This window comes from Elaeis guineensis, chromosome 15 (assembly GCF_000442705.2).
Source record: "Elaeis guineensis isolate ETL-2024a chromosome 15, EG11, whole genome shotgun sequence".
Taxonomy (NCBI): domain Eukaryota; kingdom Viridiplantae; phylum Streptophyta; class Magnoliopsida; order Arecales; family Arecaceae; genus Elaeis; species Elaeis guineensis.
The window spans coordinates 59,193,670-59,265,758 of record NC_026007.2 but is presented as its reverse complement, the minus strand read 5'-3'; the positions used below and the strand labels follow the sequence as shown (position 1 = coordinate 59,265,758).

Here is a 72,089-nt window from a genome sequence, read left to right as displayed (position 1 = left end):
GAAATTATGATCTTATTTTCTGTAAAAATTAACATTCAATATCTCATGACTCAAATTAAAATCAAATCTATCTCTTGTGAATAGAAGAGGATCAATGTCTCTATTCTTGCATAAGAACTTCATTCATCATCATCATTCATTTTTTTTTTATAATTATTTCAAAATATTTACCACTCTTAATTTCAACCCATCATAAGATAGGAAAAACATACTTATGTGAATCATTTGATGATATCACAATCAATCAAAATTCAAAAATATTTCTCTTATTCATACTTTCAAAGGTTTAAGATTTATCATTTCAATCTCATTCTCGAACTTTTGATATTTTATTTCTCGATGCAACTTCATCATTAAGTCATTTCATAAAGATCAATATCATCATTGTTGATTGAATCAATATCACTATTTCTAGTCATCGAAATTTTCTTACTCAAATCCTCAAACTCTTAAATATTCTAAGTATATCAATTTTTTTTATCTAAATATTAACATCTCTTAATTAATCGATTCATTATCAAATTATGAATAACTCCAATCCATCTTTTGTAGAACAATCGTCAATATCAATAGATAACCTTAATCTTTTTCATTCAGTCGGAGAAATAATAATAATTAAAAGAGTTCAAACTTCAAATTTCATTATACTCTGGAGATAATTATTTGAGTATACTAATCTAAGATCAAAATCATCATTCGATAAACAATCTCAAATTCTTCTTAATAAATAAAGAACTATAAAATTTAATTCTAGAATAGAGAAAATTTATCTCTAAATATTCTAAATCTAAAATCAAAAATCAAAGGTCCACTCATCCTAGAATTAGGATGCTAATTATTTTTGTAGCATAGTAGGTGGAAGCACTACTTTTAAAAGTCACATTAGGATATCTAAAATGATTCAAAATTTTAAAATATTATTCTTTCTAATGTCAATAAATTTTCTTGTATCAAACCATATCATCTATCATATTTTTTTTTTTGACTCAAAGAATCAAGATTCCTGACTTACTCAAAGTAATCCAAATTACCATGCTTCCGCTGCGCACTCTGATCTAACAGTCAAAATTTCTTAGCTTCACCAAAAAAAAAGTTGGATCAAATTATTTCTTTATCCTCAAATTTCAAATTTCAATTGAAATCAAAGATTAACTTTCGATTCTCATTCATACCTTTACTGGTGTACAATAATCTTGATTAACCCTCGAGTCTAATATCATATTTAAACCATCATATAGATTTACTATAATCAATATGAATCAAATCTCAATTCTCATATCAATTCAATTCGATAATTTTCAAACCAAAAATCTTTATAAGTCAGATTAATGAAAAAAAAAAATCCTTCGATGCTCCACCAAATTTGGACATAATCAAAATATATAAGAATTTCAAATCATTATTTTTTTCTAAAATTTCTATCATCAGGATCTTCAATATCTATCAAATATCCTTTCATAACAATCATACAAGCTTCAAAAAAAATCAAATCTCCATTTAATAGTAGATTCAATTAGGGACCTTGTTAACAAAAGTAAAGGAACTCCATATCAATTTCTAAATCCAAAATTTTTAAATTGTAAATTCACATGGATCCCTTAATCTGAAATAAATATAAATCAGATCTTTTATCTTAATCTGAAGATATCAATTTTTTATTAACAACCTCAACAATAATATCAGAAAATCTCTTGATCAACTTAGATACGAAGTCTTTAAATTAAAATTTCATACACATCATGTAGTCTCTAAGAGACATAATAAGATCCATTATTTAGATCTAAGGATGATGATTAAAGATTCCAGTACGATGAATATTCTACAACCTCATAATCGATTTCATCAATAAGAAATAGGTTTCTTTACAATATCCTCAAATATACATTCATCCTAATATGCCACTTTATATATAATCCACATATCAAATTTAATTTCGATAAATATTTCAATCAAGCATCATAAAAAAAACTTTCTTAGCCCATTCTGGAATAACATTTTATCGTCAAGTCTTTATCTTGCTAATAATAGTCAACTTCTCAACTAGAAGTAATATCATAGTATTATTCTCACATCGAATTTGAACTTACGATTCACTTGAATAATCAATGATCAAATTAATAACCATAATGCACAATAAAATTTTATATCTATCCTTTTGTGATTACTTTCGATCAAGATCTAACTAATCATATCATGATCTATAGATCATCCATCATATTTCAAACTCCATATGTCATAATCTCTTGCGATCCTTTTATACATAATCTCAATATTTAATCAAAAATTTTAAATATTTCTCCCACTACAATCATTAAAGATCTACACTATAATGTCCCTGGTGTCTATCCACTTACACCCATTCTATATCTGATTCTATGTTTCATAATTCATCTACTTATGCTCTGATACCATATTAATTGTCACGCCCCCGACCCGAGATTTGAATCGAGGGTCATGGCAACCGCCGCATACTTATAGAATACTTTTCCCATAAGCATGCAAGGCATCTCATCATGATATCTTCACAAACAGTTAAATAAATTTTTTGTATTAAGAAATTGATGAATTTAAGAAGAAAAGTATAATTAGAAATTATGATGAATTGACTTTTATATATGATTGACAGTATGATTATAAATTCATGAAATTACATATTGATTTGTTATGCATAGTATTATTTGCCTGATTATTCAGTTAAAGATATACACTGCTTACTGGGCTATTTAGCTCATGATAAGTTTTATGTTTTTCTTACAGATCCAGAAAATTAGCATGATGCGGGATTTCGGTTGGGAGAGCGATTAGAGATGGAGTTAACTCATCGATGAAGAAACCTTGGTCCTATCACTTTGAATCCGATTTGATCTGATAGTCAAACTTTGGATCGTTTAGGTCCTAATTTGATTTTGATTAGATGAAATTAGATGATCGGATCCAATCTAAACTGTTGAAATATGGTATTCGTATTCTTTCTAATTATTGAAATTGATTCTGTATAGGATTGTGGATGTTTGATCATGGGATATCGCGATATGATCTACGAATAGAATTTTTGGAAGAAAATTTATAGAATTATGTGGATTTATTGGAATGCGTTCGAGGTAAGTAGTGTTTACTTTTACTGAATTTATCTGGTATATTATGAATTAAATAAATTTATGCATGCTTGTGATTGAAATTATTTATTGAAATAATTGTTGAAAAGTATTTATGATGAAAGTTGATTGTAGAAAAATTATTTATGATTGAAGTTATTTGTTGAGCAATTATTATGATGATATATGATCTCAAAGAATGTTATAATTGATTTGACTCGAATATCAATTAATTTTATTATTCTTGAAAATAATATATGAATTTGGAAGACAATATGAAATTGACAACCTGACTGTGTTGAGGACCCCGCCAATGGGGGCATATACGTTGGCAATTGACTGTCCTGAGGGTTTACGTCGCCAGTAAGACCAGCGACATGTCGCCAGATAGACCAGCGACAAAACCGCCAGTTAGACCAACGGTTTCAAAGGACTTGGCTGCCAGATGATTCGCAGCCCACCGCAAGCAGATACGCGGTATTATAACCCTGCCACAGGGATAATGTGGTCATAGTCATGGTTGGTAAGAAGAATTTAAGAAATTGATGAATTTAAGAAGAAAAGTATAATTAGAAATTATGATGAATTAACTTTTATATATGATTGACAGTATGATTATGAATTCATGAAATTACATATTGATTTATTATGCATAGTATTATTTGCCTGATTATTCAGTTAAAGGTATACACTGCTTACTGGGCTATTTAGCTCATGATAAGTTTTATGTTTTTCTTACAGATCCAGAAAATTAGCATGATGCGGGATTTCGGTTGGGAAAGCGATTAAAGATAGAGTTAACTCATTGATTTAGGATTTTTCTCAGAATTGATTCAAGACCTTTAGTTTTGTTTTTAGTATTGACTTTGTCAGACAGTTACTTTCTTTTGAACACTTAGTTTTGATTTGTTATTTGAACCAAGGTTTGATTATTGAATAAAGAAAAATTTATTTAACTATTTGTGAAGATATCATGATGAGATGCCTTGCATGCTTATGGAAAATGTATTCTATAAGTATGCGGCGGTTGCCATGACCCTCGATTCAAATCTCGGGTCGGGGGCGTGACATATTAGCTTCCTCTATTTAAAGGGACTCCAGTGAACCAATTCTACTATATCAGCAGTACGAACATGCATATAGAAACAAGATTTTAAATGATTGGCTCAAACCCTACATAAAAGAATTTAAAATAATCAAGTTTTGCTGTTCACTCCGTGTAATCTCCAAATTTCATGGAGAAAATTATTAATTTATTATAGGAGATAGATTCCTGCAAACAAATTCAGTGGTCTCTGACAGGATAGACCCCGGCAAGGGGCAAAAGAATAGATTCTAAAGAACAGAACGTCTAGGTGGAAGAGAGTGATGAAAAAGATCAAATCTTTTCCTCAAATTCAAATGATTAAACATTCAAGATAACAAGCACTTCACATGGATCGTTTAATCCATTGAAAAAAAAAAAAAAAAAAAACCAACAAAAACTGCAATGAAATGTTGGAAACGTGGGGTGGAAAAAAATCAAATGCTCATCCTCGGGCAAGAATCATAGTAGCGGGAATAATGTTAAAAAGTAAAAAATAAAACATTTGAAAGCAAGAAACTTAGTGTGATAGCCCAACCAAGCCCAGCCCAGCCAGTCGATCAAAACCTAAAAAAAAAAAAAAAACAGAACAATCGGGAAGAAGACTCCCAGTAGGAGTCTTCTTCTCCGGCGATTCCCGGGCAAATTAGGACTCCTAGGACCCCTCGGAGTCCTAGGGTCCTCTATAAGAAGATCCTCTCCCTCTTGAGACCGATCATTGGCTTCCTCCCTCTCTCTTTCTCTCCGATTTCCTCGAATTAGAGCCGCGGACACCGTTCGATTCTCGCCGTAATTGCTCGCCGGCGAGGTCTCCGGAGGCTGAGGTAAGTCTCCTTCTTCTTCCCTTCCTTCTTCCCCTTCCTCCCATGCTGCTGTGCACGGCTGCCGGCGACGAGAGTTGCCGATTTCCGAACGGGAAAGAGACCCTGTTTTTGAGCTTTTTTCTTTGGATTTTCCGGCGCCGGCGATCGGAACTGATCGCCGGCCACGCCCCTCCATAACCGGGGGAGTGGCCCCCGTCGGCCGCCGGCCTCCGCCGCGGCGGCCGTGGCCTGAACGGCCCGGCAAAACATGGGCCACGCCGGTCCTCTGTTCCGGCGTGGGAAGAACCAGGAAAAAAAAAAAAAAAGAAGAAAAAGAAAAAGAAGAAAAAGAAAAGAGAAAGAAGGAAAAAGAAAAGAAAAAGAAAAGGGAAAAGGAAAAAAAAAATTGAAATTGATGAGAGAGAGAGTTTCTCTCTCTTCTCTCTTTTCACTTCAGTCTGAACCCTGACTTTCTCTCTCTAGAATTAGACTTTCTCTCTCTACTTTCTCTCTCTAGAATTTTCTCTCTCTAAAATATTTTCTCTCTTGATTGATTCTATCTCTAAAAAAAAGGTTAGTGAATGAAGAAATTTCTTTTAATAAGTCTGATCTAATTCTAATGAAGAACCCTGATCCATGATTGTCAGACAACGTATTGGCACCCACCTTAATCAAACCATGAATCTTTAGATTTGATCATCCATGATTTCGATCTAGCCATGATTTGATTTGATCATGATTGATTTTACCAATTGAGATATTGGACCAATCATAATGTTGGATTGTGTCACTTGATCAATTCGAATTGTACCTCATGAATTCTCTCTCCTCTGATTCTCTCTCTCCACTTGATTTTATGAAATCAATGAAGAAACCTCGATCCTATCACTTCGAATCTGATTTGATCTAATAGTCAAACTTTGGATCATTTAGGTCCTAATTAGATTTTGATTAGATAAAATTAGATGATCGGACCCAATCTAAACCGTTGAAATATGGTATTCGTATTCTTTCTAATTATTGAAATTGATTCTGTTTAGGATTGTGGATATTTGATCATGGGATATCGCGATATGATCTATGAACAAAATTTTTGAAAAAAAATTTATAGAATTATGTGGATTTATTGGAATACGTTTGAGGTAAGTAGTGTTTACTTTTACTGAATTTATCTGGTAAATTATGAATTAAATAAATTTATGCATGCTTGTGATTGAAATTATTTATTGAAATAATTGTTGGAATTATTTATGATGAAAGTTAATTGTAGAAAATTATTTATGATTGAAGTTATTTGCTGAGCAATTATTATGATGATATGTGATCTCAAAGAATGTTATAATTGATTTGACTTGAATATCAAATAATTTTATTATTTTGAAAATAATAAGTGAATTGGAAGACAATATGAAATTGACAACCTGACTGTGTTGAGGACCCCGCCAACGGGGGCATATACGTTGGCAATTGACTGTCCTGAGGATTTACGTCGCCAGTAAGACCAGCGACATGTCGCCAGATAGACCAGCGACAAAACCGTCAGTTAGACCAGTGGTTCCAAAGGACTTGGCTGCCAGATGATTCGCAGCCCACCGCAAGCAGATACGCGGTATTATGACCCTGCCACAGGGATAATGTGGTCATAGTCATGGTTGGTAAGAAGAATTTAAGAAATTGATGAAATTAAGAAGAAAAGCATAATTGAAAATTATGATGAATTGACTTCTAAATATGATTGACAGTATGAATATGATTTCATGAAATTACATATTGAATTGTTATGCATAGTATTATTTGCTTGATTATTCAGTTAAAGGTATACACTACTTACTGGGCTATTTAGCTCATGATAAGTTTTATGTTTTTCTTACAGATCCAAAAAATTAGCATGATGTGAGATTTCGGTTGGGAGAGCGATTAGAGATGGAGTTAACTCATTGATTTAGGATTTTTCTCAGAATTGATTCAAGACTTTTAGTTTTGTTTTAGTGTTGACTTTGTCAGACAGTTACTTTCTTTTGAACACTAAGTTTTGATTTGTTATTTGAATTAAGGTTTGATTATTGAATGAAGAAAAAAAAAAATTATTTAACTGTTTGTGAAGATATCATGATGAGATGCCTTGCATGCTTATGGAAAAAGTATTCTGTAAGTATGCGGCGGTTGCCATGACCCTCGACTCACAATCTCGGGTCGGGGGCGTGACACTTAGAAAGACCGGCGAAAAGATAAAGGCGAGCCCCAGTTGGGACTAGAGAAACCTAGTGTTCCAGAAGGCGTGTGATCGACTGAAGGTGAACGAAAGAAGGGAACCCAACCTTTATAGAGAGTGCGACTCTTTTGTTTTTTTTTTTTTTTTTTGGCCGGTGACGGCAGAGGGGTTCAATGAAATTACATTGTTTGTTTTTTTTTTGGTAACTTTTTTGAATGGCGGGAAAAGCTGGCAACGAGAAGGATGCAGCCTCCATATTGCATGCACCAGATGCAATTAGGCCACATCAAATCCCACGGGGGATAACATACCACGCTTCCGCTTTAATATATACTGTCATTCAGTCTACTACAATATTAGCATCTCAATAAATATATTAGACTCTAACTGTAGCAATATGACGAAGAGTGATCCTAACATCCCGGATAAGAAGATGGCACAAAAGTGACCCCAGCTCAAGTAGCATGAAGCTCCACACTGGAGATAAAAGACTCAAAGAGATGAAAGCCACTAGCTGTCAAAAATCTACCATCAGAGCTGCAGATAATAAACTCAGCTCCACCTCGCCCGCTTTTGATGCTGCTTTCAAAGTTCACCTTGACAAACCCCGGGGGTGGGGGCTCCCAAGAGATAGAAAGAATCCTATAGGACACTACCGGAGCAACCAGGGAGCTCCAGGGATCGAAAAAATCAAGAACCAGAGTGGCAGCATCAAACCGACAATACTCCTGAACAAGACTAACAGCTATGTCCAAAACTTGACGAGCAGGAGTCACATCACCATCAAAGATGAAGCTGTTTCTAGATAGCTAGATCTGGTAAGCAGTGTAAGCCAGCCACCCAACAACAGCGATCAACCCATCACTCATGCTCTGACGAATCAAGGCAAAGAAAAAATCCAACCAGGGATCAGTGCTCGTCTCCCAAGGAGAACTGCCCGTCTATCGCCAAATGACTCTCACCCTCATGCAGTGCAACACAGCATACTCCATAAACTCATTCTCCATCTCACAAATAGGATAGGAGGTCGGAATCTCCATGCCCCTATCCCTGAGAAGAGCTCGAGTAGAAAGTCGGTTCCAGACTAGCTTCTAGAGAAAGATGCTCACCCTGGGGTGGGCAGTAACTCACCTAATCTAGGTAGCATTGATCCTCCTAGTAGGTGCCGGTACATATAGCTGAGAGAGGTCCCTCAAGGAGACCCTGAGATAACAAAAGTGCCCCCAAACCCTTGCATCCTGAGTGGGATGCACTGGAACAAAGATGGCAAGGATCCGCTCCGCAAGTGGGCCCCCAAAAAATCTAGTAATCTCCTCTCATCTCCAGCTGGAACCATCAACAGTAATGAGGTCAGAGACCCTCATGTAGCCGTCCACCTTAATGCTGATGAGGGCCAGCCAGCGGGAAAGAGGAACATCTGAAATTCAAGCATCCTGGGTTACCTCCTCTGACCATCCGTCCCCAATCAAGCACCTGATTTGGTCCATGACATCAGATCCACGGGCACAAATCTTCCTCCATATGAAAGAACATCCTCGAGAAGCATGGATGGGGGTCCCGAGGCTCTGGCCGCCATAGTGGGCCCTCATCGCTTTACTCCACAGATAGTCAGACTGGAGTAGAAATCTAGCCACATGCCTTACGATCAAAGCTTTCCACCTCGTCACCAAGAAATGGATCCCCAGACCACCATCCTGCATGGGTTGGCATACTACATCCCAAGAGAGAAGATGAACACCATGATGATCACGATCAAAACCCCATAAAAAGTTACAAAACTGCTGCTTCATCCCTCTAATACAAGCAACCGCTACAATCATGTTCACCAAGAGGTATATTGGAGTACAGCTCAGTACTGATCGCACCATCATCGTCCTGCCCATGAAGGATAAGGCATCTGCCTGCCAGTCCTAAAGATGCTCTTGGACCTGCTACTCCAAAGGTTTGCACTCAGCCCACCGAAGTCGACGGCCTGTGATCGAAACTCCGAGGTAGGACAGCATCTCAGTCTGCTCCCGAATCCCTAGGATCTCCTTAATCGCCAATCTGGCCTGGGGCTTCATTTTTGGGATGAAGATGACCACATATTTCTGAATGTTGACCAGCTAGCCCGATGACTGGCAGTAGAACCTGACAATAGAGGTAAAGCACTCTGCAATCCGAATCGAGGTGCATCCAATAAGAAGGCAGTCATCTACAAAGAGAATGTGCGAGAGAGGCAGGGCACTAGGGGCAAGCCAATACGGCTGCAGGGTCTACCCTTGATCACTGCTCGCAAGGCCCTGGATAAAACATCGGCACATAAAATGAATAGATAGGAGGAGAGGGGCAACCTTGGCGAAGACCAACAGAAGAGAGGAAGAAATCCATTGGGGAACCGTTGATCAGGATGGCAAAACTCGAGCCCTCGATGCAGTCCATAATCCAGTAAATCCATCTATCCCCAAAATCCAACTCCTGAAGCGTCCGCCGAAGGAAAGGCCAATACATCCAATCATATGCCCGCTCCATATCCAACTTGATTGCCATGAGGCTACAATGACATGGCGCTCTCTGGAGATCATACATAAACTCCTGCGCTAGCATAATATTATCGGTGATAGACCGACCTGCAATAAAAGCATCCTACTTCAGACTGATCAGATAAGGCATCAACAGCTATAGCTGGCCCACTAAGACCCTCACACACACCTTGTAGAGGGTGGTGCAAAGACTGATAGGCCTGAAATGCTCTAGGAGTGAAGCGTCAGGCTGCTTCAGAATGAGGGTGATCAAGATCCGCTTCTACGCTGTCGGTATACTCCGGGACTGGAAAGTCACCTACACCGCCTCCACCACCTTCTTTCGAATGATCAATTAGTACCAACGAAAGAACAATGGAGGAAAACCATCAGGCCCTGGGGCCTTATCCTCTCCAAGCGACCAAATGGCCTTATGCACCTCTTCAAAAGACATCGGATGAGTCAAAAGTGTCATTCTCCTGCACAAAGATGGAGTTCACCTGCTGAGCACCAAGGATGGTGTGGTCATCACCAAGTGTCATCATCCACCAATCCCTAAAGAAGCGAAGGATCTCCGCTCTGATCCCGCCACCATCATCCATAATACTACTATCTCTCCTTCGCAGCTACTTGATACAGTTGGTGGATCTCCGAATCAGGATAGACTGATGAAAGAATCTAATGTTTCGGTCCTCCTCCTAAATCCTCTAAACTCTAGACTTCTATCTCCATAAGATCTCCTGCTGCCTCAGTAGAGAGTGATGCTCGGAGAGCTTATTACAAAACTCCCCCATGTCAGGCTCATGCAGGCCTCCATCCTGATTTTTTCTCCTCTGCAACTCCATAATGTCCATCTCAACCTACTCAATCTGACGAAAAATATCGCCCACCCCCAGGCAATTCCATCTGAGGAAGCTACGTTAAGCCAGCTTCGGCCTGCAGGTCATCCTATATCTCATATCACCATGGATCAGCAGTCTTCACACCTCTCGCATCAAGTCTCAAGATCTCGGATAAAAGATCCAAAACTTCTCAAATCGGAAGGGGGCCATAGGTCGGTCCAGGCCATCCATCGAAACTAAAAGAAGACAACGATCCGAGGCAATCCTTAGCAGGTGCTGAATGCAGTATCCTGAATAACACTGGATCCAATCAGCAGAAGCAAGAGCCCGATCGATCCTATCCCAGATGCGAGCTAACCCACGCCGGTTGTTGCATTAGGTGAACCTGAGGCCAGTGAATCCAAGATCAATTAAGCCAGAGCTACTAATGAACTCCCTGAACTCCCAAGACTCCACACTGTCCCTCTGTTACCTGCCACCTCACTTCTCATGGGGACCCACGATGTAGTTGAAGTCTCCAGCCACCAGCAATAGCACTCCCTGCATCAAGAGTCTAGAAATCTCAATCCAAAGCACCCTCCAATCTGTATACTCGGTGCTTGTATAGATACCGAACAGGAGCCAGGGCCTCCCAGACTGATCCGTGATGACAAAAACTGCATGCTACTCACACCTATGGAAAGCATCCACTCGGACCAACCCGTATTGTCACATCACCAAAATGCCTGAGACTCCATAGCATAAGAACACCGGACCATAGGGATCCTCCGTCTGGCCCGTGCCAGCCTGCCTCAAAAAAATGAGTCTCACTCAACACACAAACATCACGACCAAGCTGCTGGATTAATTGGCCGAAAGTCGATCGAAAGGAGGGCTTCCCCACCCCCCGATAGTTCCAAAGCAAGATCCTCATAAGGAAGACTCACCAGGAGGGGGCTAGCACTCGTATCCCCCTCATCCAGAGAGTCCACCTCAACCACATCATCCATAGAACCCTCCCTCCCGGAAGCTGTCTCCTCCCCGTAGATAGCCTATCTGAGTCTAGCCACCACACTGTCATGAGAGGGGACCTCCATCGCAGCCTCAAGCCGCCACTCCGACACCTCTACTGTCACCAAGGCACCAAGCTCTTGGCACCCACCTCCTGGCTCCAATGGATCGCATTCCAGTGGGCCCCTCTCTGCCTCCATCATATCCCTGGCAGCAAAAATAAAGAGCCTAGGGCCCCAGGGACCCACTAACTCCTCCAAATCTACAGGTGACTAGGCCACAGCCTTCCCTTTTCCTTTGTTCTTCTTTGTTCCTCCTTTTTTGGCCCCCTCCAAGCCTAAGTCATGGTTAGTAGGCTTGGATGGAGCATAGTCCAAGTCAAGATCAGTGGGTCGGGCTCTCTTGAGTGGAGCAACCGCCCATGCCTGCTTCTCCACACCCACCTGGTCCAAATTGAATTAGATTGGGCTGTCTGCCACAGTGCATCATGCAGACACGTGCTCATCCCTGCTCACTGCTCTCTAGCCAGCCTATGAGACAAAAGGATTCAACCCCAAGTTTCGCCCCGCACCTGTCACTAACAATGCCACACCCCCTACCGACCGCCCAGCCGATAGCTCTGGGCATGATTGACTAGGAGATCTCCGCCGCGTAACCTGCGCCGGCTGGCTCCAACCCTTATCGCCGGCCACCACTTTCGTCTGATCTGAGCAGGTCTCCGTGCATCCTGACCCAAGCTAACTCAGCAGTGACCTGGGCCTAGTCGGCCCGATCCTCATGCATCTCCCATCCTCTGATCGTGGCTCTCACCGGTGGACTGCCAGCAACCAAGGTCCAAGAGGGGGCAGTGCCATACTTCGATCACCCTCCATCTCCTTCGATCGGAGCAGGTTGTCCGGAGCTAACCTTGCTTCTGTCGTGCCAACCCCCGATCGGCAGCAACCCTCTGATAGATGGAAGTGCCCACAATGGAGACATACTCCATCGAGGCACTCGAAAACAAACTGTTGCCAAAAAGGTCAGGTCGGACCCATCACTAGAACCTCCGATCGCAGCGGGCAGCCGAGGTCAATTCTGATGCATGCACGGGCGAACCCCAACCGCTGCAGGTTTGCCATGCACTCTTCGAGGAATATCAACTCATCGACCGATCGTAACACCTTTCGAATGGCTTTCAAGTCCCAAAATTCTATCGAAAGCCGAGAGAGGCACACCCACACCAAGGTAGTCGTAATCACCCCTTCCATCGAAAAAAAAACCCCGCTACCATGGCTCAAGGGAAAGGGCTTGCCTTGCCACTGTCTATGGCCGCCAGAGCACCTGGTCTCGCTCTGCTGCCTCCCCAAATTGGAAGAGAAGCAGCCCTTTCTCCAGTCCGTATGGCACGATGTCACCCTTGATTACACCCCAGAGTCAGAACTCCTTCGCCATCAGCTCCAGCGACACCCGACGCCCAAGGCTCCTACCCACCACCACAGTTGCCTCCCACCATGCCGATCACCCCCGAAAAGACTCCTTCAGGACTTGCACCACCTCCGAAAACTATCGAGAAAGATCCTTCACCTCCTTCGGTGATGGCTCCAGTGAAATCCACACAGTCCTCCCCTGTACAGCTCCTTTCCAATTCTTCTCCGGCCTATCACCACCCTTCACATGATCGTACATCTCCCTCACCATCAACTACCCCCTGTATTTCACAAATTCCCGATTGCGCACCATCCACCATGCATATGCTCCAGGATTTGTCCCAGCTCACTTGCACCTGGTGCATGCAATAATTTCTCATGATGCAGTCGAACCGAATGGGTTTTAACTCGATCGGAACTGATCTGAATCGTGTTTAGTTATGCACATTTGAAGATTAAGCCAGATCTTTGGGAAATGGAGAGATGGTATAGGTCCATTCGAACTTGGTCGGGCATGTCTATATGATCTTATTATAGAGAACTTACACTAGCTTTGCAAACAATTGTAAGGGCTGTTTGGCTGTCGGACCCAAAATCTTGTAGGATTTATGGGATTTGACCAACATAATTAAGAAAATTAAGTCTTCTTTTTCTCTACAGATTCGGGCTAGTCCACTTCAAAAACTCCTAGATTTATCTAAATAAGTCCAAGATGGTTTTCTTAGCTGTACTAGCCCAATGTTATAAATTCTATAGGATTTTGAGTCCATACAGCTAAACAAGCCCTAAAACTATGCAAATGCTAGACAATTTATCTGATCTGCTCAAGTCTGGAGCATTTTGGATCAACTTAAGTTCGATTCTTAAGTCCAACAGACTAGACTGGGCCTGAAATTTAATCACACCTATTAAACAAGTTGGACTCAGCTATACTTTGGCTCGATCAAGCGCAACTCAAGCTCGATATTTACATAACATTATATATATATATATATATATATATATATATATATAATGTAAAATATAATATAAAATACCTCCTCTTCATCTTCTTTCAATCTCCTCCTTTTGTTCTACCCACTTATCCTTCCATCTCCTCTCCAATTTCTACCAATATCTCTTCCACCATTAGGGCCGATAAAATATAATCCAAGCCACCAATCTGATCCGTGTTTGACTCACCATAAATAGATTTAGCTTAGGTTAAATGAGTTTGGATCATAAACAGATCGATCCATTTAACCCATTTAATATTTGGATCGAATTTGAATTTTAAATATTTGATCCATTTAATCCCTTCAACATTTAGATCGAATTGAGTCAAATAATATATTTAATCTATTTAATATATTTAACTTTTTAGAATATATTTAATCTTTTTAAAATCTATTTAATCTATTTCTAACCCATTTAACCTGATCTATTTAATCTGTTTGATCCGTTTAGCTCGTTTAACCCATTTAACCTAATTTGATCTATTTAATAAATAGATTAAATAGATCGATCAGATTTTTTATTTAATAAATAAGTCAGATTCAGATCTGAATTTTTTGATATATTGAATAAATAAATCGGATTTGGATTGATGATTTCCTGATCCGATCCAATTATCATTCCTACCCACCACCCTTTTGACCTTCTCAAACCCCTCTCACTCCCTTGCCCGCTCCAACCCTCTCTCCAAACCCTCCCCCTGTAGTTCCCTTCCTCTCTTCGGCCTATGGCATCTCCTCCCTCACCCTATCCATTCATCCTTTCAATTCCTCCTCCATCTTTTCCAATCCCATTCCCACTACCCCCTCCACCTCCTCAAACCCCTCCCCAACATCTCCCCCTCCTCTTCTCACCCCTATCCCCTCTTCCAACACTCCCATCATGGTTTCCTTCCTCATCTTCTTCGTCCATAACCAATGGTGTAGATGTCGGTGACATCTTCGATGAAGGGGCTTAATGGGATGGAGGAGATGGAGGACATCACGAAGAAAAGGGAGGGAACCCAAAGCTCATTATGAAAGTCTGAAACCTAATAAGTTGTAAGCTTGAAAAATAGGCTTGAAGGTCAGGCCGAGTTGACCTCGAGTCGGACTAAATCAAGTGATATCCTACACTAAGCCCAACACAAATCTAGATTGGTCCACTTGTTGAGCAAGTCTAGCCATAAGCTCTTTATGTTTGTTAAATATTTTTCAGGATATAAAGAAACTTTATGTACTATTTATGACTGGCTCTAGGGCTAGCAAAAAATGACCCAATCTATCAACCTAATCCATATTTGACCTGTCATAAATGAGCTTGTATTTGGGCTAAACTGGTTTGGGTCATAAACAGATCGACCCATATCTTGACATGTTTATTAAGTGAGTCAAGTTCGAATTTCAAGAAGATAACTCATTTAATCCATTTATTTTACCTAAGGTTTAAGCTATATAATGGACTAAATCGAATTTCATATTTGAACCCAACTTCCAATGATCTGAACTCATAATACTTGAGTTGAAATGGTGCTTCTGAAAAGTTCTCCACTTTTTTCAAGCACCATCTTTGTTCGAGGGTTAAGGTTCTTCCAAGAGTATCGTTTGACCCACCCAGCTCCTCCTTGGTCTATGGCTCCAACTTTAGCCTCCAATCACTCTTTTTGTGAGGCTCTATAGGAGAAGAGAAACATACCCTCCTTGATTTTTCATTTCTTGCCTTCAAACTAAAGTCACATGGAGAAGACTAGTTTGATGGTGTGTAGGTTCATTGCCGTCACCAATGGTAGCCACGAACATTGGTTCAATCCTTTCTTCCCTCTTTCAGTCTTATTTTTGTTTGGTTCTTGAAATCTTTTACTAGTTAGGGTTAGAATTTCTCAAAGAGTAGAAGAGCGCTATCCCCTCACACTATAGCTTCAATCATCCTTTTCTTTGAGGCTCTAATCGAGAAGAGGAAGAGTCACTCCTCAATCTCTAGTTTATTCATGCCTCAAATCAATGTTTTGTGGGGAATGGAGATGGGTGCACAACAAATCTTCAATTGGTTAGGATTGAGATTTCTTAGAGAAGAGGAAGAACATTGTCTCCATTGCTCTGTGGCTCTAGTCAACTTTATCTTGAGGCTCTGATTGGGAGGAGAAAGAGCCCCTCCTCAATCTCCAATCTCCTACCCTCAAATCAAAGATCTATAGAGAATCAGTCTTGTCTCTTCATCCCTCTTTTTTTATAATTTCATCATCAAAACTTATCCCTCTCTATATGTGTGTAGCTTTGTCCTCTTCAAACCCCTCCCCCTTCTTTATGGCTCCATCCTTCACAAACCCTAGCGCCCCTCTCTATGTGGCTCCATCCTTTGCAACTCCTGGTGGTCATTGTTTGCATAGATAGGAGATTTTGTAACCACTACAACATCATCAGATTCTACCTAGAAAGCCATTTTTAGGTTTGTATGAAGAGGTTGGGATGATTGTTGGATGAGCGTTTGCTGCATTGTGAAGCAAACTCTTGGATCATTCTGAAGGCAAGCAATCTTGCTTGAATGGTTTGCTTTATTCCGCAAGTGTTTAAATTTAGCTATGATTCTGTTATTGAAAATTATGTCCTCAAGACAATCGTTAGTCTATTGATGGTTGTGCTTATTATTATAATTGTATATAAATTATTAAATTAATAAATATTATTTAATTTTTTCATCACTGTATACATCTTATTTTGAATTTCTATTATATGATGAAGTCCTTCGGATTATTTAATTCGATATAGGAGGATATATCATTTAGTTCTTAAACCTTAAGTTCATGACCAAATGATATACTATTATTTGGATGATAGTTATATCAAGTATAGATCGTTGTGTGCTATGTACATTGGTTGTCCTCTTAACCAAAGAGTGTGGAGACACTGACATGGCATGCAAGTGAGATGTAGAAGTATATCTCACTGAATTTGACCTACTACTGAGCACTCTACTGTCAAGAGTAGCTCACGAAGGATATGGGTATAAGTGTCTCTCCGATCTGAGATCACCACGGTGACTTAAAAGCAACTCACTGTGCTTTGACATCAGACTATCTAAATTTTTAATTCAGTAATAAAAGATTTTTAGGCATAATCAAGTATGTAAAAAGTCAGTGTATGAGTTAAGATGAAATTGATCCCTCTAAATAAGTAAGAGTTAATATATCAGTATGTTTCAACTCAGTAAAACCTCGATCGAGATAATCTATATGATGAATTTTAAAAATTAAAATATAATGTGGATGACCATATCAGGGTTGACCGTTAAATCCTAGGTCATCTTGAGCATTTGGATCAAAGAGATAAATTATATGGTAACTATATACCAGTAAGTTTGTGAATGATGCTTCGCAATCTTTCGACCTATCCAGACATCGGATATCATTACTAGATGATCACTTTGATTAGTATAGAAAGATTATTTCTATATTATCAATTTAGATTCAAACCTATGGGGTCACAATCAAAAAAAAATTCTGACTGATCATATGACTGATCAATGATTAAGAATCATTCTAGGATAAAACAGTCAATTTGATTGATGATGAACCCTATGTAAAAGTTATAATAAATCAATTCGTTAATTGTTGATGAATTGTAGGAGGATTGATTAGTAATTAGATTGCTAATTAGCTCTATTTGATTGAGCAGTAAGGTTTGAATCAAATCTAATTGAATTGATTCAATTTGATTTGATCCGATTAGATTATGAGATGACCTAATCGCTAAGGGTACTCAATTCCTAATTTGATCAGGACTTGAGCTCGATTAATTTTTGATTCGATTAAGATTTAATCAAGATTATTTACTATCTAATTAGATTAATTTTAGTGATCCAATTGGATGAAATCTAATTTGATTGGGTTAAGAATCTAATTGGATGAGAAAATAATTCGAATTCAAATCTCTTGCACCTCCTTTCTCTGCGCCTTCTTGTTCTTCACGTGAAAAAAAAAATTTTCATGAATTTTTTTCATACCCAGAAGCTTTTCTACATCCACATCTAATTTTTTTTTAATTAAAAATTGATTGGTTTAAATTTGAGTTCAAATGGGTTTAAATTTGAATAAAAATCTAGAGTCCAAATTGAGTTGGACTCTTCTCTTCACTCCATCATCTTTCTCCATGCATAAAGTATTTTTGCATGAGATTTTTTGCATCATTCTGATGTTGGTTAATCTCTCTCTAAGTTCATAAGATGAAGATAAAGTTTGATTCAAAATTTAATTCAAATTTGATTTGAATTAGTGATAAATATCAACCAATGTTTGAAATTGAATCGAAACTACTTTTTTCTTATCCTTATCTTCCATGGGATGCCACCCTTAAGAAGGGATCAGTTTTGTGTGAGATTAGAAGTGATTTTTGATGTGAAAAATTTTAGAGTTGGGGCATGAAAAGTTGAGAGCAGGTTGAGTTTCCGTGCATGAGAAACAGAGGAAGTGTTCTTCCTCTCGAGCATGAGGTGTAGGGTCTAGGTTTCAACTCTAAATTTGATGAGAAGAAAAATACAAGAGTGAGTCTTGTTCAATCTCCTGCACCACCACCACCTTGTAAAGATTTATCTTCTGATCTAGAAGAGTTCGGGAGATCCGAAGAAAGAAGCTTGGATCAGCCATCTAGAGCCTTCGACGTGAGCTAGCACTCCCACGAAGAAAGATCCGATCAGGACTTTAAGTGGATGATCTATAAAGGTCGAACAACCTGTGCGACTGCTCGACATCAGTGAGAGCTCGTACCATACCTACCAATAGTAAAGATCATCGATCCATAAAAAGATGATGAGTTTTGAACTCAAATGATGTGATCTAAAGGTTAGATCAGATTCAGAGTATCGATGTGATCGATATAATTTTTTGTTTTATATCAAATTTTATATGTAAATTTTTTATGTCATAGATCCTTAATTGATAGTTTAGATCTGATCTAAAATATGTTTAGAATAATTAATTTTATTTATTTAAATTAGATCTAAATAAGTAATTTAAAATTTGAGTACTATAGTAATCTGATTGGATAGATCCTCATAGCCATCCGATCATAAGAGAAATCATGATTTTGCAACTCTATTTACCCATTAGATGGGATCTCCTATGGCATGTAGAGGTACTGCATGATATTTTTCATAATGATGAACCATGAAAAAAATTTTAAAGTTTTATTTTAGATCTGAAATAATATATATTAGATCTAAAATTAGTATTTTGATTATTAGATGATTGATTGTAAAAATATTTTATAAAATTAAAAATTATTTTCAAACATCGAATCCGAACCCATGTCAACCCAAAACTTAATTAAGAATTAAGCAATCCAGATTTGAGAATAAAAAATTTAAGGTATTAATTTCATAATTCATAGGTTAATAGGTTAGCTCAAGTCAAGTCTATTTAACTAAATTAGATCTAAAGTTAGAAATCATTGATAATGGACCATATTAGTAATTGATCAAATTTAATTAAAAGTTAATTCTAATTGAATCAATTTTTTTTCTTGATCAATTTCAATAGTTGTAGTTGGTCAAATCCATATCTTTGATTAAACCAATATAGACTTTGATCATAGCTCCGTGATCGAACTCAAGTCTTAAGTTGATCAAATTGAAAATGACTAATCAGTTGGTGTCTAAGATAAGTATGGCAACTTTGATCGATGATCATTAATTGAGAGCTATTCGCATAGATTGAATCTATATCGAGTTAATGGCATATCCCTCCCATCACTTTCACTTATCTGACCAACAGGGTGAATTATATTTTGATTAGATCACTTAATGATTGGGGTTGATCCATGTTAACTAGAAAATCAGTGTGACTAATTTAGGTGCCTCTAGTTCAACTTGTCTTGAGTCCTCTTCATGACTTGGTGAAGTTAGTGAAAGAATTTATGATTGGTTGGTTGGACCAGCTTTTGTCTAATCTTCTTTAATATGACTTGATGAAGTCAGTGGGAGGATTAAGATTAACTGATCAGACTTTTCTCATCTTTTAATTAACTAATTAAATCTTTTAAAATTATTAGATCTTTAAAAATGAAATAGTTATAGTGATAACTAGATCATAGCCTCTCATTAAGTTGGGTGATAATGAGTCCAACAGTTTAGATGATCATAGGAGGCGTCACAAGCCTGGTGCTCATCTGAATATCAAAATTATCATTCATAATATGTTGAGTTAGTTATATCTTTCTTATGATGGTCAGGTTGGCCGAGCCACACTCGGATCTGGTCACTCATTTGTTAGACGTACTAAATTCTAGCATGTTAATGATTAGACCTAATCAGAACTTTCAGTGGAGGCGCCACACGCCTATTGAAGAGGTGTCTAGGGCAAAATTGAATGCTAAAAATTATTTTATGAAATAATTGATTAAAAACTTACCCATGGATGCACAGAGATTGATCGAGCCACACTCATGCCCGTGTGCAGCCTATGTGGATTCTAGTACCCACTAGGGAATTAATGTAATTTTTTGAATTGGAGGTAGAGACTACTAATTCGAATAAAATAGTGAAAGAATCTTTAGACTAAAATTCATATCTTTAGGTTTAATCAATTTATATACTAATTAGGTTTTAATTTTTCTATTGCAGTTATGGCCACCACCTTATCGTTTCAATTACTATTAGATAGTGATAAATTGATGGGACCAAATTTTGATAGCTGATATCGAAAGCTCAAAATAGTCCTAGAGCACGAATGGATCTTGTATATATTGACAGATCCGACATTCGAGGAGCCAGCTCCGAACGCGCATAGCACGGTCAGAGATACTTATCAGAAGTGGCTCAACGATCGAACTACGGTTCGTTGTATTATGCTGGCGGCAATAAATAATGAGTTCAACCATCATCTTGAGAATGCTCAACCATAAGACATATTACAAATATTGAACGACTCCTTTGGCACACCCAACGATGTTGAGAGGCACAAGATTAGTTGTGCCATCTTCAACGCTCGAATGAGAGAAGAAGCGTCAGTCACCGATCATATACTGTACATAATCAAGATGATTGAGCCTTAAGCAAGCTCAGCTTTCTCCTACATGAGCAGCTGGAGAAAGATGCCATTCTAAACTTTCTGTCCAAGATCTACCTCCCTTTTCTTATTCATTTTTTAATAACAAAGCCTGAGGTTAATTACCACGGTTTGCTAGGGTTGCTGCAAAACTTTGAAAAGGATCACCAGCTTTACAAAGAGTCGATGAATGTTGTGGGAGGGTCTTCTTCTGGACATCGATCCTTTAAGAAAGAAAAGAAGAACAAAAAAAAGATACAAAATATTGGGGCACCCAAGCCCAGTCAGATCAAGAAGTCCAAATCCGATCAAAATCAGATGAAATACTTCTACTGTAAGAAGTAAAGGCACTGGAAGAAAAATTATCTTCAGTACATTGCCTCTTTGGATCCGAACAGGTCAAAAAAGAAGCAAATTGTTGCTGGACAAGATAATTATATGATAACACCTTGTAATTTCTCAATTTATGATTCTATTATCTAGATATTAAATACCGAAAGTTTTTTTAATATTTGTAATTCGTTGTAGGGTCTGCAAATCAGTAGGAGATTTGAAGAAGACGAAAGGTTCCTTAATGTTGGAGATGGAAGATCAGTTTTAGTTTTAGCGTTAGAGACTATTAAGCTAATATTCAAGTCTAATATAATTGTTCTGAGTGAATATCATTTTTGTCCTTCTTTTTTATTAAACATTATTTCTGTAGGCCTCTTGGCTATGTACGGTTATAAAATTTTAATAAAAAAAATAATTTTAATATCATTATAAATGGTATTAATGTAATGAATGAACAGCTGAATAATGATATTTACATATTATCGCAACCTGTTAGTGTAATGTACACATCCAGCAAATGCCCTAAAATTAGTGATGTCTCCGATATCTACCTTTGGCACTGTAGGTTGGTCATGTTAACAAGAACAGAATAAACAGGTTGACACAAGAGAAAATCTTCGAAGTCAATGATTGTGAATCACTTCCAACCTGTGAGTCCTGTCTTCTTGAAAAAATGATCAAGACATCTTTTACTGAAAAAAATGAGTGAGGCAGTGAAGTTCTAGATCTGATAGATACTAATGTATGTGGACCGATGAATACTAGTGTCAGAGATGGATATTATTATTTCATTATGTTTACAGATGACCTATCGAGATATGGGGATGTCTACTTAATGACACATAAGTCAGAATCGTTTGAAATATTTAAACGATTCCGTAATGAAGTAGAAAAATAAAATGAAAAGAGTATTAAAACTCTTTGGTCCGATCGAAGAGGAGAATATCTCTCCAGTGAGTTTCTGATATACTTAGAAGAGAATAGGATTCTTTTGCAATGGATCCCTCCTGAAACACCATAGCATAATGGTATATCAAAAAGGAGAAATCAAACCCTGTTAAACATGGTTCGATCCATGATGGGCTTTGCAAGTCTGCCAATCTCTTTTTGAGGATATGCACTCGAGTTGGCTTATTATATTTTAAATAAAGTTTCAAGTAAGTCTGTAAGTAAAAATCATATGAGATGTGGATAGGACGTAAGCCAGTACTCTCTCACCTTAGGATTTGGAGATGTCTGACTTATGTCAAACATTGAAAACTGACAAGCTTGAACCTAGGTCCGACAAGTATCTGTTTATAGGGTACCCAAAAGAGACCAAGGGATATTACTTCTATGTTGCTGACGAACAAAAAGTGTTCGTCAGCAATAGGACAGTCTTTTTAGAAAAAAAATTCTTGAAGAATGAACTAATGCCTCAAAAATTGAGCTTGATGAAGTTCGATCGGTAGAAGAACCGACACAATCTAGTAAACCCATAGAGTTGAACTTGATTAGATCAAATTCGGAACCTATTATAGAAACATCTTTAAGGAGATCTGATAGAGTATCACGTTAACTGGATAGATACTATGATTTTTTGATCCAGAACGGTGATCCAATTGAACTCGATGAAAACAATGAGGATCTGATCACCTATATGGATGCATGCAAAGATCTGACTTCGATAAGTGCTGGAAGCCATGAAATTCAAAATAAAATCCATGAAAGTCAACAATGTATGGACATTGGTTGACCCACCTAAAGGGGTAAAATCTATAGGATGTAAGTAGATCTTCAAAAGAAAAAGAAGTGTAGACGGAAAGATAGAGATCTATAAAGTCCGTTTGATTGTCAAAGATTACCGTTAGTATTATGGTATTAACTATGATGAGATTTTTTTTTCTATGACAATGCTCAAATTCATTCGGATCATGCTTACGGTAGCATCACATCTGGATTATGAAATCTGACAAATGGATGTGAAAATAGTCTTCCTAAATGGAGAGCTGGAAGAAAAGGTGTATATGATATAACCTAAAAGTTTTATATTCTCAGATGAGTCTAAGGTGTGCCAACTTTAGAGATCTATTTATAGACTTAAGCAGGCATCTCGGAGTTGGAACATACATTTTGATAAAGTGATCAGAACGTATGACTTTATTAAGAATAAAGAGAAATCCTGCATATACAAGTGGGTTAATAACTTGATGATAGTATTTCTTATTTTGTATGTAGATGATATTCTTTTAATCGAAAATGACATCCCTGCATTACAGGAAATAAAAGTTTGATTGTCATCACAGTTCTCCATGAAAAATTTGGAAGAAGCATCCTTCATCCTTAGGATGAAGATCTATAGAGATAGATCTAAAAAGTTGCTTGGATTATCCCAGTAGATGTATATTAATACTGTGCTGAAAAGATTCAGTATGAATAATTTCAAGAAAGGCTATATTTTGATAGATCAAAAAATTTCTCTCTCAAAGAGTGATTGTCCGACAACTCCTCAAGAGAGAGAGCATATGAGTAGAATTTTATATACTTCAGCAGTGGAATCTATTATGTACGTCATGATATGTACACGATCGGACGTGGCATACTTACTAAAGGTAGTGAGCATATACCAGTCTGATCCAGGTGAGAACCACTGGAAAGTCGTAAAGACCATCTTTAAGTATTTGAGAAATAGTAAGGATCAGTGGCTTATATATGAAGAATCTGACTTAAAACTTATGAAATTTACAGACTCCAATTTTTAGCCAGATCATGACGACAGCAAGAGCGTGTCAGGATATATTTATACCGTGAATGATAGAGCAATCTACTGGAAGAGTTTCAAACAGCACACTGTGGTCGATTCTACTTGCGAAGCAAAATATATTGCGGCATCCGATACTGTGAAGAAAGCTATGTAGTTATGAAAGTTCATCAATGAGTTCGGAGTGGCACCCTCCCTTGATGGCCCCATCTTGTTGTACTGCGACAATACTGGCATCATTGCTCAAGCGAAGGAACCAAAGTCATATCAGCAGATCAAGCATATTTTATGCCACTACCATCTGGTTCAAGAGATCGTGGATCGAAGTGACATCGAGCTTCAAAAGATCAATGGAAAGGAGAACCTGACCGATCTATTTATTAAAGCCTTCAGTGTCAAAGAGTTCGAAGACTATAAATCAAAAATAGATATACGATACTGTACCAATTAGCTTTAGTCCAAGTGGGAGTTGTTGAAAATTATATCCTAAAGTCAATCGTCATTCTATTGACGGTTGTGCTTATTATTGTAATTGTATATAAATTATTGAATAAATAAATATTATTTAATTTTTTTATCACAGTGTACATCTTATTTTGAATTTCTGTTATGTGATGAAGTCCTTAGAACTATTTGATTCGATATAAGAGGATATATCATTTAGTTCTTAAATCTTAAGTTCACGACTAAATGATATACTATTATTAGGACGATAGCTATATCAAGTATAGATCATTGTGTGCCATGTATGTTGGTTGTTCTCTTAATCAAGGAGTATGGAGACACTAGCATGGTATGCAAGTGAGATGTAGGAGTACATCTCACTGAACGTAATCAACTACTGAGCACTTTACTGTCAAGAGTAGCTCATGAAGGATATGGGTATAAGTGTCCCTCCAATCTAAGATTACTATGGTGACTTGCAAGCAACTCATTGTGCTTTGGTGCTGGACTATCTGAATTTTTAATTCAGTGATGAAAAATTTTTGGGCACAATCAAGTACTTGAAAAGTCGGTATGTGAGTCAAGATGGAATTGACCCCTCAGAATAAGGAGTTAATGTATCAGTGTGTTTCAATTCAGTAAAATTTTGGCTGGAATAATCCATGTGATGAATTTTAAAAATTGAAATATAATATGGATGACCATATCAGGATTGACCGTTAAACCTTAAGTCATCTTGAGCATTTGGGTCAAAAAGATGAATTATACGGTAACCATATGTCAATAGGTTCTTGAATGATGCTTCACAATTTTTCGACCTATCCGGACATCAGTTATCATTGCTAGATGGTCACTTTAATTGGTATAGAAAGATTGTTCCTATACTACCGACTTAGGTTCGAACTTATGAGATCACACTCAAAAGAAGTTTATATCTGATCACGTGGCTGATCAACGATTAAGAATCATTCTAGGATAAAACAGTCAATTTGATTGATGATTAACCCTATGCAAAAGTTGTAATAAATCAATTCACTAATTGTTGATGAATTGTAGGAGGATTGATTAGTAATTAGATTGCTAATTAGCTCAATTTGATTGAGCATTGAGGTTTGGATCAAATCTAATTGAATTAGATTCAATTTGGTTTGATCCGATTAGGTTATAAGATGACCTAATCGCTAAAGGTGTTCGATTCCTGATTTGATCATGACTTGAGCTCGATTAATTTTGATTTGATTAAAATTTAATCGAGACTATTTACTACCTAATTGGATTAGGTTTAGTGATCCAATTGGGTCTAACCTAATTTGATTGGATTAAGAACCTAATTTGGTTGGATTAAGAATCTAATTGGATGAAAAAATAATTCGAATTCAAGTCCATTGTGCCTTCTTTCTCTGCGCCCTCTTATTCTTTGTAAGAGAAAAAATTTTTTCATGAATTTTTCTCATGTCCAAAAGCTTTTCCATGTCCACATCTAATTCCTTTTGAATTAGAAATTGGTTGGTTTAAATTTAAGTTCAAATAGATTTGAATTTGAATAAAAATCTAGAGTCCAAATTGAGTTGGACTTTTCTCTTCGCACCATCGCCTTTCTCCACGTATAAAGTATTTTTGTGTGAGATTTTTTGCACCATTCTAATGTTGGTCGACTTCTCTTTGAGTTCATAAGATGAGAATAAAGTTTGGTTCAAAATTTAATTTAAATTTGATTTGAATTGATGATAAGGATCAACCAACATTTGAAATTAAACCGAAACTATCTTTTCCTTATCTTTGTCTTCCATGGGACGCCACCCTTAAGAAAGGATCAATTTTGTGTGAGATTAGAAGTGATTTTTGGTGTGAGAAATTTGAGAGTTGGGGCATGAAAAGTTGAGAGTGGGTTGGGCTTCCGTGCGTGAGAAACAGAGGAAGTGTTCTTCCTCTCGGGCGTGAGGTGTAGGGTCTAGGGTTTCAACTCTAGATTTTGTAAAAAAAAAATGCAATAGTGATTCTTGTTCAATCTCCCACCCCACCACCTCCTTGTAAAGTTTCGTCTTCTGATCTAGTGGAGTCCGGAAGATCCGAAGAGAGGAGCTTGGATCAGCCATCTGAGCCTTCGATGCGAGCTAACACTCCCACGAAGGAAGATCCAATCAGGACTTCGAGTGGATGATCTGTAGAGCCCAGACGATCTGTGCGGCTGCTCGGTATCAGTGAGAGCTTTGTAAGATGTCTACCAGCAATGGAGATCATCGATCTATAAAAAGATGATGAGTTTTGAACTCAACCGATGTGATCCAAAGGTTAGATCAGATTCAGGACATCAATGTGATCGATGCAGTTTTTTATTTTATATCAGATTTTACATATAAATTTTTCATATCATAGATTCTTAATTGGTAGTTTAGATCTGATCCAAGGCATGTTTAGAAGATTAAAATGTTTAATTTTTTATTTTTTATTATAAAATTTTAAAAATACATGCTTTAAACTATCCATTTTTCCTTCATCTAAACCTCCTCTTCTTCTTCACTTTTGCTATTCTAAATGTTTTCTAATTCTCTAAGTAGGTTTCTGTAATGTTTCTTTAGAATTTCACAGATTTGATGGAAAATATATAGCTAGAAAATATATAGCTAAATATCATGTTCTAATTGATTAGAATGATGCTAAAATTGACTAGTAAGTTGTTGACTATCACCATATTTTTTTAGTATGCTTTCTGTTGACATTAATGGACTAAATAGGTTTATTACCAACAACATTATTGTTATTTATAATTGCTTTTTCATCTACTGCTATGATAATAGTGCTATTGTCTTCCTCTCTTGTTATGTTTTATGTCAAGCTTGTTGAGTCTCGATTTATTAGTCATTTTATGGCTATTTAGAGATAATAGTTTGCTCTATTACTTGATCTGTACTTATTTGTCAATTGTAAGTTGCTGGTTGTCACTATTATTTGTGGACTCTACCTTCATTGTGACAAATTAGTTAACTGTTCGTTATCAATCAGTTTACTGAGTATTAAGCAAGTTATAAAGGTTAAACAACATATATAGGTTTCTTGTTCGACCTGATCTATTTATTGAATAGGTTAAACAGGCTGAATTGGCTTACTTATTAATCACGATAGATTTAGATTTTAAATTTTGATTTGTTTAATAAATAAATCAGATTTAGATCTGAAAATTTCTTATCCGATCTATATCAGACCCTATCCAATATGATTGTCATTTGCCACCCCCAGTTTGGCTCACCAATTGGATTCTAATATGTATATGTATTAAAATAGAGGCTCCATCTTAATAGAGCTCTCCATCCCCGGCATGTCCAAATAATATTGCTTTCTATCAAACAATAATTAACTCCATGTGGAAACTCTTTTTGGGTGGAGAATAGCGCGGGAGGAAAAAATGGAAGGGTATTTTCCTCCACTTACTTTCTAAACATATGGAGTTTGGGTGAGCATGCCATGACAAGATAGCTTAAGATCCAATATGTGGTAGGGATAGCAACCAGCCATCTGTGACAGCATGAATAAAAAAAGAATAAAAATAAAATGGGGTGGGCATCGAGAGGGAAATATGGGGCTGATTTCTTATTTTGCTATATTTTTTCTAATGCCCATCTTAAAGTAAAAATCCAAAAGTTAGAGGCTTCTCTAACTAATAGAATCATTGGTCTTATAATTAAAAAAATAAAGAAAAAAAAAATCATACATAGTATCTTTTTTTTCTCGTCAAACCTCTCCTTTCATTCTCTTTCTCATCAAGCCATCTCTTTCGTCCATAAGATCTTTATTATCCTTTTCAAGTTCTTTTTCTTTCTCTGAATTTCTCTCTCTTTTTCAAAATCTTTGCACTTAAAAATTCATGGAATCTAAGAAATGTGATATGTATACAATTTCTTATGTTAGACAAAGCTAGAAAACTGTGCACTATATATTAGTATTGATTAAATCATATTCTGGATATTATATATTGGTTTAATTAGAGATGCATATTTGCTTGCTAAATGACTTAATTTGCTTAGTATATATTATATAGTCATATAGTATGTATAAATAAAAAGTATGCTTAAAAAATTATATATCAATTTATTTGAAGGTATGTCTTGAATCACAGCTTAGTGTATATTAGAAAAGTTTACAGTATCAGAAAGTAGATAAAGATATCATCTAACTATATAGTATATTTGATGAATATGATGTTCTACAAATTATATATCAATTTATCTGAATATATATATTAAGTTGTTAAATGATTAATTTATTAAATATATATTATTTTATTATATATTTAATATTAGTAAATATGATAAAAATTATGTATTGATTTATCTAAAGATAATATAACTTATTAGATGATTAATTTACTTAGTGTATGTATCACCTAGCTACGTAGTATAGAGTGGTAAAGAACATATTATGAAAATAAGAAAAAAAAATGATACGACACATGATTTCCTTCTTGTTTTTTGATTTTGTTTAATTATTGGGAAGTTCTTTGGGTTTCTGTTTTATAAGATGGACAATAGGAAGTGCTCGCCTCATATAATATTTGTTCATAAAAAAATATTATCAATGGCAACATGATTTGTGGGCCTTTTGTGGGCCTGCACATCTCCGCCACGTAATGAATTGTGGAAGAGTAGAAGATACTCGACACCGAAAATAGAAAAACTAGGATGGCTTATATAGAATAACTAATTTTGAGCCCACATTTTGCTCATGGATTCTAGCGTTCTAAATTATATAATAAATTATTTTTTAAAAAAAATATACATAAATAATAAAATAATATTTATTTAAATTTTTGATATCAATTCATATTCTCAACTACATATAAGAGTAAAATTTTATTGTAAAAAAATAATAATATCAAATTTTAAAAATATCATTTAAGTCACGTAAGTAAACTTTAATAATATTATATTTTAATTAAATATTTGAAGAATTAAAAATTATTAGATAGAAGAGTTTAAACATATGGTATATTATAGATTAATTTTAATTCAAATAATATTTATAGTTGATAATATGCTGCTTACATAGATAATCTAAAGAGTTAATTCATCTATTTTTAATTTTTATTTTTATATACATGTGTGTAGATCGAGCACTTGGTGTACCGTAGAATATATTCTCTCCTCACGTTTTTACCTGCCTAACCCCCACACGGACCTCTCCTACCTTTCTCCTAAATTAGCTTCGTTAATCAATTATGGACTCTGTTGGGACTCGTGACAACCCTGCATGGATGATGCAGAAAAATAGAAAAATAGACATACACGTAATGTTGTGAGAGAGAGAGAGAGAGAGAGAGAGAGAGAGAGTCATGGGTGCATGGATGCTTCAGAAAAATAAAAAAATAGACATACTGGGTAATGTTGTGGGAAAAAGAAAATCTCATTAGTTGTTATAAATGTCATAAATAACTACCAGCCCCCAAACCCCGCACCCCGCCCCCCCCCCGCCAATTCCTCTTCTTTCAAATTTTAAATATAAAATTAAAATGCTTGCCAGGCTGCGGTCCAGGACCTCAACCCTTCACAGTTCACTGGCCTACGGGAGCAATGAAGTGCATCTAAACCTTTGCCTGCTGGAGCTAGGTGGCTAGTCCGTATGGTCAAGGCTTAGTTATAGTTTTTTTTTTTTTTTTTGGAAGGCCGATCATTCGTATAATTTTAGTGTGAATACATCTGAAGTGTAAGAAAATAAAAAAACTTTAAGTAGCTTAGGGATCTCATTCATATGAGTACGTAACGACGGTCCAAAGTACTTTGCAACAAAAGCAGCCATTCAGCCAGTTGCCAAGTTCACCTCCGAGAGATATGCTTGATAGAAAAGTCCATACAGCCAAACAGTGAGGCCGTTATGTCCCGTAGAAAGGGTTAGATGATATCATCTAACATACACTTTCGGATCCGAGCAATCACCATAACTGAGTCATCCATAATAATCAGATGGTCGGCATGAAGGATCCAATGAGCATAAGTGATCCCTACCCACACTGCATGAAACTCCATATAAGGATCGAGGGTTTATGGGGATGAGTGCCCACAACTGCTACAAGTCTGGAAGTAGGATTGTGGATTATAGAACTGGCACATCCACTTCTTTTTCTGATACTGTCATCAAAATTGACCTTGAGATATATCAAAAAAAGGGCCTCTGTAGTGATAAACATCCAACGAGATACTGCATGAACAAGATGGGGCCCTAGGTCTCTCAAGGTTTTGGTTGCTGTTAGTTATGGTCTTCAAGCAAGTACAATTTTTCAAGCACAATGCCTATATATATGAACCAAAAGTCTACTTCAGTATATCGTGCCCAAGGAAATTTGAAACCCAATCTGTGACGGACCACATGCAAGAGTGACAAGCTGCTAATGGCAGATAGTGTGCTTGCATAACAATTTTATGCAACATACCGAGCTAATTTTCTACACTAAAAACCTAATATATCAGATGTTACGGTCCGATCAGTCAAACTCATAAGATCAGACCGGCTATTGAGAGGTGCTCTTTAGCGCATGATGGCCTGCCACTATTGCAGAGGGAGTGAAGACTTTAATCCCACATCGACTGTTCAGTTAGGCCACTTTGTCTTATAAGGCTTCAAAACCCTCCAATCCCTTGAGAGGCGCCTTTTGGTTTGCGCAACGCGGTCTCGAAGGATAAAGCTGTATGGAGATCCCATGGGAACTCTCAAAGCAGACAATACCTTCCATGCAGGTAGCGCTGCTTTATGCCCACATGACTATAGGCACGTCTCGGGAGCCGGTCCGACCTTATGAGCCTGGCTGACCGTGCCGTAATATTTATGGCCCATGCAGGTCTCTTTCCAACAGAAAAGGTCCTCTGACTGGCGGGGCTATTATTGCAGAGGAAGTGGGGAGTTTAGTCCCACATCAGCTGTTTAGTCAGGCAATTTTGTCTTATAAGGTTTCAAAACCCTCTATCCTTTGAGAAATGCCTTTTGGCCCGCACAATGCGGTTTTAAAGGACAAAGCCATGCGGAGATCTCACGAGGATGCCCAAAGTGGATAATACCTTTCATACAGGTAAGGCCATCTTATGTCCACATGACTATACATGCATTCCAAGAGTCGGTTCGATCTTATGAGTCTGATTGATCTAATCGTAACATCAGACATTGATAGGCTTGGAGGGAGACCACCTTCCATAGTTTTTCTTCTGTACCGTTTTATTACTCCACCTCCGTTCCTACTAATGTACATAACGCACAAGTTTTCTCAAGAACCACGTATCGGATGGAAAAAAGGAGAGCGGAACTTTGTTTACTCTGACTAATGCTGCAAGCTAGCCGACCCCCTTGCCACCTGGTGTAAAAGGGTTAGTATCACTCGTCGGTTTTAAAGTTTCAAACCTTCGTGTGCACATAATGAACACCCGAAAATATTTTCCTTTTTCCCCCAAAAAAATTCTTACTTTTTTTTTTGATAGAAGAAATTCTTTCTTTTTTTTGAAAATAAACATTGTTGAGGGCGACAACTAGGATTTTTTTTAAATATTATTTTTTAAATATTTATTTCTTAATTTATTTTTTTAATTTATTTTTTAAAATACGATAGTTTGGATAAGATGGTATGGACGTGACGAAACCGCATGTTCAACATGCAGTTTTTGCTTAAAATCGCATATTGAACATGCAGTCTCAAAGGACGTAGATAAAAATTTAAAATTTTAATTTAATATTAAATTTAAAATTGAAACTGCATGTTGAAAATGTAATTTCAGTCAAAATGCATCTTCAACATGCGATTTTTTCTCTTTTCTTTCTTTTTTTTCCTTCTCCCATGCAGGCTTTTTTTTTTTTCACTCAGCTCTACCAAGGAGCGCAAACAGAGGGGTGCGGGTGGGTGCCGGTGCTTGCGCGGAGCCATGGGAGCTCAGATTCACCAGGACTGGGGGAGGGAAGGGGAGGAGATGGCGGTGGGACGGGGCTGCGGAGGGTGCGGGAGATGCCCGGGGCTGCGGAGGGTGCGCGAGACGCCCGGGGCCGGAGAGGGGAGAGGAGGGGGGTTGGTAGCGTCGAAGTCGAGGGAGGGAAGGGAGTTTGGTGGTCGCGCAGAGCCAAATGCGGTGCGGATGGCCGCGACCTGAACCTCACCTGACAGCCGCAGATCGACAAGGGCGATGGGTGGGAGGTCGCGGTGGGAGGAAAGGAAGGGAAGGGGGTCGGCAGGAGGAAGGGAAGGAGAAAAAAAGATAAAAAAAAATATTAATAATATTTGAAGTCACAGATAAAAGAAGAAAAAAATATTAATTTTAAAATAATAATAAAAATATTATTTTTTCAAAATAAAATTTTAAAAATAATATTTTTATTATTAATTTAAAAATAAAATTTGTATAATAACATATTATTTTAAAATTTTATTTCAAAAAATTAATAATAAAATATTATTTTTAAAATAGTAATAATAAATATTATTATAAATTATTATTATTTTATTAATAATAAAATATTATTATTTTTTGATTACTAATAAAATATTATTATTTGATTAACAATAAAATATTATTTTAGTGATAAAATAATAAAATTATTATTATTATATGATTAATAATAAAATATTATTATTATAAAAGGGAAAGGTAAAAAAATAAAAAATAAAATAATATTATTATTTAAGTTATTATTATTAATAAAATAATAATTTTTTTTTGTCTTCTTTTCGCCTCTCTTGATCTCGGCGAATGCATACCTTCTGTCCTCCACCTGTGCCTCCTCCATTCTCTATCCGCACTCGTACCAACTATTAGTACTCCTTCATTTGATTCCGCCATCGCTCCCTTGCTCGCCAATGGTACCCCCACCACCATCTCCCAATTGAGAGAGATAAAAAAGCCCACAGATGCTCCACTTACCCATTATCATTTTTATATAATATTTATTTTTTAAAAATAATATTTTTTATTATTATTTTCATCTCTTCTCCCTCCCCTATTTTTATTTTTTAAAATATTATTTTTTTATTTTTTAAAATACTACTTTATTATTATTTAAAAATAATATTTTTATTATAATTTTAAAAATAATATTTTTTAAAAAATAATATTTTATTATTAATTTTTGAAATAAATTTCTATTTCAAAATAATATTTTATTATTAATAATAAAATAATAATAATAATAAATATTTTTTTCTCTCCTCTCTCCAAATTTTTTTCTTTTTTTTATCTTTTTTTTCCTTCCCTTCCTCCCACCACCGCACAACCGCACCCCTTCCCCTCTGCCCTCGCCGATCCCTTTCCCTTCCTCTCGTCATGACCTCCCCCCACCACCCTCGCCGATCTATGGCTGCCTGATAAGGCCCAAGGCGTGGCTGTCCATGCCGCACCCACTGCGGCCCCGCCCCACTGCCATTCATGCCGCATCCACCGTCCGTGCCGCATCTGACTCCGCACGACCACCAAACCCTCTCCCCTCTCCTCCTCGGCTCCAATGCCACCAACCCTCCTCTCCTCCCCTCCCTGATCTTGAGCACCTCTCGTGTCTTCTGCACCCCACGCGGCCACCCCCCGCACCCTCCACGGCCTCGTCCTACCGCCATTCACTTCCCTTCCCTCTCTGGGCCCCGGCGAATCCAAGCCCCCACGGCTCTATGCGAGCACCAACAACTATCCGCACCCCTCCGTTCGTACTCCACGATAGAGCGGAGTGAAAAAAATTATACAAAAAAAAAAGAGAAAAAAAAAATCGGACGTTGAAAATACGGTTTCACTGAAACCGCACCTCCAACATGATTTTTCAATTTTAAATTTAATATTAATTTTTTTATCCACATCATTTGAAGCCGCATTTTCACCATGTCCATGCTACCTCATCCAAACTATCATATTTTAAAAAATAAATTAAAAAATAAATATTTAAAAAATAATATTTTAGAAAAAAATCCCCGACAACTAACCAGTATCTTTCCGGAACAATTCTATGTTGGTTCTAAAATTTTAAACCTTCGCGTCCACGGCCACCAAAAAAGGAAAAAAAAAATTTTGATGTGCACGTAATTATGAACACCTCAAAATGAACGACAGTTCTAGGATTTCTAGGTTGTAAAATTCAAACCCTCATGTGCACATAATGAACACAAAAAAACATTTTCCTTTTTCTCCCGAAAACTCTTTTGTCTTTTTTTTTTTTTTTTTTAAGTGAGGACCGCCAGCTAACCAACACGTATGATGTAGCTTTATAGGACAACAGTTTTAGGATTGCTTACTAAAAAGCATTCTATAACAGGAATTCCTTTGCTGAGGAAGAGAGAGAAGGAAAGCTGTTCCTTATATCATTTAAGAAAGAAGGAAATAGAGAGGGTCCTATTCAAACACAAAATAGGTGAAAATTTCTAAGGTAGACCGAGTCTACCTAATAATTTGGTAAAACTGTCCCACCTATCACCCTTAGCTAACATTTTTACACTTGCCTCTTTCCCTCTGATTACATTACTAACTTTATAGTTGTTATATTATTTGACTAGTTGTAACTCTAGCATATATAATTGAAATTTATTTGATTAAATCTATCAGGATGTACCCACGATAACATGCATTAAGATTTGTTTTAGTTGTTTTAATTGATCTGGATGTTGACTAAAGATAAGCTTCCGATAAACTGATAAAGATATTTTAACCTCTACATGATCATTTTGGATAACATTTAGATATCGTCTATTTCAATCATTATTATTGTGACTGATTCATATGGATGATGTACGTTATAAAAAGATATTCTCTATGGACTTGGTCCCCAACTTACTCATCCGAGAGCTTGTAACATACTCTCCATTGAATATACTAGATTTTGAGATTGAAAATTTAAGGTGCTACTTGATTCTCTTGTGATTGCAGGGAGTTGCAGGCTGTTTCGACAAGCTGATTGGAGAGACCTTGGACGGCTTTGATTCTTCGTGTAAGTGATTGTTTCGACAGGCTAGAGAAATTCTAGACGGCTTCGATTCTTCATATAAATTTTATTATCTTATAAAGTTCATATATATATATATATATATATGTGTATGTATGTATATATGTATGTATTTATCTAGGTATGTATTTATCTAGGTATAATGGTATATATATGGCAGAAGAGAGGGTAACCCTTGATTGAGAGTTAAAAAATGTGGAAATGCAATGCCCCAGGCATCGGACTGTGTTTTTCACCTTGCAATCGTGGGAAAGAGCTTGGCCCACATTCGACGTGAAACGCGTCGGCTTATAGCCAGTTAGCACGTACCCGTTAACTTGATGGGCCGAGTTGCGCGGGTTCGTTTAAATGTGGGACCAAATAAGACGGCCTACTTGGTGCATTACTATTTATAAGATACAATTGGGCTTAGGCAGATTTTATCAACAAGATAAGTCCAATTTTACATTAAAAGGATGTACAACTTTTTTGGAGTTTCTGTCGTGGTTTAGAATGCTAAACCAAATCATAAGTCTACTCATTTAATCTCGGCATGTTTCGATTAAATTCAACTCCTATGGCCCACTTGCTCCTCTAATTTGTATGTATTTAGTATCTTAAAGATTTACCCCCTTGGTGGTGGTAATCGTTTGCGTCTAGTAATTGGTAGAATTGACCTATATGTGGCTTGGACCTGATTGATCATATTGTGCCCTGTGAAGTTTTATAACATAGGTGACTGCTTTGAAATTTTTCAATCAACAAGTGAAAAGGCGCATTGGCTTAGATTTTATATGAAAATTCTAATAGTGCATCTTGGCTGGGTTCATTAAAGAGTTCGATATTGTTGCATTGATATTAGTGTTGGAAGAAGCAGGTCTGTTTCTTCAAAACTCAGTAAAACAGGTCCATTTAATTTGGGATTTGCAGTTCTCCTTTCAGATTAAGCACTTTCATTTGCTCCTAAAAAAATTTAAATATCAAACACCTTTGGTGGTTATTTGAAAAAATTTATTATTATTATATTACACCAAATACTTATTTCTGATTTCTACAATTCTCTTCTTGCTCTTGCCTTGATGGTTAAAACATTAATGTTTCTTCCTTGTTCTTATATAATATGATCAATTTTTTAAAAAAAATCTCATTTTGCGTCCTAAAAAATTAAGGGTGCAATCAAGTCTAACTAAGTTCAATAACTAAAGACTTGAGGCCGACTTAATTCAAAATCTTTAGACTTGAAACTTAACTTAAAATTGATCGAGCCTTAACATCCAATCCTCTCTCAGTAAATAATCCCATAATAGGATCTCAATAAATTATGGTGTTTGATTTTGAAGTCGAGAAAATAGATGGTCTGACGCAACCGTTGGTATAAAGGGCTATCAAACTTTTAAACCCTCACCAAGGACAAACTACAAATTAACAAAATTGGATTGAAGAATTAATTTTTTCTTTAAAGGGAAAGTCCTCCGAGGCAATATTCTAATTGTACTAAAAGTTGGTAAATTGAAACATTAATTATAAAGGGATTATGTAGCATCACTACACATGCATAAGCAAAGAGCCAGAGGAGGGGTAGGAGTGTAAGGCATATACTGCAAAATATCTTATGATTAAGATTTTGTTTGAAATTATCGTTGGTAGTAGAGTTTTTGAAGTTTTTGAAAATATAATTTTTGATAAATAAAATTTTTTGAAGTAGAACTTTTACAAAAAGCTATTTGCTGTTTGGTAATCATATTGATAAAATGCTTTACGAAAAGCAAAATAACTTTTCGACGTTAATCAGAAAATACTTTTGGAAAAAACTTCAAAATATAATTTTTTTCAAATAGATTTTTTCAACTTTCTGATAAAATCAAAACAACTTTCCGACAGATTTACCAAACACCACTGTATCACTCCAAAGTACTTTTTGAGAACCAAAAAGTATTTTCTGACACTCTAAAAGCTTAACCAAATATGACCTAAATCTGGTATTCTGTCAGGGCTAGCCTTAGAATTGGGTGCACCATCAATGGCATAGCCCTTTGTAAGGTGAGCCTATAGGCTTCCTCCATATCCAACTTCTCCACCATCTGACCCTCTGGTAAGGCCCAATTAAAAGTATGCACCAATGTTAGCTATCATGAACTGGACCATCCTTATACCTAGGCTTATGCCGGCACCAAATGGAATGATCCCAAAATCATTCCCCTTCACATCCACGTGATCATAGCCGCCGCCTGGGAGGAACCGGGCAGGCTGGAACTCGAGCGGGTCATGCCACACGGCCAGGTCACATACGATGGCCCATACATTCACTAAGAGAGTTGCACCCTTTGGAATGTGGTAGCCAGTGACCTCGCAAGCTTCTGAGGACATGCGGGGAACGGAGAGTGGTGTTGATGGGTGGAGCCGGAATGTCTCTCTGCTGGTTGCCTGAATGAAGGGAAGATTGGGCAGGTCTGACCCGCAGATGAGCCGGTCTCGGCCCACAACAGAGTCGAGCTCAAATTGAGCCTTCCTGAGGATGCCTGGTTGCTTGGTGAGTTCTATCAAGGCCGTCTCTGTCCCTGCCGTGAATAAGTTCTGCGACAACAAAACAGTTCTCATCCGTAGCGTTTGGTTGCTTGGAATAAGGTAGAATAAGAGCTTATTCCATCTTATTCCTTCAAACACACTATGAAATGGTAGTGAGGCCCATGAATTTTATAATTCTAATCAAAGATGTATTAATAGCACTTTATTTTCTTCCATCTGGTTTAAGCTATTATATGTTTCACCATGAAATAGTTTATTTTAGGAAAATGGCGATAAAAAATTTCATCCATCAAATTTTTTTTAATTCGAGTTATTGTTTGGTCAAAAGGCCAGGCAACCAGTGGAGATCCAAGCAAACCGGCTTTCCCTTCTGACCCGTGGTTCTTGACAGTATAACTTGGTAGCTTTCAGTTGGGAAAAGCTAGGCTCACGCCTCGGAGTCCGGTTTTCCACGACGTTGAACAGCGGCCGGTAGGTCGGGGCATTAAGTCCAAACTTTTATAGAAAAAGTCAATATACCAGAGCTTAAGCTGTTGCCAATTAAAGATTGTAATTTATAATTCGATCCATCAATTTAATTCACAAATGATATATTTTAAATAAATTTATTTTGACATAAACATATCAATGCATCCAGTCATATTTATTAAATAAATTGAGTTTAAATTTAAATCTTTGATCCATTTAATTAATTTTGATCCATTTAATAATTAAATCGAATTATAATTTGACCCATTTAATCTAGTTAAAACTTATTTAATATGTTTAAAATTTGTTTAAGCTGTTTTTGATTTGTTTAATCTAACTAATTTAATCTTTTTAATCCATTTAACTGAACATACATCGATCAGATTATCTGTTTGATAAATATATCGGATTCGGATTTAAATTTTTGATTTATTTAATAAACTGATCAAACTTAAATTGATTAATTTTTAATCTAATTTGCATCCAACTTGACTTGTATTTGAACCATCGGTCCAATTAGCACCCCTATTGCCAATGCCTTTCAAGGGGGGAGAAAAAGTCAGACAACAAAGCCTGAGCTTATTGGCTTAGACTTGGACTAGGGGGGACATGCATCATTATCCAACCGTTATTAGACAAACTAAAGCCTAGAACTTCTATATAGAGTGGCTTTATTTTTATGCAGACACATATGAATGCATATCAAATTAGAGGAAGCAATGCTTGACTGTTTAATCTATGTAAGTTGATTCAATCTATTATAAGTCAGGTCAGATTAACTATTTATTAAATGGCCAGGTTCAGATTTAGATTTTTGATCTGTTTAACAAACTGGATGGATCTGAAATGATGGATTTTTTTTTTTTCTCTATCCTATATTCGATTCGAATTTTGTACTTGAGCCGGTTGGAACTGAATGCCAGTCAAATTGAAAGATGCTACCTCCAGCTAAGGCCTTTCTCAGTCCTAAAAAACTAAATCAACCGCTTTACATGCTCTTGTGCGCAGGGGCGGCTCAACATCTTTGGAGGTCTAAAGCTAAAAATGAAGGCGGGGCCAGGGAGGGGCCTTCTTCCGGGCTCCGGCTTTCGAGAAACGAAGGCGGATCGGCGGGCCGCCGGCCCGGCGCACAATCGGGGCGGAGGGGGAGTGTCGAAAAACAAAAAAAAATGAAGAAACTTACCGGTGGAGGCCGGGGATGGATTGGGATGTCGGAGGCGGAGGCTGGAGGGGGAGTGTCGAAAAACAAAAAAAAATGAAGAAACTTACTGGTGGAGGCCGGGGGGGTGGATCGGGACGTCGGAGGCAGAGACTGGATGTCTGGACCGGGACGCCGGAGGCGGAAGGCGGAGGCTGGACCGCGATGCCAGATGCACGCGAGCGGGGGGCCTCCTGGGGGCGGGGGCCTAAGGCAAGGGCTTCGGTGGCCTTACCCTTCAGCCCCCCTTGCTTGTGCGCCATTGCTAAAAGAAAAGCAGCCTACGGGTACCAGATTTTGCATTGAAATTTGAAAAAAAAAAAAAAAAGGATTTCGTAATTGATAGAGCATGGAGTTATTCCATAGTCTTGCCCAAGGAGCAGTTCTAGGTGTTGTTTGAGAGAGAGAGAGAGAGAGAGAGAGAGAGAGAAGGGATCTTGTGATAAAGAGCGGTGCAGGGCTCCTGTAAATGCACACCTAGAATTATAACCCTTGAATTCCTATCACCCAAGAAAGAGTTTACATATATAATTGATATGGAGATGTATAATGTAATTGAACGATCGGACATAAACTTATTAATACTTGCTGTTTCTTGTGCTTCAAAGTTCAAATATTAGGTTCAAATTGTATCTTTTGTGAGAAAGAACGATTAATCTTCTTTTGTGACATTAATTATTAGATTGTATTCTGTATAAATTTCAAAATATTTTAAAGGGGTATTTGGTTCGCAATCGGAATCAGAATAGGAATGAAAATCGAAACGTCTTGAAATCGAAATCGGAACGACCAAATCTTTCGAAGTGTTTGGTTCATGACCGGAATCGAAATCGAAATCAAAATTGAAATGAAAATTTGAATCCATAAAGAATAGTAGGAATTGAGTTCTATACAGATTGAATCATTCTCATTCCATTCTAGAATCGAAATCGGAATGGGACTCCTTCCAACCAAATGGTTGGAATGAGAGCCATCCATTTCGATTTCGATTCCAGACTCTCACTCTTCCCAACCAAACATCTTTTAAGTTTAATTTATCTTTGCGTAAAAAACTTGAGACAAAAATTATACGATCAAAAGATGAACCTTGCAAAAGAACGTGAATGCTTCTTTCGCAGAGATATAAGCAGAACCCTCAACTATTCTATTTTTAGTTGAGAAACGATTTCAATCAATTGTAATTTCTGTAGAAACATCTATAAGCCCGTATGCTATGCTGAAAACAAGTGTTTCTACATATCCATTCACTTTCCCATACAGAAATGTGTATGGAATACCATCAGATTTGGAGATCAAAGGAAGACCTCCCACACCGCGCCGAGAAGAGAGAGAGAGTGAAGCAGAATACTGAATACGAGAAAAGCTTGGCATGAGCTAATGACGGTGGTTTATTGGGTGGGAAAATTCTGTGTGTACCATGATGGTATACAAAATCCAATGTAGAGTGTATTATTTTATATTATTAATTCATATAATCATCGTTTTTCAATACATATTTACTTTCTGCAGTTCCATCTCTTGGTTTGAAAATTTTAAATCACGAAAATATTTCAATTTTTTGAAAAAAATTATAATATTTTATATCCATATTATGACATCCTGCATGCAGAAAATTATAATTTTGACACAGAATATCATAATATGCCATAGGATGTCATAATTTTTTCAAAAAATAGAGATATTTTCGTCATTCAAAATTTTCAAATCAAAAAACGAAACTGTAGGCATTAAATGCGTATTGAAAAATAGTTGGACAATAATACATTTCTATATTATGACATCCTAGGCCATATTATGATATCCTACATATAGGAAGTCATAATTTGATGCAAAATATCATAATGTGTCACATAATGTCATAATTTTTTGGACTATATTGTGATATCCTGCATATAGAAAATCGTAATATGTCACAAAATATCATAATTTTTTTAAAGAACATGTATATTTTTGTCGTACAAAATTTTTAAACGAAAAGCAGAACTACAGGCATTAAATACGTATTGAAAAGTAATAGTTATGTGGATCAATCACATAAATCGATGTACTCTATATCAAATTTTCTACACCGCCTGCGGTGCATAAAGAATTTTTTTTATTGAGAGATCTCTCTCCAATTCCAGCCTATTCTCTCTCCTCTCTCTTATCTCTTTCTCTCCTTCCCACCTTCCCCTTAGGATGTGGTGGTGATGCTGTGGATTGAGATGGTTGCTTCGTGGTGAAGGGGGTGCTCACGGTCGTCTGGATTGACGTGTTGTTCGCCATGAATCCAAAGTTGCCTTCAGATTAGATGTTTAGGCCCGGCCACATTGGTGCCACCCGTGTTGTACCTCTTTGTGGCATTTATACTTTGGGGAAATTTTTTGTGCACCATGGATCATGTAAAAAAAAAATCTGATACAGAATATATTGTCTTGTCCGAATGATCCACATAGCTACCACTTTGTAATGCATATTTAATGTCTGTAGTTCTATTTTTTTATTTAAAATTTTGAATGATAAAAATGACCTTCCTCTTTAGAAAAAAATTATGACATTTTATGTCAAATTATGACTTCTAACATATAGGATGTAATAATATGGCTCAAAAAATTATAATACTCTATGACATATTATGACATCTTGCATCAAAATATGATTTCCTACACGTAGAATATCATAATATAGGCCCAAGATATCATAATATGATAGGGGCATTTTTATCCAACTACTTTCCAACGTGCATTTGATGCATGCAGTTCCGCTTTTTGGTTTAAAAATTTTGAATCACGAAAATACTTCTATTCTTTAGAAAAAGTTATGACATCTTATGACATATTATGACATCCTGCATCAAAATTATAATTTTTTGCATGCAGGATATCATAATATGAGCATAAGATGTAATAATTTTTTTCAAAAAGTATAAGCATTTTCGTTATTCAAAATTTTCAAATAAAAATATAAAATTACAGACCATAAATGCTCGTTGAAAAATGATGGCTACGCAGACCTATCAAATAAAGCAATGTGCTCAACGTCTGATTTTCTACATCACCCATGGTGCACAAAAAATTTCTCTTATACTTTGAACCAGCTTGCGTTGATCCCATCATGGCATCTATGTTTGAGATTGGCCCATTTTCAACAAATGAAAGGCTTTATCTATTTTTCTGGAAAAAAAGTTGATCCACAAAAATGGTTTCCTGAAAAGTAAATTAAGGGAAAGTCCTCCAAAGGCAATATGACGACCAAGTATACCAACAGTTGATAAGTTGAAACATTTATCACAAAGAGAAATTGTATCGCATGACCACGCATACATTCACACAAAAGTAAAGAAGCACACAGGATATTATGAAATGCGTAATGACCAAGTCTAGTATGCTGCCGAGGCTAGCCTTGGAACTGGGTGCACCATCAACGGCATAGCCCTCTGCAAGGTGAGCCCATAAGCCTCCTCCATATCCAACTTCTCCGCCATCTGCCCCTCCGGCAGAGCCCAATCAAAAGCATGCACCAACGAAGCTATCATGAACTGGACCATCCTTATACCCAGGCTCATCCCGGCGCAAATCCTCCGGCCGGCGCCAAATGGTATGATCTCGAAGTCATTCCCCTTCACATCCATGTGCTCGTAGCCGCCGCCGGGGAGGAACCGGGCAGGTTGGAACTCAAGCGGGTCATGCCACACGGCCGGATCACGTGCGATGGCCCATACGTTCACTAGGAGAGTTGCACCCTGTGGAATGTGGTAGCCGGCGACCTCGCACGCTTCGGAGGACATGCGGGGAAGGGAGAGTGGCGTTGATGGGTGGAGCCGGAATGTCTCTTTGCTGATTGCCTGAACGAAGGGGAGGTTGGGCAGGTCTGACTCGGAGACGAGCCGGTCTCGGCCCACAACGGAGTCGAGCTCCACTTGGGCCTTCCTGAGGATATCTGGATGCTTGATGAGTTCTGCCAAGGCCCACTCAACGGTGCTGGATGTGGTGTCCGTCCCTGCCGTGAATAAGTTCTGTAACGACAAAACGGTTCTCATCAAGATTTTTAATTCGAGTTATTGTTTGGGGGTTCGAAAGGCCCGGGCAGCTGGTGGAGGGGTCCAAGCAAACCGGCTTTACCTTCCGACCCGTAGTCCTCGACATTATTACTTCGTAGCTTTCAGTTAAGAAAGGCCAATAAGCTCAGGAATCTGCTTTCTCACGGCGTTGACCGGCGCAAGTCGGGACAATACGTCCAAATTATTTTTAAAAAAAGTCAATAAACATTTAAGCTATTGTCGGCTAAGGGCAGCAATTAATAATTTGATCCATCAATCGGATTCATAAATAATTTATTTTAAACAAATCTGTTTTGATATAAATATACCACCCTATCCAGCCCTATTTAATAAATAAATTGAGTTCGTATTTAAACTTTTAAACTGTTTAATCTATTATGATTAATTTAATAAATAAATTAAATTAAAATCTAATTCATTTAATTTATTTAAAATTTATTTAATCTATTTAAAATCTATTTTTAATATATTTAATCTAATCTATTTAATCTATTTAGCTCATTTAATCCGGCTTAATTTATTTAACAAATGAATTATATGAATCGGATCAGGTTATTTTTTAATAAATAAATTAAGTTCGGATTTGAGTTTTTAATTTGCATAAGTTGTTGCCAATTAAGCATGGCAATTTATAATCCAACCTACAAACGATCTGCTTTAAACAAATTTGTTTTGATATAAATGGATCAACTCGTTCAAATCTGTTATTGAATATATTGAGTTTAGGTTCAAAATTTTGATCTATTTAATTTATTTTAATCTTTTTAATAATTGAGTCTATTTGATCTATTAAAAGCCTATTTAGTCTTATTTAAAATATGCTTAATTTATTTCTGATCAAATTATTCTTACTCATTTAATATTTTTAATCTGATTTAACTTATTTAAGAAATAAATTATATGAATCAGATCAAATTATCTGTTCAACAAATAAATTAATTTAAATTTAAATTTTAAATTTATTTAATAAATCAATCATATTTGAATTGATAAATTTTTGATTCGACGTATATTCAATCGATCCGATTGCCACCTCCACTGTCAATGCCTTTTGAGGGGTGAAAAGCTGGGCAACAAAACCTGAGGTTATTGGCTTGGGCTTGGGCTTGGGTGACATGCATCGTTATCCAACTGCCAGAGGACAAACTAAAGCCTAGAACTTCTACATAAAGCGATTTTTATTTTTATACACACATGAATGCATATTTAGTCCCATTGATTATGCATTTGGAAGATATTAGATAGTTAAATGGGGACTTAGAAATGTAAAATATAATGTATGACTGACCCTTTTGGATTAGGTCCACATCATTACAAAATTATGTAACCACCCATCTAAGTATATTAATTTAGTAGTTGAGATCCTCCCATCACAGAGGTGGGGCATCCCACCATGCAACCTCGTCCGAATAGATGACGACATCTCTTTACCAAAAAAAAAAAAAAAAAAGATGGCGACATCTCGCTATCCCGGCCATGGTGCTTCCTATTTTCAAAGTGACGTAGTGGTACGGGCTGACAATCGATCGCATGATGTGGACTGTACAAATTGTACGTGTAAGATCAAAGGCGACGAAAAAACAAAAAAAAAAAAAAAAAGAAAGGCTTTACCTTGCAAGTGATGATAAAAAATGATGGTAAAATTTGATGGGATAATATTCCGTATAAAACAAAGATATAGGACTTTTTTGTCTTCAAAGTGATGGAAAGCGTACAGGTCCATGGAGTTATTTAAACATTTAGAAAAGAAAACAAAAAAACGAGGAAGATACAAGGAGCACAGGAGGGCGGCTATAAAAAAAATAGTCAAGTAGTCCTATATTTTCTTTTCGTTTCTTTGCTTTTTTTGCAAGAAATACGATGAAATATCACTGTTCTTGGTCCTAACTGAGCCTCTCTTTCACACTTCCCTGGAAGATTTAATAATTAATTAGTATCCTAGAAGCACAATAGGTGATGCATTATGTCCATGTAGGAGGAATATCTCTGTCTTGGTAGTCTAAAAACAAAATCATATGTCCTACTTTTTAAAGCCCCCTTTTCAACCCCTTTGATCATTGTAATTGAATATGGAAATGGTCAAAAGTCTGCTCTTCAAAACATCTTTTCCTAACCTCTTTGATCATTATAATTAAATTAAAAAATAACAAAAAATTTTATTTACATATCATCCATCATATGATAAACAACTACGCTGTGGTGCACTGCAGGAAATCTGCGTTCCATCAATATATATATATATATATATATTTTAATAAATTAAACCTTGGACTTAGCTATGATCCTAAGATGTCCACGGAACATTTTTCATCGTCTAAAAGAACGACTGTCTTAAAATTATAATACGCTAGCTTTTGTGAGCCTGCACGTAACCGGTGGAAAAAAAAGGTAACAAATAACAAACATTATTTATATTCTTCTATTTAAAGCTTACCAGGAGCAGCGCTTTGATATCCGTGTCGGTCAGCTTGCCACCCTCGCCGTCTATGTCCAAGTCCTCCTCCTTCAGCCCGAGAAGCACGCTCAGGAGATCCTTCGCGCCACCGCCGCCGCCGCCATTCGCAGCCCGGCGGTGCTCGGCGATGAGCCCGTCCAGGAATCTGTCCAAGCGGCGGTGCAACTTCTTCATCCGCCGCACCACCCCCTGGAGGTCCAGCCACCCGATACCCGGCACGAAGTCCCCGACGTTGAAAACTCCAGCGAGCCTCATCAGCTCCACCACCATGTTCTTGAACTCCGCCGCCTCCTCCTCCTCCTCCTCCTGGAACACCCGCCGGCCCACCGTGGCCCGGGCCAGCGCGTTTGTGGCGCACTTGTTCGCGGCCCTGCCCAGATCCACCGGCTCATTCGCCCCAGTCCGGTCCCAGAGGGCCCGCACGAGGACCGCGAGCTCGCCCTCCCGGACCGGTCGGAGGTCTTCGAGAGCCTTGCCGGAGAAGAGGTGGAGGTTGAGGAGCTTACGGCGGGCTCTCCAACGGGGCCCATAGGGGGCGAAGACAAGATCCTGGTAGTTGTAGGCGATATGCTCGGCGCCGGAGTTGGGCGGGCGGTGCGAGAAGTTGGCGTCGTGAGCGCGGAGGAACTGAGTGGCGACGGCGGCGGAGGCGGCTACGACGACGTCTACCGAGCCGAGGCGGAGGCGGAAGATGGGCCCGTGGGCCCTAGAGAGGGCGTGGAGCGTGTGGTGGGGTTTTGAGCCGAGCTGGGGGAGGTTTCCGAGAACGGGCCATCCCGTTGGGCCCGGTGGGAGCGGAGCTCGGCTCCCCTGTGTCCTTCCCTTGGAGAAGAAGAAGTAGTAGAGGAGGGAGGAGAGAAGAAGGGTGGAGAGGAGGAGGAGAAGGGGAGCCATGGATTGAAGGGAGCAGGTGTGGAAAAAAATAAGAAGAAGCTTGGTGCACTTATAGGTTCAACCGGTCATTGTTTTACCTGCGACTGGTTGGAATTTTATTACTCTACATAGCACCACTGGTGCGACTTTTCTTTGGTTTTTCCTTCCTGTTTTTTTTCCCGGTAAAAGTAGGACTTTTCTGTAGGGAAGAAAAAAGATGACTAACACGATTGACAGTTCGTTCCGTGGCGTATCACAAGCTCCTCGTTAGCCAACTACCAAAAACGTAGGAATCGTACACGTGGAAGACGTAGGAGGTGCAACGTAGGACGACCAGCTTAGATTTTCCAACCGAGGGGATAGAATCGGCAGATTGGGTTATTGGAGGGCGGCGGGTGCTACCTGCCTGGGTGTTGGGGGAGGGGAATTATCAGGCGGATTTCCACGGTGGGCCTGGTCCACTTAAGAATTTCGAGGCGGCTTAGCGAACGCAAGTGCCGTTCCTCCGGAAGAAATTGTTAGACTAGAAATTCTTTGTGCACTGCAGTGTCGAAAATCTGACGCTGGATGTATCATTTTTTTTTATTGATCTGTATAGTCATTATTTTTTAATATATATTTAATATTAATAATTTTATTTTATTATTTAAAAATTTTATATAATAAAAATATTTTTTAAATATTATAATATTATTTTTTTAAAAATTAAAAATTACGATATCTCTTCACAAAAATTATGGCATCGTTGGAGTAAGTCAATTAACCTCCGACTCAAATCAATCGACCTCCAACTCAAGTCAACTGACTACCGACTCAAGTCAATTGACCCCCGTTCAGATCAACCGATTACCAACTCAAGTCAATCGACCCCTGACTCAGGTCAATCGACTACCGACTTCGACTCAACAACAGCCAACTGACCGAACATACAACCCCGACTCTATATCGGCTGAATATGCGGTTCCGACTTTTCATCGACCGACTGAGCGAATCGCACTGACCTACTGCCGGCTGACCGACTAATGATTCGACTACTATCGATCGACAGCGGACGACTTAGACCATCGGTATAACAGAACTACTAGCCGATGGTCGCTCATGAATTCTACCGATATATGGTCGGCTAATCCGCTCAATATACCATAACCATCACGAATGGTTATCGACTATGTCAAAGTTATCAAGGGAAAGTAACGCCCCACTAATTCTATATTTATGGCCCGATAATTTAGCACCGTAAAACGTGAGACCACGTCCGATGGTTACAACAATCTCATCTATAAAAGGAGGTAAGGGAACAGGACTGGTAGGCCAACGTTGAGCCAAAACTCTGCTACTCTTCTTACATTCAACTCTTGTTCACCAACTTTCCTCTCTGACTTAGGCATCGAAGGGTCCCCGCCAGACACAAATTCAGTCTATGTGGACGCTGTCTTGCAGGTATTCCTTTCCGACGACAGGCGATGGGGAGTTGGCCGCAACAGATTGGTGCGCTAGGAAGGGGGAAGAGATCGTATTCACTATGATAAAAATCAGGGCCCAACACTCGATTGCAACCGGATCAACGAGGCACTCTTCCCATCGAGAAGAGGTTCCTCCCCCTCCAGTAGCAGAGCCTAATTCCTCACGTCCCGTGATCACAACGAACGTCCAGATTGCTGCACTTGTGCCGCAAATGAATGTTCTTATGGAGGCAGTCAAAAGCCTCCAGCAATAGCAAACCCAGCAGCAATAGCCACCAACGGAGCAATCGATGGCACAGTCGGTGCCATCCAGGCATAACCACCGTCATCCACGGCAATCACCATCTCCTTCTCCAGAGCGACCATCTCGACTTTTCCATCGAGACGAACAATGACATTCTCGGCACTCTTGACGTGCCACTCATCATTCCCGACATTTCTCCTCTCCTTCCCATCTCAATAGTGTTAGGAAGGAGAAACGACCGCGAACGCCCTCCATGTCTCCTTCAAACTCGTCGGGTGGTTCTACCCCTGGAGTTTTCCAACGGCGATTCGATGATTATGAACATAAATTTCAAGAGATTAATCGTCAACTTGCTCAGCTTCAAGTGGAAGGTCGGAAGCCCTCCAACGACTACGACTCTCACACCTTCCAACCTCTCTCTCGACACATCTTAGACGAACCTATCCCATCTCGATTCAAGATGCCACAAGTGGAGCCATATGATGGTTCCACCGATCTGATTGACCACCTCAAGAGCTACAAGACCCTCATGACAATTCAGGAGGCAATCGACGCCCTCTTGTGTATCGATTTTTTGATAACTCTTCGAAAAACTGTTCGAGCCTGATACTCCGAGCTTCAGTCGGAAAGCATATACTCCTTTGGACAGCTAGAATATTCTTTCATGGCTCACTTCAGCACCAGTCGAAAGTCGCCATGAACCTCCGATAGTCTCTTCTCGATCAAATAAGGAGAGATTGAGATACTTCGAGATTTTGTGGCCCATTTTAATGCGGTTACACTTGAGGTCAAGGACCTCAATGAAAATATGACTATATCAATCATAAAAAGAGGTCTGAAGAGATCTCGATTCATATATTCTTTGGACAAGACTCTCTCTCGGATTTATGCTGAACTTCTAAAGCGTGCATACAAATATATGCGCACAGACGAAGGAGCTTCTGACTGACGCCAGACAGAAGGCAAAGGTCAGAAAAAAACAAAAGAAAGGAGGAGCTCCGACCGAATCGAGTCGGCTATCTTCTAATAAGCAAGCTTCGCCCCGATAACGGAGTCCAAGGCCGAGTTATGGTAGGTATGACTCCTATACTCCTCTTTTTACTCCTCGTGCGTAGATTCTTATGGAAATCGAAGGAGCGGAATGCCTACGACACCCTCCATCGATGAAAGCGTTGCCGAAGAACCGCGACCGAAGGAAGTATTGTCGGTTTCATCGTGATCATGGTCACGATACTGAACAATGCATTCAACTCAAGGACGAGATAGAAGCTCTGATTCAATGAGGCTATCTTGAAAAGTATCGGAGAGATCCGTCGACACAACCTCCTGCTGATCGACGACCTCAGCCACAAACTGAGGAAGCTGTAAATAATCAACCGACTGCAGGGGTGATCAACATGATCTCCGGACGATCGAATTGAGGAGCGACTTCTGAAGAAGAGTCGACGAAATGGCGATGACTCGACATTGTAATAACTTTTTTGAGGAGGATGTTCGAGGAACCCAAACTCCTCATGACAAGGCTATTGTTGTTTCGACAATTAGCTAATAAAAGCACAATGGATATTTTATTGTACTCGATTTTCTCCCGAATGCAACTACTCGATGAATTTGATATATTACGACGCCCACGTCCGTCAATAAAATATTGAATTTCAGAATCATGACTTTCAATCAACTGCAGAGTTGTAACGAATCGACGTACAGACTGTATCATGACTTTCATTATAAAAGTCAGAAGATCGACTATCTCGACTTCAACTATACTCCGACTTTCATTGTAAAAATCGAACTATCGATTGTACTTCGATATAGAGTTTATTTCAGCTTTCACTAAAAGTCAGAGAATCAACTGCTTCAGTGTCGACTATATTTCGGTTCTCTTGCAAAAATCGACATACCGACTGTAATCTCAACCGATATCAAATATACCGACTTTCACTGCAAAAGTCATAGTGCCGATTATATCTCGATTTTCAATATTGGCTTTCTACTGTAAAAGCTGACTACAGTCGAAAGACTAATATGCCGACTTAATCCTAACTAAGTGAAATAAAATGCCAAAACGATCAAAGTCGGATTGAAATTATACCGACATGGCTACGGTCAGTTGAATGATATTCGGCTTGCTATCGATTATCAAATGGTCCGACGTACAAATCTGACCAAGTGTCGGATACTGGATACTCGACATACCATCATTATCCTAACTTTTATTAAGTACATCAAAGACTACGCGACTAACGGATATTCTACAAGTCCTACCGAATGATCGGATCATCAATTAATGTTCGGTGGCTACTTTACATTGCAGACATTGCAGATAATATTCCAGACGAATAAAATTCAAACTTAGAAGAAAAATACTTTCATTCATTGCCAAAACAAGAAGTTACAAAATTGAACCAAAGTCTGATTACAGGTATCTGATTACAAAAAGGAAAGCAAAATATACTGACTAAGCTACGACGTCGTTCCTATTTCTTTGCTCTGGTGTAGTGTCGGCGACTTCAACAACTTCAGGCATGGTCGGTACTTCACCTTGAGTCGGCACAACTTCTTCTTCGGCAATCCACCTTCTGACCCTGGAGGGATGATGCTGTTCAAGTCGAGATCTGAACACAACTCTTTGACCACCTCGCTTGGCCAACCACATCGATAGCCTAACCCACTCGTGCGGGAATAGAGAGGGTCTCACCTGGCCAGCTGCCCAATCCACTCATACGAGAACAAAAAGGGGCTTTAGATCTTCATCCACCATCATTAGCATCTTTAGTTGCATAGCTTAGACGAGGATATGAAGCACATAATGGTAGCTCGTTCACTCGACCATCGACACCAAGTGCGAAGAGCTGGTATTGCTCCGAGATAGAATACTGTTCTCGAAGCCGCTCGACATTCGGCTTCGAAAGTGAAGAAACCTTCACTTTCAAATCCGATTGGGATTCGTCAGTTAGATTCTTCGACCAACCGTCCCGAGAAGGAGAAGTCCTAGCCATAAGAGACAAGATTCTAAAGAAGACGGAGATTCTAAAAGAAAAGATACCCGAGGAAAGACAGGAACTTGACTTAAAAAAGATGAGAATAACAACCTCAGACGCTGGGGCAATAATCCGGCAAAGTTTCAGCACCAAAAATAGTAAAAAATAAAAATTTGACTGAGCATGATCTTATATATAGGATTCCTCAACGACTGAGATGAAGGCGGTCAAATCGAAGATCTATCAGATGATGACATGTGACAACATCTGGACCGATCATTGATCGGACGGTTCGACACATCTGCCCCAGATTGAGCCATGTCACCTCTATTCGTGTGAACAATTCCGACCCAATATCATTCGGACACGTGGAACAAATTTACTGGTCAGAATCATATCATCAAATGCCGAATCGACTTTTCAAAACGACACCTGATACTGACAACTAATATCGAATCATCCAGTCAGTGTGATAGACGATCGTACCTACCAACATGATAAAATAGCCGATCAACCATATCTCAGAGAAAATGGCATCAAAATCAGGGTTCGATACGATAAAAAATAACTCCCTTCGTCCAACGTGACAAACTACGCGGTAATATACACGTCGACTCACCTTGGACTTGGGAGTGGGGGGCAACTATTAGGGTAAGTCAATTGATCCTCGACTCAACTCAACAACAGCCGACCGATCGAACATACAATCGTGACTTTACATCAGCTGAATATGCGGTTCCGACTCTTCATCGACCGACTGAGCGAACCGCACCGACCTACTACCGATTGACCGACTAATTATTCGATTACTACCGATCGACACTGGACGACTTAGACCATCGGCATAACAGAACTACTAGCCGACGGTCGCTCATGGATTCTACCAATATATGGTCGATTCTACCGACATATGGTCGGCTAATCTGCTCAATATATCATAATCATCACGAATGATTATCGACTATGTCACGACTATTACGGAAAAGTAACACCCCACTAATTCTATATTTATGGCCCGATAATTTAGCGTCATAAAATATGAGACTACGTCCGACGGTTACAACAATCTCATTTGTAAAATGGGGTAAGGGAACATGGCTGGTAGGCCAACTTTGGGCCAAAACTCTGCTACTCATCTTACATTCAACTCCTGTTCACCAACTTTTCTCTCTGACTTAAGCATCGGAGGATCTCCACCGGACACAAATTCGATCTGTGTGGATGCTATCTTGCAGGTGTTCATTCCCGATGACAGACGATGGAGAATTGACCGCAACATACACCTCCTGAATAAAAGATTAAACTGAAGTGGGGTATCATAATTTTTATAAAGGAATACTATAATTTTCAAGAAGAAGTGTCATAATACTGTTTTCACATATATATATTATTTTTTTTCTTCATACAGTATTATGATATCTCCTCTTAAAAATTATAATATTTTTTTATAAAAATTATAATACTTCGTTTAAGTTTAACCTTTTATGCAGAAAATATTATAATTTTTATAAAAATATATTATATATTTTTTTAAAAAATATATTATATTTTTTTAAAAAATATATTTTTATTATATAAAATTTTTAAATAAAAAAAATTATTTATTGATATTAAATATATATTAAAAAATTATAACTATGTTAGTTAATCGAGCATGACAACGGTGTACTCCAAGTCGGATTTTCTTCACTGCAGGCGGTCTACAAAGAATTTCTCATTGTTAAATGGACCCCGCCCTGGTCCACAGCCAAATTGCCAAATGGAGCTGTCCATAGAATGGGGGTTAGTTAATAATTTGTTCGTTTCTGGATGCTTCCGGTTGATTCCTCGTTGGGAATAAATGGTGGGACAGACGAAAAAGTGAGAACGTCGCCGCCATGGAACATCACTATTTTTTATTAATGAAATCATTAATTTTATTATTAAAAATAAATATTTTTTTTATTTTTATAATATATTTTTTATTGATACATTCTACATTATTAAATAATATATATTAAATAAATTAATTATCAATCAAGTTGATATATATTTTTAAAAAAAATTAATATATAATTTTTAAAATATAAAATTTATTGACATATAATATATGACCAGATGATATACATTAATAAATTAGACATCTGGCCATCCAATATACATGTTTAAATAAATTAAAATATAATTTTTTGAACGTTATGTTCACTAATATATACTACATGATATGATGATATATGCTCATTGACTACTTGATATATAATGCTAGCTTCTTTGACATATACCTTATAGTGATCCAATACATCTTTAGATAAATTGATTTACAATTTTTAGAACATAGAGTTCACCAATACATAGTATAGGGCTAGATGATACATACTTAGTAAATTAGTCATCTAGCAACCTAATAAATATCTCTAAGCAAAATGATATATAATTTTCAAAATATTATATTTATCAGTACATATTATATGGTATGATGGTACATACTTATTATCTTTTTAATATATATTATAAACTTATTTAATACATACTAAGCAATGATCTAATGCACACCTTCAAATAAATAAATACATATATTATAAGAAAATAAAATTTTAGCGGCTGCAAAATCGATTGTAAAATAAAAAAATCGATTACTAATTTATTTTGCGATCGATTTAAATCGGTTGTAAAAATCCTAGTTGCAAATAATTTACGATCGATTTTTTTGATCGCAAAATTTTACGATCGATTTAGTGATCGAAAAATAAAAAATAATTTAAATTTTATAATATTTTATTTTTTAAAATAGATTGCAAAATTGGTCACAAAATCAGTTGCTAAATTTATTAAAATATTTTTATTAATAAATTGATAACAAAAACAATTGCTAATTATTTTTAAATTTTTTTATTAATAAAATTGATTGTAAAATTATTCGTTAATTATTTTTTATTTTTTTAATTAATTTATCAATCGTAACATCGATCACAAATTTTGTTAAAATATTTTTTTATTAATAAAATCAGTTGCAAAATCAATCGCTAATTATTTTTAAATTTTTAATTAAAAAATCGATCACAAAATCAGTCATAATTTATTGTTTATAATATTTTAATTTTCAAAATCGATTACAAAATCGATAGCTAAATTTTTATTTTATATTTTTATATTTTTATATTTTTTATATATTTTATTTTTTATATTATTATTTAAAATAAAATTCGGCTGGCACGATTTATGGAGCGAGGCGTGGATCAGTGACCGATTACCCTTAGTTTCTCGCGATCCATTGTGGATTGAAGGATGTTTCCTGCCCATTTCTCCTATCTCACGGTCCTCTCTATGGACCCACGAAGGCCAATGCCGGTGGTAACGGGGACCACAACGAGGGGAGCCCATCGTGGGCGGGCCAACGAGGGGAGATCGTCATGGGTGGGCTGGAGGGGAGGGGGGCCGGAGGGGGCAGGCTGACAAGGGGAGGCCGTCGTAGGTGGTCGCCGAGGAGGGGAGGGCGGCTGTCGTAGTGGGCCGATGAGGAGAGACTGTCACGGGCGGTCATCAAAGAGGGGAGGGCGGGTCGGGGATGGGAAGAGGGGGTTTGAGCGCCGGGGAGGGGAAGGAGGCTGTCTCGGGTGGGCCGATGAGGGGAGGCCACCTGTCGTGGGCAGTCGCCCGGGAGGGGATGGTGGGTCAAGGAGGGGAAGAGGGGGTTTGAACGTGGTTGTGGTTGGCTGGAGAAGGTGGGTATAAAGAAGATTTAGCAATCGATTCATTGGTTGCTAAAAATTTATCTTTAAAAATAAAGATGCCAATTATTTTTTTTTTAAATTCAAATTTGCAGTCGATTTTTTGGTTATAAAATATTAAAAAAATTTACAACCAAAAAATCGATCACAAACTTAATTATAGAATAAAAAATAATTCAAAAAAATTGATCGCAAAATTAATATTTTGCAACTAAAGAATCAGTCGCAAACTTATTTATAGATTTAAAAATAATTCAAAAATTTTGCCATCAATTTTTCGATCGTAAATTTTTTTAATATTTTGCAATTGCAAAATCGATCGTAAATATATTTTACAATCAAATATATTTTTTTTTATTTTTTTTAATATGATATAATTTTAAAATTTAAAGTTTACCTTCACTGTTCATTATCTAAATACTTATCGTTAGAGTATCCTCATAAAAGTCCATCTCGATTCGATTGCCCTAACTATATCGATTAATAAAATTCGATTTCAACAGTCATGAATGACCGTATGATGATCTAATAGATAAAGACCATCGATGGGTCCGAAAACTTGCAAAGATGATTTTGGTGATATTTATAGAATATTATCAAAATTTTACTTCAATCGGACATCATTATCATGGTCAATTTGGCACAAGATAATTTAGACCATTAAATAAAAAATAAGTAATCAAAAAACCAAATGGCATCCGATTATAAGGTGATTTTTTAGATAAATAATTTTTGCTGCTACTTTGATCATTTGTATGGTAGTGATCATAAAATTCAAATCGTGCAAATACGAACGATTCAAAATTATATATCTCTTGATGTTCATTCTTAAAGTTCTTAAGTAACTATACTTATGCTTTTGTAAGTCTGCTTAATGTGGATGGTTCATACACACATGGTTTGAATTTTACGATCACCACCATACAGACGATTAAAGTAATAGTAAAAATTATTTATTTAAAAAATTACCTTATAATCGAATGTCGTTTGATCTTTTGATCACTCATTTTTTATTTAATAGTCTAAATTATTCCATGATAATAATATTCGATTGAAGTAAAATTTTAATATCGTGCTACAAATATCATCAAAATTATCGTTGCAAGTTTTCGGATCCATCGGTGATCTCTATCTATCAGATCATTATGCAGTCATTCATGGTCATTGAAATCGAATTTTATTGATCGACATAGTTAGAGCTATCGGATCGAGACAATCTTTTGTGATGATACTCTAACGATAATTTTTTAGATAATGAATGGCGAAGATGAGCTTTATATTTTAAAATTATATCATATTAAAAAAAATAAAAAAATTATTCGATTGCAAAATATATTTGCGATCGATTTTTTGATTGTAAAATATTAAAAAAAATTACGATCGAAAAATCACTCACAAAATTTTTGAATTATTTTTTAATCTATAAATAAGTTTGCTACCAATTTTTTAGTTATAAAATATTAATTTTGAGATCAAAAAATTGATCACAAAATTTTTGAATTGTTTTCTATAATTACGTTTGCGATCGATTTTTTAGTTATAATTTTTTTAATATTTTACAACCAAAAAATCTATCACAAACTTATTTATAGAATAAAAAATAATTTTAAAATTTTGTGATAGATTTTTTGATCGCAAAATTTTTATTTTGCAACCGAAAAATCGATCGCAAACTTATTTATAGATTAAAAAAATAATTCAAGAATTTTATCATCAATTTTTTGGTAATAAATTTTTTAATTATTTTACAATCAAAAAATCGATCATAAATATATTTAAATTTAAAAAATAATTAAAAAATTTTATGATCAATTTTTTGGTTGTAAAATATTAAAAAATTTTATGATCGAAAAATTGATCGCAAACTTATTTATAGATTAAAAAATAATTCAAAAATTTTACGATCGATTTTTCAATCATAAATTTTTAGTATTTTGTAACAAAAAAATTGATCATAAATATATTTAAATTAAAAAATAATTAAAATATTTTATGAATAATTTTTTTATTTGTAAAATATTAAAAAAAATTGCATTGAAAAATCAATCTTAAATTTATCTATAGATTTAAAAAAACTCAAAAATTTTACTATCGATTTTTTGGTCCCAAGATTTTTAATAGAAATAAAAAAATAAAAAGCTTACAACTGATTTTTCAGTTGCTAAATAATAAATCCATTTTGCAACCAAAAAATTAATTACCAAATTATTTAAAAATCTAATTAAATAATTGAAAATGGTTGCGATCGAATTTGAGGTTGCAAATCTATAAAAAATTAATATTTTATTAATTTAATTTTATATTTAGCTTTTCGATTGCAAAATCGTTCACAAAATTTTAATTTTGCAACTGATATTTTTTGATGCTATATTAATTTTTTAATAATTGATCATAAAATCAGTTGCAAATTTGATTCAAAAAATTCAATCACCAAATCAATTGTAAAATCGTTTGCAAATTTATTCCAAAAAATTCGATCGTAAAATCATTATTTTCTTATAGTGATAGTTTGTAGGATATACTTTTTATATGAAGATATAGTGTGGATCACTACTAGGTGTGCAGTAAAGAAGCTTGAAGTATATCTCAAAAAGTCGATATGTGTGTATAACTAGACTATGTAATGTGTATTAATAAAAATAATATTTCAATAATTGCATATCAATTTATTTGGAGGTATATATTAAATTACTAGATAACTAATTTATTAAATTAGTATCATTTGACTGTAGACTGTATATTGATGAACTCTATATTTTAAAAATTATATATCAATTTATTTATAGATATATATTAATTTATCTAATGATTAATTTGTTTAGTGTATATCGTATAACCATATAGTATATATCGATAAAAAAATTAAAAAAAATATTATATTTTTTTAATAATGAAACTAATAATTCTATTAGTAAAAAAAATTTTAACTTTTAAATTTATTATTTATAATTAATATTAAAAATGATATAATAAACTATGAAGTCGGTCCCATATGATATTATACAGTGTCCGCCACATATGATTTTTGCCCAAAAAGTGATGCCAAGCTTCATAATGGATGGAACTGTTCCCGGACCATTGTAAAAAATCCAAAAACAACTTCTATTCTATTCAAAAAAATATTTCAAATTTTTAATGTTGAAATAATAAAATTATATTAATGATTATAACAATATTATTATTATAATAATAAAGATAATGTTATTATCTTTTTGCTCATCTTTTATCAGATAAGAAATTTTTTTTTTTGACTATACAATCATTTTTAGTGGGACTTTTAATGAAGCAATTTAAATTTTAAAAATTTAAATTTTCTATGAACTAAATTATTAGCAATACTCATCATTGACACAAAAATAATGGTCAATCCAATTTAGCTGCAGTATTCCAGTAGTCGTGACTAAATCCCTCCCTATTTACAACAAGCAAAACATCTTTATGATGGACAGGAATAAGATACAAAATGAAGAGAATGTATAGATACTGGATGTTGGTATTATCTTTAGTCTCCATAATTTAGTTACATCTATTATATCAAGTTGCATCTATATATGCACACAACCACATACTTCTATAAAAAGGCCAAGAATTAAGCACAAACTGGCCATCCACAAGCAAATATTAGATGTCAAATTCTTAATCAATAGGGACTCAATATAAAATCACAATCATTCTAAGCATTGGATTTCAATCAGGACTGATTGCTGACTACCCAACTATTACAAAAGAAAGCCAAACATTTATCGGTGTTTTTATCTTAGTCAATTCTCAAATTTTGGATTGCAATTGAACTAAAACATAATAGAGCTGGCCTAACAAAAGTCAATCTAGATTGGATTACTTTGAGATGGTTATCAAGATACCAAAAAATTTAAAATCAAATAGAAATGAATTCTTTTAATTTTCCTTTTGTCCTTTTTTAATGAATTATTGGAACCACAATCAAACCAACCAATAATGGGAACCACATAATCTAGTGAAGGTGGTGTTAGTCTGAGTTGGTTTCTGATTTCTTGAAAGATTGACTTGAGCTAGTTTGGATCTGTTCTCAATTATCCATATGTTAAAAATGATAGCAACAAAAAGAAATCTTGATGTTTAACAACCATCGATGGAGCAACTGACATCACCAAGTTAGCCAAGATTGGATCAATCTAGGTTGGTTTCAAGATTATCCAAAATTTTGAAAAAACAATAAACTCTTCGTGATTTTTAAAAAAAAATCCAAACCAGCTCTCAAATTTTGGTAATGCAGTTGAACGAATCAATAGTAGCTACAATCTAACATGATAAAATCAATTTCAATAGTGCAGTTGGTTTGGCCGCATCCTAATATTAGAAAACAACAACAACAAGTATTTAACAAACTTTTGATCCAAGTTGATTATTAATTTTTGGATCACAATCAAACAAATAAATAGTAAAATCGACCTAATTTAAGTCAAATAAGATTGGGTTAGTTTGGATCGACTCTCGAGTCACAGATCTTTATAAATTCTAATAGATTCTTAATTTCTTAGATAGCAATCAAATTAATAAATAGGGAAAGCAATCTAACGTCGTACGATCGAGTTATTTCAGGTTAGCTCTTAATGTAACCCGAAAATTAGAAAATACCAACAAATTTTTTATGCTTTTTAATTCCACTTGGTTTTCAATATTTAGAATCACCAGCGAGCACAATCAATAGTTGAACCAGACCATCATCAAAATAATTAAATATAAAAAGCTGTTTAGCTCTCTTTGATATGTTGCTAATTAATTACTGGGACTTCAGGCATCAAAATAAGTAAAACTAAATAACCTTCCTTTACCAAAGAAGGTATGTGTTGCAACTATGCATTGTATTACAGTATTAAATGTTAACATTGAATAAACATATATATAGATAAATTGTTTAAAACTCCATGATATATTTCTAATACATGCAAATACTAAGTAACCATTAACAAAATAACAACACAATGACCAATTAATGAACCAACACGCCAATCAACTACCCGGACAATGGATGTCAAAATATCTAAATTCAAACGATTTAATTTATGAAAGAGGCATTGCCACCATGCATTGCATTCATATTGTCAAAATACTAATATTAAAATATATTTTATTAAATATATATGATTAAAATAATTAAACCTGCATATACGTTTCAACCAATATTTCAAAATGCTAAGATACCATTGATGAAACAAAAACCATAACAATCATCAAAATAGTGTGTTAATCAGTTGCTTAGATTAAGGGTAATTAAAGGTATCAAGTTTGTACTAGACCTATAAGAAACACACAATCTAATTTGCTCTTGGAATTTCTCAGTGTCAAGATACCTTCAATGAAAGAAAATTTCAAGGTTCTAATATCTGCATTAAAATACATACTTCCATAAACATTATTAATTAAAGTCTGTTAGTATCTGTCATGCAATGTGGTGAAAGGCATTTAGCTCATACCTATATGAACAGCATATGCTTAATTTGATTCTTTCTTTTTGGTAGGATTTATTGATGCCAAGGTACCTTTAATAGAAGGAACAAAAGATTGAAAGAGAAAATAAAGGTGTTAATATCTATATTAAAATATATGAACAAATTAGAGATACTGTTGACCCAAAAAATTTGCAGCACTGATAATAATATATGTAATTATTTGAAGAAATGCATGCTACACAATAATTCATCATGTAATGAGCCTAAAAGCATGATATTTCTAACAAAGATATCTCAAACACGTTGAATTTGCTTGTTGCAAGGATTTATCGATCCAAGATTGCTTCAATAAAAAAAATGAGCTGTCAAAATTTGCAAAAAAAATATAAATATATTAATTTTATAAGTAATAAATACCTATATAGTAGATTTTGAAGAATTAGAATCGTTCCAACCTTCTGTACCAAGTCAGAAAAAGAAGTGACAAAAAATAGATTAGCCAGAGAGAGAGAGAGAGAGAGAGGATAGAAAGTTCCTGGAGGCTGAATGAAAAATGAAAGAGGTAGAACTTTTGCTTCTAATTCCCAATCGAAATGAGATTTAAGCAGACCCAAATTTCTTTTTCCTTTTTTTTTCTTTTATGAAGTTTTGACTATTTAAAATTCACAAGAAGGTTAGATACACGAAGGGCTTCCTTTTTATTTTGCCTTGTTTATGGTTTGAGAGGAGGTGGGTCAAATTCTTTATTTCTTTCTTATATTCGGTCCTTTCATGGTCTGATAAGGGGGAATGGGTTATCTTTTGTTTGAGATATAAGCAAAGGAACCATGCGATATCTATACAACATATGAAAGAGAGTTCCGAATGGGCCCCAGGTGATATATGTCATCATTTCAGATGGACGACGTGTCACCTTTTCTGATGAAAAGTTTGAAACCCCCTTTCTGTCATAGCCAAACATGTCATCAAGTAGAGTACCCCCTTAAGAAAAAAAATCCAAAGAAAAAAAATGAAAGTACATGAGTAGATATATCGAGAAAAAAAAAAGGATAGAAGGCCAATCGCGTCATCGAGCCATGTTAAAATTGCTAGATAAGTGCCACGTTATCTCCAACAGTCCACACATCGATATGGTGTTATCTCCATATTGATGCCATGTGAGCATTCTCACCGTGTCATCATTTACATAGGCTCTGGGTTTGGAAAATCTATGGAGAGAGGAGGAGTGAGGGGGAAAAAAAAAAATCTGGGAAACACATTTCAAAGGTGCACCAAACCTCTTAATTAAGAGAGAGGGTACTAGCTTTAGGTTTTAATGCGGAAAAAATTTGGATGATTTTTGAAGGGATGGAGAAAGATTTCAGGATATAGAGATAAAAGAATAGGATCGAATTAGGGATGGAAGCCGACCGAATAAAGTAGAGTGGCTAGAAGTTCGAGTTCAACTAAGTTTAAGATATTTGAGTTCGAAATTTGACTCGAGATCAATTTATTCTTAACATTCTAAGCTCGAGCTTGATTTGATGAAAAAAAATAAGACTCGGGATCTCCTAGACTCGACTCGAATATCAACTAAGTCATATTCAAACTTGAATTCGAGTCTTAACCTATCAAAAATATATATATTAATATACATATTTTAAATAAAAATAATTTTGTTAAATATATATATATATTCAAATAAATTTGCAAACTTTTAAGTCAAGTATATTACTACTCGAGCTTGATCATAGTTGAGCCAAGTCGAGCTTGGACTCGAGTCGAGCTCGAATTGCTTAAATGCAACTCGATTTGTTTGCATCTCTAGACAAAATAAATAAATAATTAAATCGAGATTATTTTCAATCTCTTCTCTTGGACCATCCTTTATATAGATGTGAGAGAGGATGTTGGAGAAGTTGCGGGAGTCACATGATCAAAAAAATGATGATATTAGAAGAGCTCAGTAAGAGAAGGTGAGTTTGCATAGCTTCTTTTTCTTTTTCTTTTTTTTTTCTTTTTTTTTATTGATTTTTCAATTCCCTCATCAATGTGTCGGAAAGTTGCTAACTACAACCCAACAACTTTCCAGTTCCTTAGAATAGCATCATGTGAGAAACTATGAGACGTTTCTCATTAGTAATATAGAAAGGTTGCTACCTCAGTTTAGGTAGCCTTCCACATTATAACAGAAATATTATTCGAGGGAAAAACTTAGGATGGTTGCTGCTAGAGATATAGTAACCTTCCACTTCCAATTGAAGAGTGCACAAAAGGTTGCTGCCACAGTTCGGACAGCCTCCCAAAGAGTGCAATGAAAAGTCATTTGAAAGAATGGATTTAGGATGGTCACTGCTATGAGTACCGTGGCTTTCCAATCTCAAAAAATCGAAAATCCATAGATAGAAGAGAAAGGGTGAATAGAGTAAAGGGATTGGGAGGGGGAAGAAACAATTAGGGTTTATCAGATAGGGGTAGCAGGTTTAGGTTATTGAAACAGGTTAATAGATTTGAATTGACAGATTTAGATTGGTGCGTTAATAGATTCAGGTTATTGGGTTTTGGGTTAACAGGTTAATGGTTGATGGGTTTTGGGTAATTAGGTTTGGGTTATTGGATTGTTGGGTTTGGGTTAGTTTTGGGTTGTTGGGTTAATGGAGTGTAGCAATGAGAAGCAAGTGAATCGAGAGGAAATTAGGTGAGTAAAAGGGGAGGGGTGGGGTGGGAAGGCGGTGATGTTGCAAGGTGGGGGCAAAAAGATGGATTTAGATTTAAAAAATCCTAAACTGCATAAAAGAATATGCGGTCCAATTGCATAGATTAGGTGGGTTTATTCAGTTTATGTGAATGTCCGTGTAAACATTTTATGCAGAAATTATTTTTCAAAAAAATAAACTATTATATTCCTTTGCATTATTTTAGCAATAATATTTTAGTAATATTTTAAAAATTACTTTTTATATTTTTGCTCAATTCTATTGCAAATTTTTAATAGCTTTTTAAGAAGGAAAAACTTTTTAATTTGCATGTATCTTATCTATAGTTTGATTGCTTTTCAAAAAAAAAAAAAAAACAATTACCATAGTGCCAAATTATGTTTCAATTTTGACGTATAGGTTTGAATTTATAATAATGTTCATAAATAAATCAATCAATATGCTCTTCTATTAAATAGGTTAAATATATTATTAATCTAAGATTATAATGATAATTTAATATTTTTTTCTTTTCAGAAAAAAAGTGCAATAGCTATGCTACTCGTTTCTGCATTGATTTATGTTTCTAGGTATAAATTTTCATTAATATTTACATATACACTAATAAATTTGTTTTGTTCCTATAGAGGATGAATTTATGATTATAGTTATTATTATTACAGAGATTGTTAAATGATATTATCCTATATATACATATATTTTGATATTTATTATGATCAATATAATTTAATTATTAAAAAAATAATTCTAATTACAATTCACTATTAAATTGCTGATTTTCTTATTGATTATAATTGCAGGGATGGACTTAATAAAAATATCCAACTTTTTAAGCTATAAATCACTCCTCTCAAGATATCATGGTATGGTTCAATACCAAACTTTAATTATAAATATTTATTTAATATATATTATTTTTTAATATTATTTCTATTGTATAGAGAAGCACCAATACAATCATCGTAAAAAAATATTTCATTCAAGTAATTTAAATTTGACAGCTTGCTTTGTTGTATTACATCAACTATCTTGCTCCATGATAACAAATGAATAATTTTATAGCATACTAATGTGATATTTATGATACATTTTTCAGCTAGAGTGAGGAAGAAATCCCTGGAAAAAAAAGATGTCCACCTAAATTTGCAACACAAAATTACATATTTTATGTACTTCAATAAAAAAAAAATAGCGTGGGTCCCACACGAGTGATGGGATGGAGGAAGAGCCAGCTGATTTTTTTCTCCGAAGCTGGAAAACATGTGGGTGTGTGTGTGTGTGTGTGTGAGGAGAGCGAGTTGGGTTTTTTTTTTTTTTTAAATACATTCACAATTTGAGAGTGGGCAGTGGGCACCGAGAGAGCAATTCTATTTCTTTTCTTGATATCGGAAGAGTAAATGACGTAAGACATGGAAGGGAGTGAAGGGACCATTTTTTTTTCCCCTCTTTCTTGGTGTACTCATATTGTAACTTGAGAAAGCATCAAAGCAACTATCATTTTGAGATTTGAAGTGCGATAGATTTGAGAGGGGAAGAGGAAGAGAGAAAGATGCTTTTTAGTGGGGACCGCTGGTTTTTTTTTTTTAAGGTAAGAAAGGGGACCGCTTTTTTACTCAAGAGGAAGGGCGGGAAAGAAGGCAAAATTGGCGTCCTAAGATCGTATAAAGAATCAATAAATTTTATCTCCCGTCCTTATTTTCATTGGGAGGCAAACCAGGGGCCATCCCCACACACCCACCCCCCACCCATGGTGGCACCTACTTTGGCAACCTAATCTCCGTTCCCATATCGCCCTCGACAAAGACACTTTAGATACATACATGTTGCAAAAGAGAAGACTTCAAATTGCACATCGATTGTGGATTAAAAAAAATTATAATTTATATAAAATAAAATATTTTTTTTATAAAATATTTTTTAAAGATAAAATCATGAGATTCAAAATGATCATGACTCACTGTAGCCGAAATAGTCCACTGTAGTCGTTAATATGATCCACTATAACTACAGATAAACCACTATAGTCATAAGAATTACTGAAGTTTAAAATATCCAGAATCGAAGCGGATAATATCTCATGCATGCAGAAGCGAAAATCGATCCAGCCATCCGATCCTTGATTGCAATAGTACCCTCTAATTATTCCAAGAATTATTAGTTATACCCTTAAATGCTACTAGTTATATGTTTAATTAATTCAATGTGATATTCCATTTGCAGCTATGCACATAAGTTGTCCCACCAAGCTGTCCCTAAATCGGGTTCGGCTATCATTTTCCTTGTGGGTGCTACCTCAAAGTAAAATAGTCAAACAAAAGTCGCTAAGGTTTCACATTCATAGAATAGTGTGATATGCAAATTTTATGATGTACGAAGGGCTGGATCGCCAACTACTCTATCTATCCTTCCATTATAGAATCGTAGTACTGTTTTTTTTTTTTTTGGTAGAAAATGATAGTACTGTTAATTGATGTTTAACATGATCCAAACTTAGTGATTGTGAACTAGGTGGTAGCCTTGTGGTCATGTCCATTCTATATTTTTAAGAGTTATCGGGTTCAAAATTTGCCGTGTATTTGGACTTACATAATTTTCAAGAACAAGTCCTCCATTGATCCATTCCCCTTCTGGGAACAGAACACATAACAGGTTGATGACGATACTTATCTAGGCAAGATGAATGGATAATCAAGAAGGCCTATAACCAGGACCAACAATATCATTGAAGGCGAAGTTGATAGATATGTGGAGATCTAGCTTCTACTAAAATTAAAAAAATTTATATACTTTTTTGTTTTAAAAAATGATGCTAACCAGGAGAAGAATTCAACTCTTGATTCAAAAAAGACAGATTTTACTGTTATAAATAGAAGTCCTACCATGGTTTTGTGTACATTGTCACGAAAAAAGTAAAAAATGTTTTATCTTACTCTTCCCCAAATCTCTTTTCCAATTAGGATTTAAGAAATTTGATTCGGATTTGGAAACTATATATATATATAATAATAATAATAATAATAGTGATAATAATAATAATCGACTTCGGTTGCTATTATCAAATGTCATATATATATATATATATATATATATATATATAGGTACGGTGGAGGATCAAAAGTAACGGCCACTACATATTTAAAAAAAAGAGTTGTTACCTTCTCCGATTTTCTTGCAGCAGCTGACCTCCTTCAAGTGTATAGGATCAAACTCCCTCCCTCTCTCTCTCTCTCTCTCCGTGGCTCAGAATCACTAACGTACTACTACTACAACAGCATTACTCGCGGCCACAATCCCAACCTACCTCTGCCTTGTTTTTATCTTTTCTTTTCCTTTTGGGTGCTTCTTGGCCACAATCCCAACCTACCCCTGCTCTTTTTTTTTTTTTTTTGTTCAATCTTTTCTTTTTGGGTGCTTCTTTTCGTTGCAACCGTGGGTCTTTGCAAACCCCAGTCGTTGCTCAGAATTGATAAGCATAGCCTACCCCTGCTCTTTTTTTTTTTTTTTTTGTTCAATCTTTTCTTTTTGGGTGCTTCTTTTCGTTGCAACCGTGGGCCTCTGCAAAGACCAGGCGTTGCTCAGAATTGGAAAGCATGGACAAAGAAGATCTATTCCAAGGATTCTCGATATTTCGTACCAAAATTATCGTGGAAGCAAATCTTCACCACGTCTATCTTTTGGTTGTACGTACCTTGCCCACGTGCATTTCCATGGATACTATGTCTCCGAAGATTTTTTCCAAGGATTCTCTTTGTTTCTTAGCAAAATTAGTGGGGAAGCAAATCTTCACCATATCTATCTTTTTGTTGGTAACAACGTTCATTGGATCTATCACTGAACCGTAATGACATCATTTCATATATGGATGCATTTCCACTAATATAATGTACTCAACTAATGTAGCCCATGTACCATCACAAAATACAATACAATGTATTCAATTGATGATAACCAACACTCACGTTTATCCTCCGAAATAATAATAATAATAATAATGATAGCGAGATATAGAGCACCACAAAATCATATAAATATATAGAAGAACTTAGTATTCATCACCGATTGATGATAGCCTACAACCACAGACACGAGAAGGAATTGAATAATCGTTAGTGTAACGCAAGATAGTTCTTAACAAGCCATTGTTAATAGCCGTTTATATAGGCTACAGAATTCTAGATGGAGAGAGGATTTAGCAATCGGGTTTATTTTATTTTGAGCCATCCCATTAAGCAGCCCAATCTTTAAAATGATTTCTGCATCTCTCGTGCCACACCAAAAGTAATTACAAAATTCTCTATACACTGCAAGTGGTACAGAATCGTATGCATCGTCCATGATGATTAATTTTCATACGAGATTGATGAAATTTTTTTTTTCACATATCGCATCTCGGTTTCATACATGAACCAATCACCATGGGATAATAGATTTTGTGTGATCTCTTGAATTCTTCAGGATTTACGTACTATTATTTTACATTAATATATTAGCGAGGGGAGTAGCTTATTTCCTTTGTTTTTCTCAAAAATAAAATTAAGAGACTGTTCACTAATTATAGTTGACTGACATTTTTCTCTTAATATGTGATACCATTTTATTTGTTTCTCTTTCGAACTTATTATTTTGATCCGAAAACCAAGAGAAATACTGCATGAAATCGTGATGTTAAAATACCTAACCATCATAACGCACTATAATGCTATGGCAAATAGTAAGAAAATAAACCTATAAACATATAATGCCATTGTAATATTGTGTTCCAAGAGACATTGTTAACGACTTTAATGGTTTATAATGGCTTATAAGACAATAAATAAATTTATTTGAAAAAATAAATACATATCTTTAAAAACTGTTCATTTCAATTATAATACATTGTAGATTAATCATAATATTGTAATCGTAACCAATCCTTTATGTTTTGTGAAGCTAACTTTATTTTTTATGAAGATAAATGAGTTGTGTGAAAAAGGCCTTTGTTGGTTATTTTTCATTGGTGTTTTCTTTCATAGAGTTGTTGTCTAGTGTTTTTCTCTATACAAATAGTACTCTATTTTCACCCAAAAGCTCAAGCAGCTGAACCATACTGTTTATGGTCTTATATGGTAGTAAACTGACATCAAAACTGTCATTTGACAATTATTTTGCAACAAATAGAGATGCTTATTTATGAATTAATATCATTTGCCATGATAATCAAATTTGTAGTAATTTTTGCCATATGGCTTAGATAATAGATATTGATGTCATGAGCATATCATATTTAAACAATACAATGAATCTAATGAAACATGGAGACATAATTAGCCAACAAGAATAAAACTTACCATGATGAATCTACACCAAAGGTTTATTTGCTTGACAAGAGTAAAAATACAATTTTGTGAAAGAAAAAAAGTATGCACTTTTGAAAGAAATGCCATCAAACCATGGTTCTAAGGTGGCTGCTGATGATGTTTATATATGTATTTTTAAGCAGTGTGAGTGTTTTCCAGTTCTTTTCTCATAATGTTAACACATTGACCCAATAGATTTTGCCGCAATATTACTGTTATTTTTTGGTAGCTCCATTGAAAAAGAAAAAAATAAAACCTTTCTGACAGTATAAAATTAACATAAGCCTATTGATTATTAGTCAAAAATAATAATAATAAAACCATTGAAATGTACTCCAAAAGATAACCTTCGTTTGGCAAATGCATAGACCCTCCTCCTTCTTATTGCTATAAGTTACATTTTATCAAGTCTGGAACATTTCGATTGAGCTTCGTGTTCCAATATTAAAGCATTTTTTCCAGTAGAACCGTGTCAAAGCATCAACCCAAGTTGACCAAAACCGAATCCAACCAAACCCAATCTAACTTAACGGGGCCTAAAAATTTTATAGTTGGCTCGCTTCCAGGTTAAGATAGATTGGGTTGGGATCAGGCCTTCTTAGCCCAGCCCAACCCACCCAAGTTTGCACACGCTGGAATCTGGATTCCTTCATCCAGAAAACCTAATCCCACTGGTCTCCCCTTAAACCCTAATCAGCCGCTCCCGCTCTAAACCCTAACCCGAGCTCAGGTCGCTCCCTCCATTATTTCCCCTTTCCTTCCAACCTCCGCCGTCTCGCCGCCGACGAGCTGTTCCAATCTCGACAGCAGGAGAGGGAGAGATGGAGAGGGATATGGACGCCAGTGGCGGCAGCACGGAGGCCTCGAGACAGATCCGAGTCCGCTTCACCACCAAGCTACCGCCGCCGCTGCGAGTCCCGACCACCTCCCTCGCCGTCCCGTCCAACCTCAGTCGAATGGGCCTCTCGGAGATCGTCAACCATCTCCTAAAAAACAGTACCATCCGCTCTGTTCTCTCCAAATTTTTTCTCTTTTGAGCATTGGAATCTTTGCAAACTCACGTTTTTGCTATCTTATGATATGTTTTATAGTGGATTCTGAGTACCAATTTCAGCCATTTGACTTTCTTGTCGACGGCGAGCTCATTCGAATGCCATTGGAGCAGTTCCTGTTGGCCAAGGGTATCTCAGCGGTATGTTTCATGGCTCTTGTTCTGTTAAAGGTCTTAGCTTTTTTATTTATTATAAATTTTAATTCTTGTTGGCATGTTATGCATTGCAGGAGAAAGTACTTGAAATGGAATATATAAAGGCTGTAGCTCCACGGAAACAGGAGGATCCTTGTTTACATGATGATTGGGTCAGTGCTGTTGATGGCTCTAATTCAAGGTACATGTTTCTGATGGGATTTACTGGTTTCTTGTTAGAGTCTAGTTTACCGGGTTACTGTCATCTTCTGTGTTGTATTTTATACTTAGGTCGGCTGCCTGATTTGATAATTTACTTTAGGTGGAATTATTGGTTTCCAATTGCACATGTTTAGTTTATTTGATGTCACTGGTGCGTCTTTCTTCATTATCGAAACCTTTCATGAACATGTAGGTGCTTGAATGAGTCAAAGGTGCAAAGTAATGCACCACATTGTAGATAATGTGAGAGGCGACCTGCTACTTTGATCACTCGGTTTCGAATGGGACCCGTTAAGATGGATAAAATTGGATTTTCTTTCAGAGATTATGTTAAATTGGTGTATGATGTTGTAAGGTAGTAGACTTATTGTTGGAGGGGAAGTTTTGCATCTAAGCTATTTCACCAGGGGCCATTTGCATCCTGAGGTAACTGATTCCAAGTCACAGCCAGAAGTACATTATGCAAATGAAAGGCAGCATGGTCTTAGATTATGTTGAATTTGGTATCACTTTTAAGCATTATTTCTTTCCCTTAATAATGACATATCAACAGATGAAATGGTTATGCGGTTCTTAGCTCTTTGTATTCTGTTTGTGAGTTGGAGTGAGGGTAAAGTTGTCATTGTTGCTTTGCACACTTTAGTTTCGTGGTGCTTCTGATAATTTCCTGCTTGAAACAATATTCATGTAGATGGTCCAGGCCAAGATGATAACTTCCCTGATTGAGACAGTAATTCCAGCCCTAAATAGGAATACTGGGTGAATGAGCATCCACATAGCGAACCCCATATGGTTAAAAAAAAAAAAACACTTCATGGTTATGGTTATTCCAATCTTTGGTTTGAGTGTGCTACTTGAACTTGATTGCAGCCCTGGTACATTGTACTTGTTGGCTGTTTCTCTTTTTCTTTGTCTGGTATTCCTCTTTCCATGAGATTGATATTATCAATTATAAAATATTGGAAGCCTTTGTTGTCAACTATAAATTTCTAACAAGATTTTCCTGTGTCTATTTTTATCCTTACCATTGAAGTAGAATGCCTTTATATGTGACTTCCATATATCTCTTGGTCAATTATATGTCAAAAAGAATTAATTCAACTGTTCCTTATTTCTTGGTAAATTTGGCTAGTTTTATGTATGAGTAACTAGTCCACGATGCTAACTTGTCTCCTGTCGCAGTTTCATACTGACGGGGTGCTATGATGGTCTTGCAAGGTAAGCTTCTTAAAAACTCTCAGCAGAAGAATTGTACTAACAGTGTGTATATCTGATTTGCTATTTAATGCTCTTTCTTTTTGGTTAGAATATGGAAAGGTGGAGCAGTGTGCACGCACATTTTTGAGGGGCACAGTGGTGCAATTACCTCTGCTAGCATCATTAATCGCAAAGGTTGTTCTAGTTATTCTATCACTCTCAATACATTGTATTATGCTGGTGTTTTTGGAGGAATTTCACTTTTTACGGGAGCATGGTAGCTTCTAAATAAGATCCAGTCTGGTGATTGAAAAACTAAGCTTGTATTCATGTACTCAATTGGCTACATGTTTAGGAATATAAATGGCATGTGCTTGATACCTGCATTTGCTGAAGTATATTCACTAATTTAGCAGTCCTGTTCTTTTGCAGAAGTAGAGAGTGAAAACAGCCTTTATGTGGCAACTGGTTCAAAAGATCGGTCGTTGAGACTGTGGAAGGTATATTATATACTGCACAAGCTCCATTTAGAAGAAGGTATGCTTGTCTGCTTGCACAACTTAGATATCCTGTACATCCTGAAAGTTTGATGCAGCTGAACATGTGGAGCATCCCCTGAGGATCAGGGCATATAAAATTCTTCAAGAGCACACCTCTTCTGTTCAGAGCATTTCTTCAGCTCCTTCTG

The 72,089-nt window shown here is 36.2% G+C and overlaps 2 protein-coding genes across 3 annotated transcripts in view; one reads left to right on the top strand and one right to left on the bottom strand.

Moving 5' to 3' along the window:
• Positions 1-42,794: 42,794 nt before the first annotated feature.
• Positions 42,795-46,989, bottom strand: LOC105058071 (flavonoid 3'-monooxygenase CYP75B137). The gene is made up of 2 exons (XM_010940854.3): positions 46,044-46,989; positions 42,795-43,564 (listed from the first exon to the last, which is right to left on the bottom strand). Exons 1-2 carry the CDS (start codon positions 46,956-46,958, stop codon positions 42,929-42,931), a joined length of 1,551 nt encoding a protein of 516 aa, XP_010939156.1. The 5' UTR covers positions 46,959-46,989; the 3' UTR covers positions 42,795-42,928.
• Positions 46,990-69,480: 22,491 nt separating this feature from the next.
• The window catches only part of LOC105058070 (ribosome biogenesis protein WDR12 homolog), a 4,907-nt gene continuing 2,298 nt past the window's right edge, over positions 69,481-72,089 (top strand). For both annotated transcript variants that reach the window (XM_010940851.3, XM_010940852.3), the window contains exons 1-7: positions 69,481-69,792; positions 69,888-69,988; positions 70,078-70,184; positions 71,387-71,422; positions 71,511-71,596; positions 71,834-71,901; positions 71,987-72,089. The exon at positions 71,987-72,089 is cut by the window's right edge and continues 8 nt beyond it. In XM_010940851.3, coding sequence (XP_010939153.1) covers positions 69,618-69,792; positions 69,888-69,988; positions 70,078-70,184; positions 71,387-71,422; positions 71,511-71,596; positions 71,834-71,901; positions 71,987-72,089 — 676 coding nt within the window. In that variant the 5' untranslated portion in view covers positions 69,481-69,617. The remainder of the gene's footprint in view (positions 69,793-69,887; positions 69,989-70,077; positions 70,185-71,386; positions 71,423-71,510; positions 71,597-71,833; positions 71,902-71,986) is intronic.

Bases quoted from the DNA above. Each gene is read 5' to 3' on its own strand.
- LOC105058071 (XM_010940854.3), bottom strand. From the start codon at position 46,958: ATGGCTCCCCTTCTCCTCCTCCTCTCCACCCTTCTTCTCTCCTCCCTC. The intron at 43,565-46,043 runs GTAAGCTTTAAA...TTGTCGTTACAG, and splicing joins ATATCAAAGCGCTGCTCCTG to AACTTATTCACGGCAGGGAC.